Source organism: Vidua macroura, chromosome 3 (genome assembly GCF_024509145.1).
Source record: "Vidua macroura isolate BioBank_ID:100142 chromosome 3, ASM2450914v1, whole genome shotgun sequence".
NCBI lineage: Eukaryota > Metazoa > Chordata > Aves > Passeriformes > Viduidae > Vidua > Vidua macroura.
The window spans coordinates 45,009,790-45,081,878 of NC_071573.1; the positions used below are offsets into that span (position 1 = coordinate 45,009,790).

At 40.4% G+C, this 72,089-nt stretch overlaps 1 protein-coding gene across 2 annotated transcripts; it reads left to right on the forward strand.

Annotated features, from left to right (window-relative positions):
- The first annotated feature begins 13,047 nt into the window (after nucleotides 1–13,047).
- KCNK1 (potassium two pore domain channel subfamily K member 1) lies at nucleotides 13,048–39,249 on the forward strand. 2 transcript variants are annotated; one of them, XM_053973899.1, is made up of 3 exons: nucleotides 13,048–13,659; nucleotides 33,405–33,800; nucleotides 36,649–39,249. In XM_053973899.1, the coding sequence occupies exons 1-3, from the start codon at nucleotides 13,305–13,307 to the stop codon at nucleotides 36,906–36,908; spliced, it is 1,011 nt and encodes a 336-aa protein (XP_053829874.1). In that variant the 5' UTR covers nucleotides 13,048–13,304; the 3' UTR covers nucleotides 36,909–39,249. The 2 variants fall into 2 exon arrangements, with proteins under 2 accessions (XP_053829874.1, XP_053829875.1); XM_053973900.1 differs by having other exon boundaries at nucleotides 33,405–33,580; nucleotides 36,649–36,756.
- Nucleotides 39,250–72,089: the final 32,840 nt, after the last annotated feature.

Genomic DNA, 72,089 nt, shown 5'->3' on the forward strand with positions numbered 1-72,089 from the left:
GATGAACTAGCAATATGGTGTCAACAGTTTCTTTAGGAGTCACTTTTTGCTCTTCAGTATGGTTTTCAGAAAACGAATCTCAATTTGGAAACAGCCACCACATGTGCATGAGTAAGTGATGGCATTATTGCAGGCAATAAAAAAACCCAACAAGAGCCGGTCAGTTGGCATTTTTTCTGCAAAAAGACAGCTATATAAATATCTTTCATACTAATAACTTTGTTTCTTTATTTATACAGTAAGATTGCAGAATGAGAAACAAATACTACAATCGTTGAAATTCCACTGCTCTTTATGTAAATAGCACTTCATATACATAAGCATCACTTGTAAAATACAAAATAGAGACATTTATAGAAAAATTCTGTACTATCCTTAGCTATATTTTCCTCACAATCTTACAACACACAATACATAGAGAAAAGCAAATGAAAACAAATTATGCCACAGGAATGAGACTGCATCAACTATTACATTATCTTTTACAGCTAATATTAAGACATCATCTCCTGAAAGCATGCCACAGGGTCATAATTTTCAAAAGAGAAAGGCTATAATCTGGAACTATATACTTCATAAGGACTACAGTCTGCAGAAATGCTAAAATGCACTGAAAGGAGCGACATTTAAATCTAATTAATAGACAGATATTCTAACTCAGCAGACAATATAATTTTGTCTATAGTTTAGTGAAGCTATTTTAAAACTAGCTTTTTTGATTATTCCATTTTCATAACCAGAACCATTACAATATAAAATGATGAGGTGGAAATGCAGTTTTCTGCCTTAACATGAAGCAGAAGAAATACGTCTTAGGGAGTTCATTTGTGGGGCTGGAGGAGAGATCTTTTCTTTCTTCAAAGCATCACACCATTTTCCATCAATTTAATATCTAAAGTGTCTTGGGAGCAAAGTGAGGAAAGTATATTGCACAATTGTATGTAAGATGCTGTGATATATATTTTTCATAAATGTTTAATGTTTTAGGATGGTTACATCCAGATTATCTTTCAGTCTGAACTTCCCAGAAGACAGGGAGAATTTATATGATCCTGTGGTAATAGCCCATTTTGTTATCCCAAAATAATATCTATCACAGAATATGAATGGAAATGTCTAAGCAGAAAGAAGCCTGTGGCTAAAAATTCTGGAGTGTCTATTTTCAAGTTTCAGAACTGGCGTTTAGGGAATTAACCACAAGACTCTTGGCTTTCCTGAGCTGTTACAGTTTTTTTCTGTGCAATGGTCTTTCAGGTCTGTTGTCCCCTTTGCCTGTGGAAAACCATACATGAGCCACATAAAGCCACATGAGGGAGAAGGCAGCAAGCCAGCAGCTGCAGTGTCCCTGGCATATGTGCAGCATTTCCACCACAGCCCAGACACCACGGGAAGTCACTCAGGCCAGCTCTGCCTGTGGTGCTGCACTGGAAGGTAAGGACTGCACACCAACAGGATTCTTCATCCATTGCCATTTAAACTGGAAACAACTGTTGTTTTTTAGTGGGGGGTAATGTTTGTGGAATCATTAGCAGGGGAGGGTGTGAAGTAGAAACTGCTGATGGTGACTGGCAACAAAGCAGTTGGGGCATGGATGAGTTTTGGACAAGGCTGCATGCATACAAGCATTCAGAAAATCCTGCAGGAATTACTGACAGGTAAAGAGTGTGGCCCAGAGAAGGAGCAAGATGCTGCCAGGGAACAAAACTTTCTGGCAGAGGTCAGCTTGGAAATCAGACATCCCTTCCACCTTCTGTAGAAAAATCCGCTTCACACATAGATTTCATTTCCAGGCAGCAGGCAACTGATTCCATCCTTGCTTTCTCCTCCATGTAGGGACTTCAGTCACTGGAGATTAGAGGTTTAGGAGGCAGGCAAATCCTTCATGAGACTGCAAAAAAGTACTGCTATCAACTCTACATGTCAACTCCTAATGATGTCAGTAGGGGTTTGCTGGCACTCCTGACTACGTTATTAAATGCCTCTCTCCATCTCATGGTGACTGGCTTTCAGAAAGTGATCTTCTGTTTCTATGACTCCATTTTTTCAGATAGAAAATCAGAAAACCAGAATTTCCTCACTCACAAGCCGTCAGGAGATTTAAAGCAGGGAAACTCTCTCTTTTCAGTGCTCAAAATTATTAAATTGTTCAGTAATTATGGCACAGTAATATCATATATTAGATAAATTTTGTGGCTGAATAGATTTGATAATAGCATGAAGATATAAATATTCAATAATATTGAGGTACTTTGTAACCCTGGACCAAATCGCTATGGTTTTGGATAGTAGGAATAACCATCATCATTTTCTTCATCAATATAATCCCATACAACCTCACCCATTGTGTGATTCTTGTCACTATTTTTACCTGACAAATAGTATTTCTCTTCTAGTTGCCTTAAACATTTGAGGCAATTCCACAATATCCTTTCACTGATCTTGGCTAGGGGAGATTTGTCCTTACTGAAATTCTGACAGGAGATCATTCAGCCTCTAGTTGCTTGCTGCATATTCTCCATGAGTTCTCATGCTTGTTTCCCTTGTGGAATGGGACTGAGAATCCTTTGAGGACTAAGAGGTTTACTCAGCACTAACCTAAATGCTTAGTATCAGTGAAGCTTAATGTTAAATATGTTTCACTACGCACTATTCTCACAAAAATCTTAATGAAACATTCTTTTATTACAGTCTGATTATTCTAGTTTCACTCCTTGGAAAGTACTATGTTTTATACTACATTACTGTAATCAAAGTTCAGATTAACTGAAGAAGAGAATACAGCCCAGAAGTTACTTCTCTATAGACAATACTTTCCTTTTCAATTCACTAATAGATTTTGGATGTACTGAATTTCATCAGCAGATTTATTTTTGTTTACCAAAAGTGTTTTGTGCTGTTGCAGGTAGATTGCACTCTATTAATAATGCTTTTTTAAAAAGTAACATTTAATGTGGTATAGTAGGCACACTTGCATATGAAAGCCTTTGTATTTTATAGTCAAACTCCCCATGGTAAGAATTTAACTGCAGTGAAACAGAAGATATCAGTACAATGTAAAAACTATTCATTTCTCCCTTTGACTGGTGATATTAAATTTTACTCCAACAACTAATAATATTAGGGTTTCTCTTTCATCTTTCCTTCTCTGTGCACTGCCTAGAAAAAAACTTGCATTTACTTAATGAACACAAAATAAAATAATTGTCATTGCGACAATACATCTGATTACTATTAGTTATAACTTCATATAAATCATTAATATTTTGATTCGTTTTATGTTGATGAGGTGTATGATGAGGTGATGAGGTGGTAGACTTGGAAACAGAGGCTCATCCAAAGCATAAAACCTGTTAGAAAGATTCTTCCTAATATTAAGCTGTATATCTATTGTCCCAAAATTAATTTAACACCAATTCAGTTTCATTGGAAAACCTATGCTAATGGTCAATTCTGCAGCCTGGTTTAGGATTTGATCATTAGTTGTTTGCACTGAGGTAATGCTTAGGACTTAATTTATTAAAGGATAGCTTGAAAAATATACATAGTGTTAATTTTATTTCACTTTTCTATTTATGAAAGTATAGTCCTAAATTTATGGGATGTGTAGGAGAAGAGGACTTTAACTAGGAGCAAGAAGAGGCACAGGTAAGACTAGTTTAAACAAAGAAGTGGGGGAGGTAGAGACAATCACAATGCAGCAGAAAAAGAAAATCCACACTTGGCAATGTTCAAAAGGGCTGTGAGTGTTAGGTCCCAACCTAACATATTTTCAACTTTTTTTTTTTAGATCTGTCTTAAAATCAGGTGTGAGACATCAGAAGACAAATGGTGACACAGTGGGAAATGTGGGTTGTTTTCCTTGGAAAGTGGGATATTTCAGCCTTTTATTCTTTATTCCTGGCCAGGCTGAAGACTTTTTGAAGGATCACAGGCTGGATTCTGGGAAAGAGTTTCTAAGAGGAAGGAAGGAAGGAAGGAATGATCTTTTCACATATGTTGTAATTGTTTCCTATATATGTCTCATGAGTCAGACAGAATAGGATCAGGTCACTGACACTTGTTTTGCCATAACAACAAGAAAAACAGATTTTGGTGGTAGAGGTGATAGTGACATGTTATTTTTAAACTGCTTCATGCATTTTCTGAAGTACAGGGGAAAAACTTGTCACATTTTTAACAGAGGTTCTTCTGGATAGACCTACATTTTAAGACATTTCTTTAACAACCTGTAGTTAAAAATATCTTTTATATTTCTGTATCTGGTAAATGCTATAAGAGTGTACCATGGACTCTGATGGAAGTGGATGAAACAATACTACTATTGTATTATATTTAAAATTAAGCAACCCAATAGTATAAAAGCTCATATTAAAGTTGTCTTACTTCACAGAAGTTTTTCTCTTTGTCCTGTGATGTTCCTTCTATCTAAGTGTAGCTTTCCAAGGAAGAGTGTATGATTTGGCCTTGCTGAAATTGCATTTTTTGTAAATTTTATAATATCTCATGACTCAAGATTTGCAAAGGTATAGGGCTGAGTGACAAAACCTTTCTCTTGTACTTCTGATCAGTTTGTTAGATTGATTGAAAGTCAATGGGTGATAAGAAGATTCAGCCTCAATTTTGATTGATGATCAGACGACACAGTTGAGAAAAAGTAGGACACTGTAGCTTGTGCTCCCTCTAAGTGGATAAAAATAAAGGACTAAATTTTCAAAATATTCAGGTCACTGAAATAGGCTTTGGTGTTCATTATAGCAGGTGCATGTGGCAATAGTACCCATGGGCTGTTCCAGACAATGTTTCAGTGAGGTAATGAATAGCACTTATTAAAATTTAACACTGTTGAGGCAGAAGGGTTGCCTGGAAAATGGACCTGTCCAAATAGCATGGCTGGGTGGGAGTATCACAGATTAGATGGTTTTGCCTGTGTTTCCTCATTGAGGAGTAGTAATTCCTGCTGACTTCACTGAGGTAATGCAGGCTACAAGCAATAAATGCCATGGCTGAGGGTGTCTGGTACAGTGTGCTGGTTTGTGCTCCACTCCCAGAGAAGAACTATTAGGCCTCTGAGCTGTCAGGACCAACCAGAAAAACACACAGCTTTTCCCTGCAGAAATGAAGAGAGAAGGGTGCCTGTTTCAGTGCTCCCCTCTACCATGTGCTGGCTGTAAAGCCTGTGTCCAGGGAAGAGGTTGCCTGGGTCCTCCATCCTGCTGAGACATTTTCAGGGAAGCATTGGAACTTATGCCACCCTACAGTTAAACATTAAGCTCCTTTAAACTGTAGGATCCAAACAGCACAGGAAATACACAAGGTAAGACGCAAGTGTTGTTTTCAGGTACGCCTGAACATCTGGGTTAGAATGTATTCTATGTATTAGACACTGCAAAGATGGGCCTCTCACTAGTATTGCTCTCTAGGAGCCTAGAACCCTGAAAAGCCAAGCTGCAGTAGATCCTAGCTATCAGCTATGGATACAGCAGGAAAAAGATCCTTTCCCAGGTCTTCAACCCTACTTCTTCCACAGATGATTACTTCTTGGGCAGCAACTAGGCAGCATCTGAAACTCATCCTAAGTACCTGCCCTGTATCATCCACATGCAGGCAGCTACATCCAGCATCAGACATCCCTACTTTAGTGAAGAATCTTGGCCTGGAGATGATGCGCACTTTCCACTAGGTCTCCTATGGGCTGGAATTATTGCGTTGCAGGCATGAAGACATTCACTGCTACAAATGATAACAGCCTCAGAAACATCTCCAGTCTCTAGAGCCCAGCTGCCTAAGGCAGAGCCGAAGAGCAGTGTGTCCAGACCAGGCTCCAGCACACTGGCCCACTACATGCAGTCCAAGCATGCACATATTGTTCCATCCAAACTCATAGCCCAGGGTAAGGAGGCCTCAGAGAGCAGTGCTGTGCTGTGTGTATGTGCTAGGGCCCAGGAACACAGAGTCAAATGAAGCTGAAGCTGAAAGCTGCTTTGATAAGTTAATGTGACCTTTCTGTGAATGGGTAAGAGGGTGCATGAGCTGTCGGAGAGAACGTCACCACTGCTAGGTCCAAGTTTTTGTCTGCCACTGTAACACAAGTTCAACTCAGCCTGTTGCATAAAACTGATTTTACAACAAGTACACAAATTCTACAGTGATCCAAACTGTAGAGAGGTAAAATTAAGAGAGGTAAAAGGATGTACACTATTGCCCAATTGCACCACTAAACTAAGACTGGGATTGGGCCCTAGTGTTGTATTGTGTTTGCTTTTACTATTGTTATTACCCTTGTTGTTAAGATGGTTTGCCCCTGTTGCTCCCCCATATCCCTTTGGTTCCTCCCTTGTCACTCTTCCCTTAGACTGCCCCTTGACTCAGCAGAACTGCTGAGTCATTCCTGTGTCCCCTCCCTGGTGCCATGTCCATCACTCGGCAGCCCATTCCCACCACCTGGAAACTTCCATCAGGAGCGTCGAGTGATTGGATCAGGACCAGGGACCCCTCCCCTACCTTCCCCTAATAGGTTGTCATCCCTATCTGTTTCCCTGAAAGTCACTCCCCGGTTTGACCCTATTGGCTGTTCTCCCCTTCCACTCCCCCCTTTATAAGTCGCCCAGAGTCCCTCTCAGGGCTCTCCTCGGTCGGCTGGGATTAGGTACAGTTGGAGCTCCTGGAGCTATCAATAAAACCTGACGTTTGCCCCCGAGGAGAGTCAGCCTCCTTTCTCAGTGGTTTTGCCGTCCCGTTGCTCCTCCGGAGGCACTCCTTGCAAGCCCTTCGGGGAACCCAAAGGAAGTGCCTTCTGCCATCGTCGTGTCGCCCGGCCGGGCCACTCGAGCGGGATCCGAGTGGACATGATGGCACCCTAGTCAACCAAAATCAGAAACTATGGAAATATAGCCCAACTACTGTAAAAAGTAATTACAGACAGATCATTTAGTGTTGAATCCATTCTAAGTCTGTATGTTTTGAAACTGGCCCAGAGAATGCTGGTGGGCTTTGCTGACACCATCATTTCCTGGGTGCCCAAGAACTGGCACAAAACCAAAACTGGTCTCAGAACTGGTAAGATGAGGATGGAGGCCTGGACACCCACAGTTGTGTGAGCCCACTTTAGCTACTGCATTATTTTATTTCCCACCATGACCACCTTTAAGAGCAGACTCCAAGCTGGGGGAAGAAGGACAAAAAATTCTACAGAGTAGATGGAAGAGATATAAAGTATTTTGTGACTTGAACCCTTATTTTTCAGTACAAAGTATTAAGTATATAATTTGTCTTTTCAACATCTTGAACAAGTGATTAAAAAGACCGATTCTGCTGGGTGACTGTCGCAGGACTTAGGAGGGCAAGGTCACTTTATCGAAAACGTTGAATTTTATTTACTGTACTTCACAAAAAAGGTCATGTTGACATCCTGAATTCTCTGAGCTAGTACATTTCTTTAGTGTAAACACAATCCTATGAATAACAGGTAATTACCTTTCTACAAAGATATGGCATAACTTGGAATATAATAGGAGTTTGAAGAAGCATGCTATATATATAATTATATAAGACCATATAAGTATATACATGGGCATGTGTATTTATGTACATATATGCAGCCCTAATCCCCATTGGACTGATATCTCTTAGAGAAACCAAGCTGCTTTCTGGATAATGTCATTGGTAAACCTGATGGCAAATATATACTTTTTCCATCACATAAAACGCTTATCTTAATAAAACAGTTATCTATCAGTTATTCAACCTGGACACCAAGATCATTGGTTAGATATGAATACTTATTGCAACTCTAAGGAAAATTATATTTATGCTGAACAAGGATGACTCACTCAAGAAAGAAATTGTGCCTGATCATGCATATAAACTTCCTTGATTCTAAATACTACTACTTCATGATGCAAACCTTCCCCCAAACATAGGTCCAAACTAGGCACATTCATTCCTTTGCTATCACAAATCAGTGGTCTTAACCTTTGTGAACAGTGTTGCACCATTAAGTAAACAGCATAAAATGGGGTTTTTTTGAGCAAACCACTAAATCTCAAGCCTCCTCCCTTCCCTCTCAAGTAGAATTTAGCCAGGCAGGTTTTGTTGGAAATGGCATGAACACGGACACAGAATTTGCTGACTCTTTTTTTCTCCATAGCAATGTATCTACTGACACCAGTATGGCTGCTGATAAATTTTAAAGACTTAAATACATCTGTACTCTCTTATTCTATCTCCATCCTCCTGCCAAATTAAGACAGGAATGCATCCCCTCTTCACAGATTATTTTTTTCCCTGAAAAGTCAGGCTCTGTTGTTTCAACTTTTATAAGTTTTACTTTATTTGACACAAATCTACATGATTCCATTTAGCCAAAATAGAACACCTTACCCACTGGAAACAGAATACATGGCAACCCATCTGACTGCTTCTGAACTTACCTACATTTCTGTTAGTGCCTGTGAGGAGGTGATACTTATAAATTCACATCCTGCCTGCCCACAGGACCATGACATTCAATTAGAGCCACTAGCAACCTTGCACTAACTTCTGCAAAAGCTTGCGAATTGAGTATTTAGAAACAATTGATCAGAAAAATTTTCTTCTATAAAAGGAAATGTATTATGTTCCAGCCTTCACTTAACAGATAGACCAAATAATGAAGGATTCTACTTTTTATCAGTTTCATTTAAAAATATTCTAGGGGCAGAATCATTAATAGAAGTGAATTCAGAGAATCTCACATTTATGGCAATCTTTCTTCATGTATACATAATTTAGGACTGATCAGACTTCAAACTTGCCATAACCACTGAATTTATATCCATGCCAAATTTGAAGAAAGGTTCTGAAGGACAAATCAGTTCCCTGCTGCTATTCAATATTCAGTTGTCAGGGTAACACAGCTTTGATACTGCCTCACGTTTTCCCCATTTAAGTTTCTACTGCCTCCCACACTGTCCTGGTTCATTCCACCATTCCTCACCACCACCTCCTCTGTTCCCTGTACTGTGAGGTCATGCTGTACATATGCCAGAGCAGAACAGGTTTGGCAGGATAAGTATTGCCTGGTAACTAATTTTATTTACCCAGCTTCTGGGACTTAAGGTTCTACAACATGATGAGAGGAAGGACTTTTTCTTCCAAGACTGATGGAAAAATTTTTGTGATCTGGCCAAGGATTACTCTTTTTGGGGGAAAAAAAATGGAAAATAAATCATCCTTTCAGTCAACTTGAAGTGCATATAAGTGCATATAAGTAATTTTCAGTTTTTGTTTTGGTGTTGAAAATATTTTATAGTCTTGATATAAGTAACGGTGCCAAACATGGGTGTTTCCCTTTCCCCAGACTCCCTTTTCCTGCTCACTGACTAGAACTCAGCGATTGCAGCAGTAGAGCCTCCGTGTCAAATCTCCTCTTTGGCCTATGCCACCCAGCACAGACCAAGCTCTGGGCACTGGAGCACTGCTGTGAGCTATTCTTGCTTTTCACTGAAGCTACGATTTTTATCTATTATCATTTTCAGTCACTGGACAAAAGACTAGAGTCCAGTGATCCCTCTCTCTGGTCACTGTCTGCCACCAAGCTGTCCTCTTCCTCTAGCCACCACCTCCTTATCTTCTGATGTCTCAAACCCTTCAGCATTTAATTGGAAATATTTCTGTAATTAAAGATTATTCTGCTTAACCAGAAATCTCAGAGAAGAACAGACTGCCATTAACACAAAACTTCTGTACTTCAATTTCACTTCTCCCAACAGAAAATGTCAGTGATTCATACAGCTCTGAAAGGGCCTTACACTTCTTATGTACAAGAGAGGGTTTTCTCAGCCTCTGGACTGTGCCACAGAGGCTGCTAGCCCAGTGATGTGATAGGGGAGTTGTCCTACCTCCCTAGGCAGCAGTGTTGGAGACTACTAATTTTCTCTGTGGTTTTCTAGCACCCCAGGACATAACTGTGGTTTCTGTCTCAGTTCTATGGTAGATTAGAATGTCTGCCTTCTTTTCTGCCCCTGTAGACAGGCAGCTTGTATTTGCATTTTCTGTAGCTCTGAGGGAGTTTTGTGCAATGGAGAGCACCAGTAACTACCCAGTAATGGGTTTTTTCATTCTGCTTGCAGCTGGGCTTCTCCAGTAAGGAGCCCAGTCACCACAGAGCATTGCTGGTGGACAAGCAATGTGGTGATGTGGTACACTTTATTAACTGGATTAATGTTTTACTAAGACAGATGATCACTGTAGAATGAAACTTTTGCTGGGGAGAGGCTGTTCTGTAACAGCCTGCTCCCCGATTTCAGTCACTCCCTGCTGAAGCATGTTGTGACTTCCTATTGTACAGGACATAACATGGAATTCACTACACTGAATCCTTGAGTAGCCTAATCTTTGACTAGCAAAACATGAAAATGGATATAGCACGCTGTGGAATGAAGCTGGAATGCCATAACTGCATTCACATGTGATATTATCATGGTAAATACAATCACTCAAAATCACAAAACTGAATATGAAGACACCTTCCTATCCCAAAGAAATCTATAATTAAGTTATTAGTTATGTTAAGTGCTTTGAGTTAAAATATGAATATCAATAATGGTGGCTAAAACTCAGACTGTACAGATGTTTGCTTTGGAAGCAAGAACTGAATGCTTTGGTGACACAGCTGTGACGCTCTGCCATTGTTCCCCTCAGCCCATGCCTCTAAAAAGCTTTAGAGATAAAAATTGAGTTAGGAGAGTATTGCAGGCTCTGTTCAGCAGAGAGTTCTCCTTTTCTCTTCAGCCCAACAAGCCTCTAAGTGTGACAGTCTTCAAAAAATGGAGAGTGATTGATTCATAAAAATGGAAAACTGAAGGAGGCTGGTTCAGCTTACCCAGCCACAGTTTCCTATAACTGAAGAGAGGTGTGTTCTTAGGCAAACATTTTCTAACCTTTAAACAAATATTTGGCTTGAAGGTTGGGAAAATTCTGTTTTATAGGAAAGACATGACCACTGCCTATCACGGGTACCACACATGTGTTCTTTGAGTCTGCCTGCTCAGCCTGTCTCCTGTGTACCTCCCACATCTCCTCAGTGCTCTACTGACCAACCATTCAAGCAGCTGCTGTTTGCATGTAAGAGCACTTTTACATTTTAATGAAACATGGGGGTGGGGGATGTGTTGAAGGCCATGGAATGACCCAGCTGTGGCTGGCAGTGGGGAATGGACCAGGAACTGGATGAGCTGTTCTGTCAGGCCAGATTTATCCCACAGCTTCATGTAGCTATTGTAAAAAAGGAAACCTTGACATATCATTTTAAGTTTTTATCCTGAAAATTCTTTTTTCTTGGCCTTTCATTTTTCTATTCTTTTCCCACAGTAGTCCTTTAAGCTTCGAGGGGTACCTCACAGCTTAAGATAGGTTGCTGGATTTTATTTACTCGGTCCAAACTCCCTGGCTCAGCCCTAGTAAATTTCTAATTTGCAAGTTACTCCTTTGTGTCTGTATAAATTGCCATCGGCTGAGAGCTAGAGGGGCCATGGCAGAGCTTTGTGACTAGGGAACCCCCCTCTCTCTCCTTTACTAGAAGCTGTCTTTATTCACCCTAAGGGACAGTTTGGGAAGCTGTAATTTTTATTGCTCCTTTTCATCTGGTGGGGAGCCTCATCTGGCAAGTTTACAGTGTGTTTGCTGGTTGGAGTTCAAGATGGATGAAGAAAGAAGCATTCAGAGTGAAACTTGTGAAGATCTCTGGCTGGGGCTACACAGAAGGCTGGCTGCACAGTGCATTTGTATTCACCGTGGATGTGGCTCTGAGCACTAGCCAGGCACTCCACACTATTAAAAAGTAAGCGTCTCACAAGAGTAAAGACTCCTTTAGCTTGTTTGGGGAGCTGCTCGGGGTCACCTGGTTCAAACCGCACCCCCAAACAGGCCTCATTTTGAAGTTACAGACCTGAGGAAGGACTTCAACACCTGACATCTGGGTTTCTCCTTGAACTCATCACATCACTCAGCACTGAATGAAATTCACTCAGCACTGAATGAAATTCAGCCTGCTGCTTCACACTGCGTAACCTTATTCTGCGTTGAAACGTGAATGAATTAATAAATAAGTAAATAATAACACCACCAACAAAATAGTGGAAGGTGAAATGTACAGGGCTAATGCCTTTATTAATATTCAGCTCTTTATTAAAAAGATCAGCTGGGCAGGGGGCTCGACGCAGAGCTCGCCCCCGCGGTCGTAGCTTTCCCAGGCAGCCGAAAGGAAGGAGGTGTGCAGAGTCTGTCACTGGAGTCCCGAGCAGCAGCCATCCTTCCTCCTTTCCTTGTGGCACACCGGTGGCCCGAGCATGAGGAGGCATGGTGTGCAGAGTCTGTTGCTGAAGTCCAGAACAACAGCTGTCCCCGCTCCTTCCGTGGTGGCAGCACCAGGGCTGTTTCTCTTTCTATCGCCCTGCTTCTCAGAGCCTAATATAGTCTGTTCCTTCTTAGGTGATGGCGACAGTTAAAAGTCAATCAGGGGATGTGTTTCCCTCTTCCTCAGCTAGGGCATTTGCCTAGACTCCTCTACTGTGTTCAGTTTTTGATTTATATTCTTTTTTTCCTTCTAAAAATACTCCCATGATCCTAAGGGGTTTCTATTTGCATGTTAGTCTCAGAGTGGCAGCGTGGAGGGGTGGGGGGCCGGTTGTCCCCAGGTAGTTTAGAGAAAACAAACAGAGCAATTAGCTAATTAGCATTTCAATATCGGTACTTAGCTAGAGTTAGTAGTTTTCTTTTAGTGTTGCCATGGGAACTAGGAAGGCCCTGCCCGCGTCTCTGGGGAACACCTGGAAACTGTTCATAACAGAAGGAATTGCTGGTTTGGGGGTTCCTCACCGCAGGGGGCGGGGAGCAGCGGGACAAGAAAATCTCCAGAGACTTTTGTGCGGAAAAGGGAATAAATGTCCGCCGCAGCACAGGGCGGGGGGAGGCTCTCGGGTCGGCTTCTCTGAGCGCCAGCGGGGGATTCCACGCGTTACTCGGAGACAAGGAACAGCAGAGAGAGAAAGCGCCCGCGTCCCAACAAGAGGCGGCTGCAGCAGCATCGGCGGCAGGAGGAGGGGGGAGGCCCTTCCTCCCTGCGTCCCTCCCTCCGCCGCGGTACCTGAGCCGCGCGTCCACGTGAGCGCCACATCAGCGCTGCTCCGCGCCCTCAAAGTCAGACAGCGGCCGCACAGGGGACAGCCGGTAGCCGCACTCCCCCTTCCCTTCCCTGTTTCCCTTAGCCCCTGCTCCCCTTAGCGGCCCGGCCCGGCCCGGGGCTCAGCCGGCCCCGGCTCGGGAAGATGCTGCAATCGCTGGCGGGCAGCTCCTGCGTGCGGCTGGTGGAGCAGCACCGCTCCGCCTGGTGCTTCGCGCTGCTGGTGCTGGGCTACCTGCTCTACCTGGTGTTCGGCGCCGTGGTCTTCTCCTCGGTGGAGCTGCCCTACGAAGACTTGCTGCGCCAGGAGCTGGGCAAGCTGAAACAGCGCTTCCTGGAGGAGCACGCCTGCCTCTCGGAGCAGCAGCTGGAGCAGTTCCTGATGCGGGTGCTGGAGGCCAGTAACTACGGCGTCTCGGTGCTCAGCAACGCCTCGGGAAACTGGAACTGGGACTTCACCTCCTCCCTCTTCTTCGCCAGCACCGTCCTTTCCACCACGGGTAAGGCAAAGGAGGTTCGCCCGCTGCCGGAGGCCTTCCGGGGAGGCCCGGACCCCCAAGGGCCCCGCGGCGGGGCCGGTGTGGGGCAGCGGGGGCTGCGGGCCGGGGCCGCCACACGCCCGGGCCGGGGGCACGGAGCGACCGCCGGCCCCGCGGCCCTGGGCGCGAGAGGGTCTCTGGAGGGAGCCGTACTTCCCAAACTCTCCCGTGCGACAAGCATGTTTTGTGTCGGATGCATCACCCATTACTGACTCCCCCCGCCCCCCGTGAATTCGCGCCAAGAGCCAGGCTGCCAATGCCCCCACCTTGAAATCGTTGGCGGTTTCGAAAATCTGGCGACATGCCCGGCTCTTTCTTTGAACTTTTAAATGCTTTCTTGAGGTGACTCGTTTGCGTTCTCCTTTGGCGTTTTTGTTTTTTTTTTGTTTTTTTTTTTTTTCCCGTTCTGGCGGATTCTTCTTTCCCGGGGGAGGGATGCACACACGGATGGATGGGGACGGACTGCTAACCTGGTTATAATGAAGTTAAATTTCATTTATATGTTTTACTGTCAATTTCCATTTAATATTTGTATATGAGTGACTGAAAGATAATGCTTCTTTTCTTCCAGACAGCAGTTTGCATTGGTGTTTTGAAAAGCTCGAGGAAACGTTCCTCTGACCGTAGTTTTTACAAGCACTTATTTTTACAGTAGTTGCATTTGACGTACCATCATAGTGGATAGCCTTCTAAAGGATGAGTGCAGACATTTGTGCTGGGAAGCTGGGTTTTGGTGATTTGAATGCAGGTCACTGACACAAATAAGGGCTTGTCGCATTAAAAAAGCTTTAAAAAAATCACCCTAAAATCTGTCCAACCAGAGAGGGCTTTGTGTCTTGGCAGTACATTGATATTACCGTAAAAGATGCACTGTGTCTTTTTTTTTTTTTTTTTTTTCCTCCTTGCCCCCAAGTTAGCACTTCTTCTATTATAGGAAATTTAATCAGCTGATACTAATAGTGACATTTAATAATTTGCTCACCTGATTATATGTTAGTGCTTCCTGACTGATCTCAAACAGGCAATGCTTATCCTATAAATAGTTGTCATTGACTGTACAGATCAGGGTTATAAGGAAGTTACGTTTTTAAAAAGTAAAGGTAAAAGGTGTTGTCCCCACAACACTTCCCCTCCCCACTTCCTAATTACTAGAATTTTTAAGAAGAGGTAGTTAAATGCTTTCAATGCATTTAAAGCAGTTAAATGCTTTCAATGAATAAATTTCCAAGCATTAATCAACATATAGGAATATTACTGGTGAAAAAGGCATAGTACTGTGATAGTACTTCAGCACCCACATTTTTCTCTTTTTCTTTCAGTAAAGCTATAAAGCACTTAAAACTTGATCTGAATTGACCTGCTTTTTTCCATTTCTAATCAGTTATACTGTTAGGTACTATAAAATGTAAATTATTTTGTCCAAGATCTATTTTAATATTCAAATTAATTTTTTAAGGTCCCACCCCTTTTTTTTATGACTCAGTAAAAAAATGTTCACAGTTGGGACAGTGGGGCTGGGTCTGAGTTGGTAACACCTTAACACTTCCTGCTGATACACAGCTTCAGGATGTTTGGCTTCAGTAGTACAGCTCAGGCAGGGATATCTCTTCCCACTGCATGTCTGCTGAAGGGCAAGGCATGGCCCTGCATGTTTAGCTGGCTTGATCATAGAGGCCTTACCAGGGAAGAAGACTCAAGGTACCATTGTCCAAATGGACGACCTTTTAGAAAATGCCCCTTACATGGCATGTGCACAGAAAACCCAGAGGTCTGACATGCATGCGGTGAGTTTTCATTATTTCTGTGAGCTTCATAAACTGAGGTCATCCAGTCATCACTGATGTAATAGACCAGGCATCAAGTGATGATACTTCCTTCCGTGCCTGATAGTCCTTTGACTTGGGCCCTTTTTAACCAAATCCATCAGTTTCTTATTTCATGCAGTGGCCTTCAGCTGCACTTAATCTCTATTTAAAATAAATTAGAGTTTATACAAGTAGACGAGTGTGAATCCAGACCAGTACGGCCAATGCTTGTTCAAATTCTCCCCAGAGCACAGGTATTTCTGGTGAGGTGCATTTTTTCCCCTCAACTGACTCTGCACCTGTGCAAGAAATCTTTCAAGTCTTTTGAAATAGTCATTAAAAGGGATGACAAGCAGAAGAATCCGCCTGGCCACCTCAAACAGTTGTTCAGAAGTGTTTGAACATTCAGAATATGCTGTATTGTTATAAAGTGTACGCCTGAAATGCCAAACACCTTTGCCAAGTACAGTAAGGGCAAAAGCAGAAAAGAGAACCCTGCTACTGGTGGTGCCAGCTGAGGGTTGTTTCTGTGTGTAATTGAAATTACAGGGAGCACCTGGACGTTCCTTATGTTCAGCTGACTGAATTTGTCTCTCATATGTAAATAAATGCACACCTACCCCTTGTAGAGAGGACAAGGCTTCTTTCATAGCCTTTCAGTTTTCTATATAGAGCATGTGTGGAAGTGTTTAAATTTGGCAACCCTGACTTGTCTTCTTGTTCCCTCCCATCCTTATTATAGTCTTTGGCTTCTTACTCACTAGAGAAAATCCTTTAAGAAAATTATAAAGCCAGTTAAGAATTAAAACAAACAAACAAAAAAATTTAAAGGGGATTGCAGAATAAGGCAAATTGCTATTTGAAAGCAATTAATATTGCTGTGCACATGGGCTGTCACAGGACTGTCACAAGCTGCCCGAAGGACGGGCAAGCAAAGGGCAGTGAAATGGACTGGTGGTGAGGCTTCAGCAGATTGTAGCAGTGACAGGCAGCAGGTTTCTCTTCTGACTTTATTCCTTCCTATGCAACTTAAGCAGTTGTGCAGAATGTCATATGAGCAATGTGTAAGATGAAGCACTTTGGTCATTGATAATTGATATCCTCAACACAAAGAATATACAGTTGTGTGCATTTAAGTAGTGTCTGCCTTGGAAATTCCCTGTAATTAATACCTGACATACATCTATGGTCTGCTTGTCTCAGTGCTAGATGCCATCAAATCATTATGCTGAAGTGGTTCTTTTTGGTTGGCTTTGTTGTGATGCCATCTGTACTAAAGTCTTTTATTTCTAACAAAATGAAGTATTTTTTTGCACTCACCCTTGCAGGTGGTGATTTCACTCGTCTTGGCATGCTGTCAGTGTCTAACATCTTATCCCGTACTGGTACAATATGGGAATACTTCATTACACGAGTTGTAAGCAGAATGAAGCAACCACAGAAATTAATACTGGTTGTGTTGACAGATATGAAAAGTACACTGATTTCTGCTTGTTGAAGGAAAATAGGTAGGGAAGAAAAGGAGCTGCCAATTTAGGAACTTGGGGCCTGTAGTTTTATGTTTGTTTCTGGAAAGAGTTTTCTCAGTGCAAGGATATTCCGTGGCATTTTATATAAATGGGCTGTAAGACTTACTCTGATTGTCCAGCTTTGAGTATTTTTGCATTCATCTACAAGCTGTGCCACCTACAAGCATGGCTGGAGATTTCACATTTAGACACCAGAGGAATGCTGAGGAAGAGCTGCTTTGTATGCTTCTCTGCTGTGATAGGGTTGGCAAGATACCCATTATAAGGAAGGTGAGGATAGCCTTGTCCTGATTTAGGGATTTGCAGAGGAAAGGTGAGAAGTTGCCTCTTCTACGATGGCAATGCATGTTTTAAATTTTTTGATTGAGATCAGCTAGCCTCTCATTTGAACCACAGGAGTTAAGGCAATAAGAGAGGGGAGGATTGTCTGTATTCAACCACTTCTGAAGCCTGTGACATGGTTGTCTGCAAAGTGGTTTGTGAAAGCAGCATTTTCTCCAGAATTCAGCCTGTACCAATCTCTTTGATGGTGCTGAATTCAGAGAATGTCACCCAGGATCCACAATGGACTGAATTTCTGCTCACTGTATTTTGAATGGAATAAGGAACAGTAGTAATTCAGTAGTTGCAGATAAATGCTGACAGAGGCTATTACTTTGAAAATGCTTGGTTGAAGGGCCAGTAAAGATACAATATGGTTTTCAGGGAAAGTTTTGCATTCACGTTATTTAACAGCCAAGCTGTATGGGAAGTTAATGCATCTATAATTTGATTTATAAGGGTGTTCTCTGTTAGATCTGACTCTCATAAGCATTGCTGCTGATGACTTGCTAGAGAAACTAAACTATGCCTTTATGACAAGTAGCAGGCTGTGAGGTTGTGATGTACTGCAAAAGAAAGTTCATTCTGTATGAAGAGACCAGGGAAAGAGAAGCCTGGCAGTCTGCATCTTTTTCTCCATGTTATTCTCACAAGTGCTTGATTTTCTTGCCTTTCTTCTCCGTGAGGGGAACAGGCCCCACATCCAGTGCATATTTAGTGTGCATTACAGATCTGAACAAATCAAAGAAGATGAGCAAATGCCATGAAAGCATCACAATGGAACTTTACAAAAACATCATAAGATTTGTAGACTCTTACAGTAGAGCCCTCAGGTGGAAGAAACTACTGGGATCTCTCAAACCTGTATAGAAAGATGCAAATATAACTTAAGGTAATAAATAAGAGGATAGTTTACAGAGGCTTTAGAGAAAACAAGGTTTTTTTGTCACATGCTTGAATTCACTGTGAAATGCATATGTTATTTTTGCTGCTGTCAGAATATGTGGGCTCTGTCCCTGGTGATGCCTGTATTATCTCATTAATACACACTGAATAAATGTGTTTCATAATTCATACCAAATGTCTGTCTAGAGACCTGGCATAAGATTCTCTGTTGCCTCTTATCTGAAAATACACAAACTTGGTGATGGATTAAACTCAGATCTCTCTCACTGGTAGTCATTCCTGACTCCAGCAGAACACTGAAGCGTCATTGTACTGTTGCTCTGACTGTAGTACTCATAGATTATTTAAATGGTTGTGATGAATTGCAGCTATTCACCAGGGCGAGTATGCTAAACTTTGGGAACTTTGTTTTTCTTTTAAGAGTTGTTTGTTACTTGGAAATAACATCTACAGGAAAAGGTAATTTTATGGGGATAATCTCGGAAGCAAAGGGGGGTTGTGCTGTGCTCTGCAACAGAATGGTTTTTATACAGGAGACATTCTAAGAGCAAAGGAAATCATGAGGTAGGTTGAGAAAGATGCCAGAGGAGAAGGATTACATTCAATAAGCCAGCTGTTTGGGTCTGAAGCCTACAGGGTTTTCTGGGACAGGGTAATGACAGCTACTGGCCCCAAGGCTGTTGGCCTCCAGATCAATAAACTGTCCTGGAACCAGGCATTCTACTCCTTGGATTAAGTGGTATAAACACAAAGTCAAAGAGTCATTCCGTCTGCCTGTGTGTCTGCTTTCTTCTCAAGGGAAGATCCTTCATTCTATACCCATGGAGCATTTCCAGATTTGCTGCTGTCATGTCTTAGTCTGGCCCCAGGGTCAAGATACTGTTTCCTGGGATGTGGGAGATTTCAGTTAGTTTGGCTTAATGTTATTCTCAGTACAAGGATTTGAACTAGGGTTTTCTGGAATTCCTTAGGAAGAGGAGACAAAAAGACCACCATCTAGGGAAGTTGTGAAAGAGTATGTATGGACTAACACTGGGAAACTGGCTTGGATGCTTCTGGTATCTCTGCCTTACAACACAAAATCATGGGAATGTTCAATGAAATAGTAAAAAAGAAAAAAAAAAATCACATTTACAACCAGAAAAGGAGGGACTTGACAAGTTACAAAACCCAAGCAAACTGAAAGAAACCCGACAACACAAACCCAAGCAAACCTTGCTAAATTCCCAATGATGGTGAGCCACCCTAGCAGTTCTCAGCAGGTGAAGGACTGCAACTACTGCCTCTGTAGGCTTTCTGTGTTTAGCCTAGAGTCATTCTTCTTGTGCTGAAACACAACAGTTGAAAGCAAGAGAGTAATCGCCCCCAAAATTGCCTTTCATTAAACATTTTTTTTTCAACTCTTTTGTGAGGCTGGAATTTGTATTATGATTCTGCCGACATAGCCAAATAAAATCCTAAGTTTAAAAAGTCACATATACTTTCAGAACAGGATTTCTAAAACTTAACAGCCAAATCCTGCAGTTCCTGGCCATTACTTGGTAGGATTTTCACTTTTATCTGAGTATAATTTTTGCATGTCTTTTAAACCTGTTGTTTCTCCTGTTTTCCATTATTTCTTGGTTGTTTTGGTTCTTTCCTTGTTTCTCTTTGGCCCACTGCATCATCATCAATCTGTAGGGTTTTTTTAATAGAGTAAAATCATATCTGTGGACTAATGTCTATTTTAGTTACTGTTCAGGTTAATTATAAAGTAGGTTGCAAGCTACTAAACCATGTGAAGACCAGAGTATTTCTTGGCCTGTGAAGAAGCAGAAGTTTAGCATTTTGAGAAAAAAATAGGATTCCTATGAGAGTTTTGATGCCTTCAGGATTCAAGAAAAGTAATAAAAAGTTTATTGGGAATTTGCTACCTAAATACCTACTGTCTCTCTGGATCTGACCTCAGCTGCCTGAGAGTTAGGCTATTTGTACAAAATTCAACTGATGACCTACAGTAGTTACTGATGGTGTCCCAGAAGATCCAGGAGAAATGTACCAGCTGTCTTTTTCACTGAAGAACCTGGCCTAAACCTTAAACAGATTGTTTCTTATGCGGTCAAAACAGCAATGTGGTTCTGGTTTAAGAGCAGGACTGAAAGGAATCAATGGAGCAAAGCTTTTCAAGTGTCTGTGCTTCACAAAAGTATCCAAGTGCCTCTTGGAAGAACATATGGATTTCCTTTCCCTTGGAAAGGAAAAGATACACATTCATCTCTGAAAACAGAATGTACCAGCGTCCTTGTAGGAAAAGCATATATGAATCCAAGTGGTATACCAGCTGGCACTAGACTCGAAACATTTACTAACTAATGCTTCCTAAGTATTACCATGGTCTGTACTTTAAACTGATTCTGTGCCAGTCACTCGAGCAGCTTTGGAAGTTATCACATCATCTTTGAGGAACCAGGGAAATGCCAGTTTCAGGTTGGGCTGGGAAACAGGTTTTGCCAGTGGAATAAGCTGGCCCAGTAGTCTTCCAAGGACCCTTTGTTTGTGTGTGAGAAATTGAGTCTGTGCCCTCTGACAAAGTTGCATACTATTTAGTGCTAGAAACTTTACATCAGAATTCCATATTTCTCCTGCAAATTGTGAGTCCAGACTGTTATGATAACAGTAAGTAGAGGCTTTCTGCTGTCTTCTACCACAAATTGAAAACTTCTGGTGTGACCAGAAGCTCTGTATAGAATGTTTCCAAGTGTAGTTTAATATCATTGGAAAAATGCAGCGTTTGAGAGCATTGGTACTATGAGAATCGGGTTTTGTAATATGTTTTGTTCCTCATGCATTTCATGTCTGGCACACCAAGTACTTTTTCTGAATATGCTTAAAATGACTCAAAATTAAATGGAAAGGTGAAAATGTACATCTGAATTTAATTCTACTTCTAGTATGAGTACCTCCTTCTGTGTCTTTCAATTATTTAAAACTGTTTAAATAGACTCAGCTGAATAACCTTAAATTCTTTGACAGTAGCTTCTTCACAGAAGGTTTCTAAGACTAGACATATAAGTTGGTTTAAGGTAAAAGAAACCAAGCAGAATTAGATATTGAAATGATAATGTTAAGACACATCATTGTTCATGTTTGTTTTTTTTTTCCAATAAGCAGAATGAGAGATTAATCTAGATATAGATGCCCCATCCCTGGAAATGTTAAAGGCCAGGTTTGGATGGGGCCCTGAGCAACCTGCTCTAGTGAAAGGTGTCCTGCCCATGGCAGGGGAGGGTTGGAGCAAGATGACCTTTAAGGTCCCTTCCAACCCAAACCATTCTATGATTCTATGAAATGCATACTGAAACTGTAATTATTTCCAAGTAGGAGAAGATTTCTCAGCATTAAGAGGCAAAAGTAATCCTTCAGAAAATCTCAAATGATGCAGCACTGACTGGAATGGGACTTAGGTATGATTTTATTTTAAACTCTGTATTGAATTTTCCCTTATGTGACACTTCTACTTTCTTTGATACTTTAAAACTATGTGGCGCACTATGAACACCTGTTTTGCTCAGTTGAGCTTTTAAAATGTGATTGTCAGCCTCAGACATTGCAACATGCAGCACTAGTGCCAAAGTCCAGAAGCAAGTTAGAGTAGGTATTCTCTTTTGTTTACAATATAGTTTGCAAAGGAGATGTTACTTCAGAGTCACCAAGTGCAAACACAAGGCAAAAACCTGATTTCACCTCTTCCCTGATAGGCTGAGACTCTACTGTATGTAGCTTTAAAGTGGAAAAAGCCTCCTCATGTTGGAAAAGTAGCAACATATCTAGAGATCTGCTAAAAATTAAATACTTTGGATGTTTAACTCTTGGGGACTTCGTTGTAGAAGTATATACCTCTCCCTCTACAAAAAGGGAAAAAGAGCCTTAAAAATTGATAATTGTATTTAAGATTAATATGGGAAGGCCTTGGAATCTCTGTTTTGTATGTTATTCAAAGTAGCTATTTTCCCAGCTGTATGCTGTACAAGAATGGCATAGACCTTTTCCTTTGAAGCCTTCAGCCTAAAGGAAATGAGAGAACTCTAAAGCAAACCAGAGAACTTCCATCTCTTGTAGAGTTTCGGAAGCTCTAGGCTGTATGATTCACTAATGCGCAATTATATTTTAAACACTTCACAGTGGATCTTGTTACTTATTTATACATTTTATATAGGTTGATGGTTGGACTTGGTGATCTTGGAGAGTTTTTCCAACTTTAACAGATCAGTGATTTCCATGGCTCTGTTTCGGTTAGTGTTAGGATGCTGACTGAGCAGTATAGCAAAAAGGGACAGGGCTCAGAGAAGTATCATTGTGTTACTATTTGAAAATGCCAGCTACTGTAAACTCTAAGTGGTGTACAGAAACTAACACAAAATGCTGTAAATAATTTGTGTGATTAGTACTTAGGAATGAATTTCTCTAATGTGAGGATTGTTTAATTTACCTCTGTGCATTTTACACATCTGTTGTGAAATCCAGGACTCCAGCCTGGCTCCTGGTCCACTGCTGCAACTCTGGTTGGGTAACCAAGGAACTGTGAACATTACAGGATGCAGCACTGTGTGAATCAACAATTCATGTTGATAAGGAAAAATAAACTAAATCCAGGACTAATCTCAGGCCTTAGATTTAGGCCTCAGTTTATTATAGTTGTTATGTACTTACATTCTGACTACCTAGAGTGGAAAGATACATCTTTAATTTTCAGCTGTATCTTTTAGTGCAGCTCTGTGTAGTCAGTGAAGCCACCTGAATGTTCAGGTCAGGTTTTCTAGCTGCCACCTGAAAGCATACATATTTTTTATGCTGCTTTGAGGAAAATGTCATTTATCCTAGGAGTTATTGTTAGCCATGAATCTCAATCAAAGCAAAAGATGGAAGCTCTCTCAACATCTCAAACAGAAGTTTGAGCTCCTGATTTTAGCCTTGCATTACACCATGTCCTTAGATGTCACGAGGAAGATGGTGATAATCTTTCACATTTCTGAATAATATTTTATCAGTGGATCTTGAAGCATGTGCATACCAGAAACTGCTTTGATGATTAGTGCACTACTGTTATGTTCTGCATCTTGAGAGATCACAGTGATATTTCTGTATGTATTTTGCTAAAAGATAAGCTAAGACAAAGGAAAAACAACTGTGAAACACCACGTATGAGCCATTAGTATGGCTGAGAATAGGAACCTCTGTATTTTGTCTTGCAGTTCTCCATTTCTGCTGCTAGGTTGTATTCCCATACAGTAAGCTGATTTCCCATCCTGTGGATGCACTTCAGCAGGCCTTTATTTTCTTGCATTTAATGTTCTTTTTTCTTTTCCTTTAGTAATAGTTTTTCTGCTCAGTAATATTAGAGGAAATCACAGTTACTTGAATAGTTTTACAGAAGCCACATCAAAGTGTGCAATGCATATTTCTGTATCTTTACTTCAGTGGAGAATCCAGAAATGTTGCTTCTTCCTTCTAGGGAATCATTCAGTTGTGTACTATGTGGAGAAAACACATTACACAGCAGATAATGTGACCCACATAACTGACCAAATGCCTGAGTAGCCTTTGTGACAAGATGGCAGCAGTTTCTCTGCTTTAGCATGCTGGTTGCCTCTCTTTACCTAGCAAAGGGTTTGCTCAGGGTGTTGTAAAACAAAATGGGCTGATCCTACCTAACAGCTTTGCCAGTGGTAGGAAGATGTCTTGGATCCCTGAGTCTCATCCTGAGGTCCAGCCCTGTGCTATGTGTGTTGCCAACAGGACCACAACAGTAGGCCAAGTCAGTTTATCAGACTGGAAGAAGCATATTCCCTTCCTGCTGGATTAGTTTGCTCTAAGTTACTACATTTGATCAAACTGCAACCAATACAAGAGGGGGCAGAAGCAATAGCAACTTTTTTCCTAGCAGTTACTTTGGGATCAGTTAGGCATTTCATGTAGCTACGTGGTAGAAGCACAGAAAGAATCGAAAAAGCACAAATCAACAACAGATATAAGAAAGGAGCTGGGAACCAAAGAAAGTGTTTCCTTTACTGATAATGTACCTGACAATTGTACCTGACAGACAATTGTCTGTCCCTTGTAAAGGAGCAGTATTTCACACAGGATTAAAATGTCAGCTAGCAAAGCTGAAAGAATTTTAACTGGACTCTTTTTTGTTAATTCAGATGCCATCATTAAAATATTTCTCTCCAGTGTATTTCAGGTGCACCTGTCTTCAGGGGAACTTCATTTTTTCCTGCTGGGTAACTACTGTTATGTGGTAAATTGCATTGTCTTTGGAGGTAGTAAGGAAGTAATGCAGTCATACCATTGTACCCAGTTTACTAATTCTTATCATTGACAATTGCAAGAAACTGGATGCGTTCATAGGACCAGACACTTGCAAAGAAATCTGTCACTTTAAAAGATGTGTTAACTATGAGTTTACTCATTGCTGCTCAGACTCTTTAGTGCTAGGCCTTTTGGAATTACCAATAATTTTACATTCCACTCCCCTTTATGCTGAGGTCTGAGAGATGCCATGTACACCACACTGATTTCCTTACAGAGTGACAGGTTGTGTCAATCCAGCCTTTTCCATGTTAGTCACTGTTTGCAAGTGCTGGCAGGAGGTTGCTGAACATGAAACCTTCAGCACGGATGATGGCTAAGCATTTCTGATATGTTTGCTACATTACTGGAAAAGGATTTAAGGAAATGGGTCTCAAAAGCTTTGGTCAGTGTTGATGGTCTTTGACTGACTTTGTGAGTCTGGAGTTCTGATTGGGCAACTGGAGTATTTTTTAATGAATTGTCATGCTTTTTGTCATACTTGATTTTATGTTGCCTGCTTTCATTATGTGCACATCTATCTTATTCTGGCCCTGAGAGGTTAGAATTATGTAATTTCCACTAGGAAAGCCATCCTATAGTTGTAAGAATTTTTGGAATCATCAACTATCCCGCCAACAGAAATATTTGTTGCAAAGTGAAGTGCATTGTTTTGAAACAAATTGCCGTTAGTCTAAACAGACAATACAGGTTTTGAAAACCACAGTGTTTAAGTTGCTCTGTCTGTGTCTTTACATTGATGGCTAAATGTCTTGTGTATGTAGTTTGCCTTTCTAAATGCTACATTCCTGTTTATTTCTAAATAACTTCTAGATAAGCAAAAACCTCTACATTTCATCTGCTTTTGGACATAAATAGTATGTGCAACCACAGTTCTTTTCCTTTCCCTTTATTTAGTGATAGGGTATACAGCTGTGATTTTCCCATTTGTCCTTATTCCTGTGTAACTAATCAAATTTGTGTTTACCACAATTATTGTTTGCTATGTGGGATATCTTAAACGTGTGAGTAATTGAATAGGACTAGTATATCTATAAAATCTGTTTGTGGTTCAGCAAACTAGTTCTCACAACAGTTGAATTATTTCCCCATTGAGTTTTGCAAATTTGTGTTTTGAGCTTGAAATAGTGAATGTATTCAGATGTGAGAGTATCATCAAGCATCATATTTAGGACTGTGATTTAGAGTTTTGAGTAAGCCATCTCATCTATATAAGTATCTCACTTTGGTCCTTATATAAATGTTGTCTCATAATTTATTATTCCAGATGGAACGTGATTGCATGAAAGTGGAGCGTGATGCATTTCAGTTATGTGTGTTTTTGTTAGTTGCTTCAGTGATTTTTTCCTATTTGTGTTAAATTGTTTTGCTTCTGTTTGGCTTTACGTGTTGTTAAAATCTTTATGTTTCTGAGAAATAGCTATTGAAACAGAAGATAGTAATAGGATTTATCCACATTCAAATACATTATGGTGACTGACTGACTTATATATGAAATATTGAAATATCTTAGAAAAATAGGCAAGGACTATGTATCTTTCTCTGCCAAACAAGGGAGTTGATGCTTGTAATTTCCCTGAGTTCCAGATGTCAAATCAATAACAAGATTAGAAGTAAATATTCCTATTCCCCTGCTGCATCTAGTAGATAACAATTTCTTCTACGTGAGGTTGCATTTTAATGCAAAGATGGTGCTTACAGATTTGATTTTAACTCCACAGTGTGAAATGGCCTAATTTTTTAATGTTTTATGATAATTCCTTACTGCCCACAATACAAGTTTCCTTCACTGTTTTCATGCTCTGTAATTTCTGATGGTACAATAAATCAATCTTTGTTTCAAAGTGGAGGTGGAAAGCCTACTGATTTGCAGCTGGTTGTTTCTTTTTATTTCCAGATGGTAGGAAGAAAAACTGTGGCTCATTTCAGTGTGAGAAATTAAGTTTGCAAGACTAGGTATTCTTCAGTAACTGGATATGTGATTAAAACACTGCAGTAAGTGCCACTGCAACACATTCAAAGCTTTTGACACATCCCAGGGTGCATTTGGGATGGTAACAGGTGTGAATTATAAATTTTTAGAAATCTCTTTTCTAGTGAACTGTACCAGGCTTCAAGCAGAGCACTACAGTGCACAGGTGCAGGGCTCAGCAGTAGCCCCTGGCACATCCCTGTGGTACACCATGCATACACAAGGTCTTTCAAGTGGTAGAAAGCTGAAGTAATTGATAGAACTTGAAAACCTGTTACATGAAAATTAGAGGGGCTGTGGAAAGACAAAGTTGCAGCATGGAATGAATCCGTGGTTCCAGACCTTTTCTGTAAAAAGAAAGCTCTATCTTCTATCAGTCTCTTCAGAAAGTGTGTGTCCTCTGAGCTTCACTGCCAGTTAGATGCTAAATGTGTCTTAGCTGCTAAAAGGAATTTTTCCATACGTGCAGGTTTCTGGAATTACAGACAAAATCTGGATGTGTAAAATTTGGTGAAATCATCATGGTTTTTTTTACTGAATCAGCACGAGAAATTAGAAGATCAATATCATGGACAAGCTGCTGACTAAGTCTAATCAAAAATGACATTTTCTCTCTGCCAAAACATTGTCCATGTTAAGTTTTTTCCCCCTACTTTGAATATTTCAGGATGTGAACCTCAGGAAGAACTGTAAAAAGGCTTGTACCCTGCCCTGGTTTCAGCTGGGATAGAGTCCATTTTCTTCGTAGTAGCTGGTACAGTGCTCTGTTCTGTATTGACTATGAGAATAAGGTTGATAACACACTGAAAGTTCAGTTGTTGCTCAGTAGTGCTTACCCCAAGTCAAGGACTTCTCAGTTTCCCATGATCTACCAGGGAGCAGGTGCACAAGAAGCTGTGATGAGGGCTCATGGCCAGGACATCTGACCTAAACTGTCCAAAGGGATATTCCATACCACAGAACATCATGCCCAGTTTATAAACTGTGGGAAGTTGGCTGGTAGAGGCCAATTGCTGCTTGGGGATGGCATGGACATCAGCCAGCAGGTGATGAGCAATTGTGTATACTTCTTTTGTCTGTCTTGGCTTTTATTCTTTTCATCCTCCTTTTTATTATTATTATTGGTTTTATTATTATAATTATTATTGTATTTAACTTTGTTTCGGTTGCTAAAATTTATTATCTCAACCCGTAAGTTTTACTTTTTATTCCTAATTCTAAAGGAGTGAGCAAGGAGCTGTATGATACTAAGTTGCCATCTGGGGTTAAATCACAACAACCCCTTTCAATACCTTGAAGTTGGTATTGAAGTTCTTAGGAAGGTTTTTAAAGAACTTGTTTCTCTGATTGCTTGTTAATCTTGGTGATTAGTGACTTTAAAAATCCATTATTGTGGGAATGCTGCTGCACACATGTTGCTGAACATTCCAGTGCAAAAAACTCATCTTGTTTTCTAATGTTTCAGAGGACTGCAAGTTAAATTTTCCTAATAAAACTCAATCACATTTCTCTTTTAGTAGATTTAAGTTTCTGAGACTTGGGTAGTTTGTTCTATTAGGAAACCTTAATAATAAAGTAGTCTCTTGGAGCCCCTACTTTGATACAGATTTTTGACCATCTGTTGCTTAGCGGGCAAGTAAACCAATAAAAGAATAATTGGAATTTTCCTGGCTGAATTCTCAGGGGAGCCCTCAGGAAGTCTCACCTTGCTTTTGACCTGTTGGTTGAGTTTTATTCAACAGACTATTGTAATTTTTACTTCTTTCTCCACTGGAAAATGAATCTGAGATAACAGAAAATAATTGTTGAAACAAGATAAGAGTTTGTTTATTTATGATAAATCTTTGCTAGAGGCAGATCTAAGGATGTGATATTTGTGTTTTGGATAGCTATTTCTAGGAATGTGCTGTTATTGAGAGTTCTGTGGGGGAAAAATAGCCCAACACCACATGGTTCTTGGTTGGATTGTAGCTAAACCCTTATAGGATCTTAAATTCAGGATGACACTAAGACGAACCAATTTTCGGTATAAAGACTTTGAACTTCAAAAAAAAAAAGTGCTGTTGACTTAAAAAAAAAAAAAAAGAAGAAGAAGAAGAAGAAACACAAACCCAAATGGCAAACCCAGAAATTCATGCATACCTCTTGACTATCATCTGTGATAGAAGTAAGGCATGAATGCTTTGGCACAGAGGTTTAGCAGACCTCTGCCTGCTGAAGCCACTCACATTTAGTCTTTGCTCCTGCCCTGGAGCACTGTGAAGCACACAGAGGCCAGGAAATCTTTAATGACACATCCAGAAAACATGACTGAAGTTGTCAGGGCTGAAGAGAGCTGGATCAGCACCATGCTAAATCACCTCAGCTTGAAGTCTAAGTCACTTTTAAATCATATTTAATGGTGCTGTGTGAGAATGAACCTAATGACTATTTTCTTTAGTGGCAAAACTGGTTTAAGAGTTTTCTACCACACCCTTCATCATGTCTCTAATTGTGCCAGTGCAAGTCTTTGAGGGCTGCATAGTAAGCTTTTATTGGTGAAATTGACTCAGTTTCAAACAAATCTCCTCTCCTCTCCTCTCCTCTCCTCTCCTCTCCTCTCCTCTCCTCTCCTCTCCTCTCCTCTCCTCTCCTCTCCTCTCCTCTCCTCTCCTCTCCTCTCCTCTCCTCTCCTCTCCTCTCCTCTCCTCTCCTCTCCTCTCCTCTCCTCTCCTCTCCTCTCCTCTCCTCTCCTCTCCTCTCCTCTCCGATTATTTAATCAATTTTGGTTTACAGCACTTCTTCCTCTTCCCTCTTCTCATGCACACAAAATCAGTTTCATTAACTCAGCTGAGGAGATAGCAAAATATAATTTCCAAGTGGATTTCCTCTGCTTAAAAATGCCTGTCACAGTGGAATTTTTCCTCCTCATTTCTGCAATATAGGGTGGTGTATTTCAGCCTGGCTAGAAATCCAAGTTCTCTGATTTGTTTAGCAAAACAGTGTTAGGGAAATTTTCCAAAGTGTTTCCAGTTTGGTAGCACAATAAGTTTAACAATGAAATACATCTTTCTCCATAAAACTAGGTCTCAAACTATTCTATTGCAAGGAAGAGCACAGCAGCAACCAAGGTGATTTCTCTTACCACACACATCTACCAATATGTGACATTTCCTTTTCATCTTGGAAGATAATTGACCAGTTATGAAGAAGGATGTATTTCACTGTTAAACGCAGTGGAAAATGTCAAAGGCTTATAAAATGGAAGTCTAGAAATTATGTAAATATTATCATTGACCATCTTCATCATACTCCAGTGAGTCATGTTATGCTTGGGATGAATTGAAGATTCTTGCATAACTTAAAAATACATAGTACATGATGCACTTAATTTATTGGGGCATCTTCAGATTATGAGCTGACTTAAAGGTCTGACTTTTCCTCAAGGACACTGACTCAGACCAGCAAAGGGATGGACACACTTGCTGTGTTACGCTGTGTGGTGTGATTCTGCTGTTTGAATGGGTGTGTTGGGGAGGACACTAGATGTGGTGAACATAACACTCTCCATGCCCTGAGAATCTCAGGGTGCTGCACAGGGCTGGTGGTGTTGCAGCAGGTCACCTAGGGCTTGACAAAACCTGTCGTAGAAGGAACAGTACCTCTAAACTATGAATAGGCAGTGGAAGAGAGAGGCAGTGCTGCAGCCTGGTTGGTACACACCTGCCAGGCTTCATCCCCATAGCCTGGGAGAGGCTGGCTGGGGGAAGCTTTCTGAGGGGTGTAGTAGTTCTGTTTGCCTGTTACTTGCCTCACTTGATGTCAGATCCATCTCCACCTTCAAACATCCACCCTTTGGGGCATTATCTGGGGATTTGTGTGGTAGTCTAGGCTGAACAGAACCATGGCACCTCTTCATTCTGGCACTAAATGCTCAATTTGGGGTCCTGAAAAACCTGTAAGGCAGCCACTGCCTCTTAACGCAGAAAAGAACTCATTAATGAGCTACAGGAGAGACTGAATTATAAAGAGGCAAAGCAGTGATGATACACAACTGCTTAGATTGGTCAAAGCAGTGTCTGAGAAGGATGAAAGGAAAAAATACCCTCTGCCAACAAGTGCCAAGCTAAGAGAGGATGGAAGAGTGTGAAATGCTCAAAGGCAATGTTGGGTTTGACACAGGCTGTTATGAATTGGACATTGTTGGAAGCTACCTAGAGACTCTGGAAAACAAAGTCTGATGGTATATATAAAAATGGAGGGAGAAAATATATCTTACCTGGAATATAATGGCCAATTCTTTGTATTTATCTACAAAGTGATCTAACGGGCAATTAGTCACAGCTAAGACAGAAGACAAAATAACTTGTGCAAGTTCCTTAGGACTGCAACTGTAATGCTTCTGATCATGGTGGTTTCCACTGAAAAAGGCAAATGGGCACACACACCTCCCTGAAGAGGACACAGTACAAAGTACAAACAGGTGCAGGAGCAGAGATGGGAGGCAGTAGAACACAAGTGTCTGAAAACAGACAATGGAGTATCTTGGGCCTTGGATCTCTAATTTCCTCTCTTTTAAAGTATAGCTGTGTTGGTTTGGGGTTTTTTAATGACTTTTGTATAGTGATAACTAAGATTATAGGCAATATTCTTGACACTTAAGATTGTCAAGAAAAGTTACATAAAAGCAGTTGCATAGTGGGAAAAAATAGGAATCCTTTTCTTCCCCACTTGCCATAGCCTGAGATATGTAAAGGTAGCAAACAGAGTAGGAGAAATGGTTAGTTCTTGAAGGACTGGTTTCTTCATTCCCCTAGGGATTGTCACAGGTGGTGTTCCTTGTAGAACTGTGTTGGGCTGTTTGACTGTTTGACTTACTCCTGAATGACCTGGAAGAGGGAAGCAACTACATTTACTGAAGATACAACGTTAATTAAGGCAATAAGGATGATGGAAGAGCCCCATGGCAATTGGGCAGTAAAGTGTCACTTGAAAATAATTGTGGATAAAATCATGTTCAGTTGTAGTTTCAAACACTAAGTGATGGGATATGCCCTCATGGATGCAAGATCCAAGACTTCTGATAGACAGGGCCAAGAAAGTGTCAGCTTGACAGTAGTCAGAAATGCCAGTCAAACCTTCAGCATTATTAGGCACAGAGTAGAACACTTCTCTACAATTTCATTAATCTGATTGAACTGCTCTGTGCAGTGTTGATCCTCTTATCTCAAAGCAGATAAAGCAAACAGAAGGTAAGCAGGAAAAAAAGCCATTAATTAATACAATTTACCAGGGCTTAAAAGACTGAGCTTGGGTAAATTATTCATAATATCTAAAATTCAAGTACAACTGAAATTTCCTGTTGAGTTAGCTAACACAGAGAAATTACACCTCATGTGTGTTTCTTCTACAAGACTATTATAGTGATAAGACGTTTTGCCTGTCTCTCATTGTCTGGAAGTGTCTTTATGCATCTTAAGAAAAGGAAATGTTATTATTTATTTACTCCTCTGGAAAACTTAAAAAGTAATGATTCTATCATTAGATCGATCAAAGTAGAGAAGAAATCTCTTTCGTTCATATAAAACTTGAAGGGTCTTGCAGAACAGCCAGTTTCATAGCAGAGCAGGCAGAGAGTTCCCAGGAGGCCTCATGAAATGTCTGCCCAGTCTAGTGCTACACTGGGCAGACTGGGGTGGTGCAGAGTGCAGTTCAGAAATCAGAAGCAGTATAACCCTGAATTCACTGTGTGTTCTGCCTGGACTGCTCAAGATAGCTAGTTGAAGTAGCTCTGGAAAATGCCTTGCTCTACAGCAATAATATAACCCAAATGAGCTGGCTGATCTGGGGCTGCAGAATTGGTAGGGCCTGTCTGCACTTGCTTGGTTTGATATCAGTGTAAAGGCTGCCTAGAGTAAATTTCAAGAGATTTCCTTTTCCTAGCTGCAATGAAAACAAAATGCCTTTTTTTTTTCCTTTGTTGGCAAAGAGAAGAAAGCATTCCTGGTTTATGTTGGATTTACTGTTCCTTCCTGTGGCGATGACTTACATTTAGAACCAAATGCTGTCTGTCGGAATGTGCTTTGGCAGCATAGCCACTTGCACTGGGTACAAGTACAATTGCACAGGTTTGTGACATGGGGATTGCTGGCTGTCATCAGCCCCTACACCCAGAGGATCCATTCCTGTACTCTGAACGCAGCACTGTTCCTCCTCCTGGTGTGTAAATGGTGAGGCAAAAATCTAGCCACAGTGGCTAGATCCGTGGAGTTTTGCTGTGAAAAAACGTTTGTTCTGCTTTTAGATACCTTTTGATGGATTATAATCTGTGGAGGCATGGAATTAGATAGCTTTGAATGTCGATTATAGTATTTCTATGTAATTTAATTGATTTTCACAAAAGGTGTTAGTGTGTGTTACTATTGTAGATGTAGGAACATTTTTCTGAAGTACGTATTATTCCACAGTTTACAATGTGGGTAGAAAAGTTACATCACTTTGTAAAATTAAATTAAAAGTTCAGCAGGAAAACCCAGAATCAAATACAAATTTCCTGGCATAAGCTTCCACTCCTGACTAGGCCTTTCTTCCTTCTCTGAAATAAGCATTTATACAATGCTGATCACAATTTTGAAATACAAAAATATTTGGGTTTACTTGCCCATGGCTAGTACTGAGTTTTGTTTGCCTGCTTAAAACAGACCTTTGAACAGCATTCATCAAGAGTAGCAGAATTCAGAATTAGTGATAGTGCATCTTACTCTTCTCACTCAATATAGCCAACATCAGACTGGCAGCTGAGCCCCTAACTTTCACTCAACCCATGCCTGCTGTGCTTTGTTGCAGGTTATGGCCACACAGTGCCTTTATCTGATGGGGGAAAGGCCTTCTGTATCATCTACTCGGTCATCGGGATCCCGTTCACGCTGCTGTTCCTGACGGCCGTGGTGCAGCGCATTATTCTGTACATCACCAGGCGCCCGGTGCTCTACTTCCACGTCCGCTGGGGCTTCTCCAAGCAGGTCGTTGCAATCATCCATGCTATGGTCCTCGGGTTCATTACTGTCTCCTGCTTCTTCTTAATCCCAGCAGCAATATTTTCTGTCCTGGAAGATGACTGGAATTTTTTGGAGTCATTTTATTTTTGTTTCATTTCCCTGAGCACCATTGGCCTCGGAGACTATGTGCCAGGAGAAGGCTACAATCAAAAATTCCGAGAGTTATATAAAATAGGAATTACATGTAAGTGTCAAACTAACCAGCTAAGTAAAAGGCATTTTATATTAAAAATAAAAATATCAACATCAAACTGACAATCAGACTTCTCCTCTCCATTCTGTGAATAATGATCATTTGTCAGCTAGAAAACTGGGCATTAATTTAGGTAGCTCTGTAAAGAGGAAACTGTTAAGTAAGGTCAGTTTTCTTAGTTGAGAAAGAAAAAGCTAAAACTATTATTCTAACCATAGCTATTTACTCTCTTATTAATAGTAGGGAAAAAAAAAAAACCTCACATAACTTTTATGAAAATGGTTAAGAGCAACTTGGGCATCAGTGCATCGCAGAGCCAAGAAGATCTGTATCACCTAAGGCTATCCCATAAGGTTAGATTACAGGTGGACAGAAATGAATCAAGAAGCCGTGGAAAACGAGGCAGAATAGCAAAGTTTCTGACTCCAGTTGAAACAGAAGGTAGCTGAAGCTGGCACTGGTACATACCAGCTGTCAAAGACAGACAAGTAGACTGAGATGGTAGAAAAGCAAGACCATGAATGCTAAATCTAAATTGTTTCATTATATTTGACACAGAAGAAATCATAGTGATCAGTAATTTTAAGAAGAAAATTACCTTTATTTTTGTATTTGGAGTCAGTGTATGCTGAGGGTGACAGCAACAGTGTTTTGAAACATGGCAGTTTCTCATACAGCTTCAACCTGAGCAGTCTTTGGGTCATCAGAGGCATCAAGACTGGTCTGCATTCGACTATGCTTTTATGCATGATCCAGCAATCATAATGTAGGCAAAGAGTCTATTAACTTGGTTTTGTGTTGCACCTGAAGAGAGGTTTTTTCCATTCTTTGAAGCAGGGCCTTGAACTAGCCAACAGAACACTTTGTTTCATTAACTTGCTAGGCCTGTTGCTGTTGCAGATTTTCTCCTCTCCCTGTCATGTTTATCTTTTGAATGGTAGCTTTTAAGTATTAACCTGCTGATCTGCAGAGTCGATTTTGGGGATGCTAAGTGGTGAAGTGAATGGGAAGTCACACATGGCAAAGGCCTTGTTAAAGGCTTGCTGTTCTGAAAAACTCGAAATCTGAAGAAAACGTTATGGTTCAGATTAAAGCTTTTTCAAGCTGTACAACAATTAGGAAATAAATTGCAGGAAATACTAAAAGGAAGAAGTAGCTTTTAGGCAAAGTTATGACCTTAGACTATCTAATTTCAATAGGTTTTTCGGTTATAACTTTTAAATTACTCTTTTTTTCTTTCATGTGAACAATTCAAGGAACCAAATAAAATGTTTTCTCCTGAACCTAAATTTTCTATAAGATATTTTGGACTTCTATGTCAGAAAATGCTTAATGAGTGCTACAGGCTTTTCAAGAATTTTTAGAAGAACACAAGTCCTGTTCTAAATCAAGTGGCAATTAAATGGACTGAGTTTCAGAAATAATTACAAATTCTCACTGCAGATTTATGGATGCTTTTCAATTGATATAGCTTTGTTGGTTCTTCCTTGTGTTAATACATAGCTCTCATTCGATGCTATGATATAAAGTTTAAAAACAATTAATAAATTTTAGCTGTAGTGCTGATTTAGATGAGAACTGTATTTAAAAATTGATTAATGGTACTCCTGGAATGAAAAGGAGAGTGTTCCTGCCAGTGAATAATCTGTAACTACAGGTGAGATATTTATGCCCTTAGGTAACAGAACAGTGACCATATGGAAATTATAGTCATTAATCTGTGTTGATTTTTCAGCACACTTAATGTGCAGCTCTTGGACAAGTGCATTCTGCTAATGGTTATACACTTAGCTTCTGCTTCATTTACTTCATTGAAAGGATAAAATAAGTAAGTAGTCATGCTCCTCATTGAATTGTAATGATCAGAAGTAGGAGATTAATGAATATTAATTTATTTATGAGATTAGTAAATATTAATTTTAATATCTTCTTTTAAACTATACACATTTATGTTTGGAGAATATTAAAAAAAATAATTCAGTGTACTGCTGGTCATCGAGATCTCCATTTCCAAAAGTCTCAGTCAATGAGAGCTGACTATTACCTCTAAAAATAAGTCAGTCAAAATAAGTCAGTCAGTACATGGCTAAAGTAATTTGTAATATATTTTAGGTAACACTTCCAGGTTTTGGGTAATCTGTGTACCTTAGTAAAATATTGCAAATGTGCCCAAAAGATGGAGTAACTGTTGGTTTTTCAAATTCCAGGAGTAATTTTACAGTAATTTTTCATTTTGGTTTTATTTGGTTTGTACATGTTTCTAGTAGCTTTGTTTTTCCAGGTATTTCAGGGTGTTGTATGTCTAATAATTTTAGAGGAAAATAATTCTGAATTTTTCATGAAGTAGTAAGTGATTTGTCATGCTAAACTGATACAAATAACCAATGACCATAGTTAGCTCCCATATTTTTACTTCTGCTTGTAATATATAGGAATATTGTGGTAAAAGTTTATTTTCCATCTTGTGATCAAAATCTTTTGAAGGGCACTTAATCATGAAAGTACTAAGTAAGTACAGGAGTGTGCATGTGGTAAATTTTTATTGTTATGGTTTTTTAAATACCTTTACATGTTTTTTTTTTTTTCTTGCACAGTTGTAACAGATTTGAAGCCATTAGTATTCCTTTTTCTGTTTATGTGGAGTCTTCTGGTTGTAGAATTAATAAAGGAAAAAAACCAAGGACATCACAGTTCAAAGCTCTGTCATTATGCCATAAAGAAAATTAATATACTAGTCAGAGAGGACAGGGGTGAGAAAAGTCACAAGCTCAAAACTGGTCCAGCCCTACCTGGTTTGCTAATAACTAATTTTTAATTTATTTTTTTTTTTTCCATGCAGGTTATCTGTTGATGGGCCTTATTGCAATGTTGGTGGTTCTTGAGACTTTCTGTGAACTCCGTGAACTCAAAAAGTTTAGGAAGTTGTTTTATGTGAAGAAGGACAAGGAAGAGGACCAAGTGCATATAATGGAACATGACCAGCTCTCATTCTCTTCCATCTCAGACCAAGCAGCCTCCATGAAGGATGATCAGAAGGCAAATGAGCCTTTTGTGAATTCCCAATCTTCAACTTCCAATGACAGCTCTCTAAACAATTAATACACGGGTATCCATACCAGTGTTTTGGTGCATTTATGCTACTTACCATAAGTAATAGAAAGCCTCATTTTTTTTTTTCAAATTATAAAAGCTGGAAGACTGTGCTACTTTAACAAGGATTTATCACTTCTGACATGGAAAAGACTTCTGGGAAAAATGTGGGAGCCACCCTGGGAAGAGGGAATAAATCTAAGATGTGGCTGGGAACATAAGGCCATTTCGGCTGAGGGAATAAGGATTTAGGTGTACCACATTCAGAGATGCCAGAGAGAAAGGCTTGCACAGGGAACTTCGTTGAACATCTTTAGGAGACTAGGCCTTCACTGACATCCAGCTCATTGAGTTACATGCTTCATCTTGCAACTGGTTGACAGCAGATATTGGGTTGTGCACTTTTGATAGTCACAGTTTTAATCCAATAGCTAGCATCTTAATCTAACATTTTCAGAGCATTATCTCTAGATCTGGTGGAGGGGGGAGTATCTAGGTCATCCCTCTATTACTCAGTAACTTGCAGGTGTAAACAATTATTTTAGGAAGAAAAAAATAAAGACTGCAGTCCTTCCTTTGCCCATGTCATTTGCATCTAAATTTCCTACTTCCTTAAAAGGTCCTCCAGTCACCAGAAAAATGTTGTCCTGAGGAGAGTGTGCCTTGGGTCTTCCGTGCTATTTGTTTTTTGTATGAAATACTTTTCTGAGAGATAGAAAAAGCAATTCAAAGGTCTGGATGAGGTGAGATGGTAGGGAAGGACAACAGATGCATTTCAATCTTCTGAAATGGGCAGGAGTGGGTATTTAGCTGTGTGGAATGGAATAAAAACAAGTCAGCATATGCCACACATGAGTGGCACAGTCATGTGCTTGTGGCATTCTCCTAATGTAATGATGGTTGAAATCTGCTCAGCAGAAGCAGTTGGTGCTGTTTCTCCCACAGTCCAGCCCAGTTTGTGCTCTGCTGAGCTGGTGGGTATATGGAGGAACAGAAACAGTATCACCTTTGAACATAGCTCCTATTTTTTCTCTTGCTTTTCTAACTGGTACTCAGAACACTTTGGAGAAGAAGGGAACGTTTCAGGGCAAATCAATTTTTCAGTTTTTCATATGGCAAGAAAAAAGGAAAAATATCACATTTGGTTTAGATGGAACCGATTTTTTTTCCCTTTGGGAAAAGTCACTAAAAAGTCAAGATATTGCTCAACTTCTGAAGCTGGAACCTCTTTGACTATAACAGGAGAGGTGTTTTAGTCCAGCTACCAGTCACTGTGCTGAATCCAAGGACCTCAGAGTGAATTTCAGTGAGCATGAGACGAGATTTAAGTGGTTCTAGTACTTTCTCTTCTGGCCTTAAGAATCTTACGATAGGAGAATCTTGATAATGCTTTGCAATGAATACAAGATCTGGAGCACAAATAGCCATAATAGGATAGCCTCCCACATAGGAACAGTGTCGAGGAGAGCCTTTTACCTGCAGTACAAGCATGCCAGATTGCCTGTAATTTGGCTTTTAATGTTTAGAGCTGAATAATAATTTACTGTAAAGAAAACAAGTGCAGCGTGTCTAGATTTAGCGCACGTGGGAAAAATACTTGAAAGTAAATAACCCAAAATATACTGTGTTTGAGCTTAATTATAGCTAGCATCAAACAATTTTTTATATCTTTACTGGAAAAACTTACTTTATGGTTAAATCAGTTGAAAGTCTTCAACTGAAATTTATATTTGTAGAAAATCAGAGCTAAAGGTTTTGGTTGTTTTGAGTTTTATTGAATAGGTGAGAGCATGTTATGTTTGCATGTTCCCAGGAAAGTGGCTATTTTTATACTGCTTAGGTTAACACAGTTCTATTTATAATGAATGTTAACCATTATATATGTACATATATACATAAATATATTTATATACTGTACATATATCATAAATCACCAGAGTCTAACAGACTTAGGAAAGGCATTTTAGATATTTTTTCCCTTTATACTGTTAATATTTGAAAACTATGGCATTAAAATGACACTGACATAAAATTAAGAGTACTATACTATAAGAAACATTTATACTATTTTTTTCTGTGGAACTTTATTGATTGTTTTTGGTACCTTAAAATTCAAAATGTCTTTTAATTTTCATGTAATGTTAAGCTCTAAAGGATATGCACAGATGTTAAATGATATACAAAGTTACTTTTGCAGTGTGTACACAAATGCAAAATGTAGATACGTGAAATGAAAGCACAGAATTCAAAGCAGAAGCGATAAACTAAGCAGTATACTGTGATTGTAGGTGAATATTTGTTATTTTAAACTTAAATAAAAAGTCTGGCTTTTGCCTGCCTGCACAATGAAGTGGGAGTATTTTTTTTAGTGGTATGTGTGCCTTGAAGAAATCCTGTCTATGTTTGTGCATCCTTCAGTTAGCCTTCCTCAGCCTAAGGAGGCTGTGTTGTACCTAACCTTGATATTAATTGTGGCTTAGTTATTCCTTTATTCCTGGATATTCCTTTATAAAAAAAAGAAGAGCAATCCAAGGTATGTTAGGTTTTGTTTCAGATGCTGATTGATTATAGCAAATAAAAAATAGTGACATAGCATTTTTTCTGTCCTTATGAACCAACTGTTGCAGTATTTGAGAAATCTGAAAAACTGATGAAAATAATAGCCCTCATTTCAGATAGCTTTTACATCTTCACATGAAGCCAGCATATAAGATGAATTGAAACTGGAATCCAGATCAGAAGGAGAAAGATTATCATGTAAGAACCTCAGTATAAAGTGCATCCCTTACCTAGAGGCAAACTGTGAAGCAGGTGCATGTAAACCCAGATGGAGAGCGTAGCTCATAAAGCAGTAGTGCCGAAAAAAAGTCACAAAGGAGAGTTAGAAATGCAAGCAAATTACTTGTACACATAAAAGAATTGCCTGGGTTCTGTCCTCACTTTCCTGTCTTCAATTGTTGCAGGCATATATCCCATTAATAGCTTTATTTCTGTGCTACAGCTGACATTTGCTATTTTCTCTTTGTCTGTCAGTCATTAAATATAAACTCGTTTTATTGTTATTTCAAGGGAAAGGACTGGCAGGATATTCATTGTGTTGGAGGAAAGAAAATGGAAAAACCCACTCGAGTTTTGATTTTGGAGCTGAGTGACAGCCATGTTGTCCCTTAATGAATGTGTTCTCCCAAAGTTTCTTCCTAAGGTTCACCAGTGGCACCTTGTGTGGGTGCTGAAGACTTGCTGGAGGTTGAAATGAGTTATTTTCTAAGTAGGTAACTCCAGAGACTGGGGTGGTTTGCAGCTTTAATGTCAGTGCTGCAAAACCTCCCTAGCTGGCTGCTTATGTCAGAGGAGTTGCATAAGACCAGCAGTTCTGGATTGCACTAAATACTTGTCTAGCCCAGTGTTTTGTCTCTGGCAATGGCCAGGAGCATGATGTGAACTTGTGTAAGGAAGGGGCAAGTGTGTAGCAACCATTCCCCAGGATGTTCTCCTAGCTCCCAGCAGTGTGCAGCTCTGGATCCAAGACAGTATCTAGGAGGAATGGGAAGTCAATGTAGGTGTGGTGTGTGGAAGAGATTCTATACTCAGGTGCCTGCTCTCTGTTTTGGTCAATGAGCGATTGTCCTGCACAGGATCAAATGGAGATTTCCCACAAAGCTGTTTCAAGTTATGTGCTTTGCAGTTCGCAGGTAACTTGCATGGAATGGGCTCTTGAAAAAGAGAAGGAAGGGGAAAGAGGAAAGTCCAAGTGCTGTTACTTGGACAGTGTATCTTCCTCTAGGTAGATAGGAACTTGCACAGAACCTGTTTGCTAATGCCAAATCTTGAATTTCCATGTTGCAATTTGCTTTGTAAATAGTTGCCACAAATGTAGTGAGATGAACCATAAGTTGCTAAAAATACCACTGCCCTAATGTTATCCCATTATTCATTCTTCTAGATTCTGCTTTCTGCTGAAGCAAAATAAAGTTACTATAATGGGAAGTAGTGTTATTCCAAGTGTACACCAATACTATAAAATAGAGTTTCTCTTCTCTGTACTACTATCGCTATTGCAGCATATATCAAAATGCTTCCAGATAGCCAAAAAAATTTCTTGTTGCTTGTTTCAAATAGAAACCATATTTTTTGAGATTCTGGAGACTGCCTCTGCAAAGCTGTGTCTTGCTTAATGCAGATTAGGTATTTGGTGTATGTAATTTTAATACCTATCATGTCAGTCTCATGGCTTCCTAAGTTACCATTCTACTTACTTTTTATCAGAGAGTTCTCACAATTATCTTCAAAGGTTATCATGTTGCCACTGAGTGTGAGGACTGTGATGCAGTTATTTTGCTGGTGATGGTGCAGGTTTGCCAGGGCCATTGCCTTAGCTGATACCAAGACAATCTCACTTGTGGCAGTTGGGGCCAAATGACAGATTTAGGTAATGAGGAGGGACAGTGTGGCTGGGAGCAGGTGCACGGGCTGACAGCCAATGTCAGGGAGAAATCATCCTGGCAAACTGCTGCTAAGTGACCACACAGTTTTCGCTGGGCTTCATTGCCTGTCACTAGGAGTTAAAGGAAGGAAGAGCAAGAACATTGCCAAAAGTCACCTGAAATGAAGTTTAATGGAAGTTTTCCACCATTTATCTACATTTATCTGTAGCTCTCTGTTACTTCAGTCGCACCATATATTCTATGAATCAGGATAATGGTTTGGCATTTCCCCAGTGTAGAGGGCTCCTGTGGCCCCTAAGGCAAGTTATGCTTGTTATCCTAATAAGCTTTTTCTGTCTTAGGTTTACTTAGTGTTCATGAGCAGAAGCGTAGGTCAGTGTCACTGCTGAAACTTTCCAAGGGCAAGTGTGCCTCAAAGCACTGCCTGGCCTTGGGTCAGCCTTTCATTTTAGTTCCTAGCCTGTCTGGAAAGACAGGAATGAACTCTTTACCTTAAAAAGTGAGAAACCCACTCTTCTGGGAGGCTCAAAATTCCCCAAATCCATGTGGTGCTGATCCCAGGGGTTTCATAGTCTTGTGTGTATAGTGCATATGTGCAAGTATCTGGAGTAGCAAACAGAACTGCTACTTCTTTTCTCTATGTGTGATTTTTTTTTTTTTTTTTTTTTTTTTTTTTTTTTTTTTTTTGAGACTGGATTACCCCCTTAGCCTTCTGAATTTCTCTTCTCCATTCAGGAGCATGGCTCACAGTATTCTCAGTCTGACTCTCCTTAAGAACTCACTAGTGCCTAGCTGGGCCATCTCAATAGGTGGCAAGGTGAGATTCAGAGAGTAGAAAGGGATTTCATCATCTGCCCTAATGATGGGGACTAGGTGAGGGGACAGGAAAGCCCCATTTCCCCCCCCCATTAGCTTTAGCTGCAGCCACCACTTTATTTCTAAAACCATTTCCAATGACTGGCACAAAAGGACTGTATGATTCACTTGTCTGTACTGTGCATGTCAGCCAGTGTTTGTGCTAATGGTAACATAATGACATAAAAACTAATAGCTCATCTAGAAGAATTAAATTGGTTTATTTTTCTTTTTGAGTGTATTACTGCTTTGCTTATGAGCATTAGACTGATTGAATCCTGGCCTGCAATATTATATCTGGACATATTATCCTACAACTGTAAAACTTCCATCTCAACCCCATGTGGGCAAAAATTAATTAGCATGTTTGCATAAACAGAAGACAGCAATCTGTAGTGTCAGTTTAAATAGGAATTACTAAATCCTAATTCTGCATTTCTGGGCTGGTTTCCTGATTATGGGCAAAGATCTGTTAAATTTGTTTAGCGATTGTCAGCTGTGATTTGAGGCATACTTTCTGAACAGAGATGCAAAAAATATCATTGCCCAGTAATGAAGTACAACATCACCTTTGGGATAAAGTCCCTCAAATGTTTAGTAGGCTACTTTTGCAGATTAATGCTATTTGCCTGGGATAATGAAACCCTGTTTGAAATTTATTGTGCAAAAATGAAAATACACACTCCATTTAGCTCAAATTCCTACTTCATGTTCAGTGGGGAGAAGAATCAATACAAAAGAAGAAGATGACCCACATTTTGTACCCCCTCTTCCTTGGAGCTTGACCTGGTATTGCTGACCCTGCTGAGAGCTGAGAAAAGCCCCTGGTTTTCCTGACCCATGCAGAGCGTGGAGTCAGGCAGTCTGCCCCGGGAAGGTTTGCAAGCAACATCAGCCTCAAAGGTGGAGTGGTGCAGGGAAAGCAGCTCCCATGGGGCACAAGAGGAGAGACCACAGCTGCTCTGAGGCCAAAGGTAAGTAGTGAAGATGGCCAGTGAAGGGGGGCCATGTGGGACTTGGAGTGTAAGGGGCAGTCAGCCTGCTCCAGCCCAGCACCTGGGGAGGGCCCAGTGCCCAAGGCAGTGTGAAGAGAGGAGGAGAGTAATTTGACAGCAGTATTATCAAAGAGGTGGTGTCACTAGAACAAAACTAGTCAATCTGTTACAAGTAGGAGATGTGGAGGGAAAATATTAATTTCTGTCTTTTAAAGGCAGAAAGGACCCTTTTGATGCTCTTCTTACAACAATCAAGACACATCTGCAGTATTAGAACAGATAGGATTTCCAGGTCTGACAGAAACAATCGCAGCTCATCCTCTGTCCCTGATACTAATTACCTTCCCTGTTAAAAAATTCCTGTCTTCTTTGGCTAACTGCACAATTTCTAATCAATTGTTCCAAAACCAGCATTGCTATGGGACTTCGTTACGTGTTTGTCTGGAGCCCACAGACCACATTATATTAGTTACGAGCTTGCCCTGAAGAGATGAGCATCCTTCAAATATCCTCTTTAACAGGTGAAGCAGGCCACGCTCCTCTGAGTGCTGAACATGAGCATTTTGTCAAAAGCTCAGCTCATTCCTGGTCCAGTTTTTCAACATGCATTTTTCAGCACAGCACTGAAACCAGGGTGCCATACTCCTGCCACTACCCAGGGTGGTAGCTCTGCAGAGGGGCTGTGCTGTGGCCATGGACTAGAAAAGGGAGATGGCATTAGCCACCATGCCCCTACCTCCATGCTTTCCCTCTTTTTGGGGACCCCCAGGTTTCCCTTCATCCCTTTCCCCAACCGTGGAGCACACCTGATACTTGTCCCAACCCCTGCTAACCTGGGGGAGATTCATGGAGACAGAGAGTCTGTGTCAGCATCTCTGCCCTAAATGGTCCTAAGTGTCTGACACAGAGACATTGGTTTTAAACACAGTCTGCTGCACCCTACAAGAGCCAGGAGCTTTGTAAATGCCTTCTAGTCCATCTGCACAGCCTTCTGTGCAGAAGCTGTTTGCCTCTTGTGTAGACCCTTGGGATGCAAGAGGTTGTCAGAGCTCAGAAGAAACGTGGGCAGACCTGCCAGAAGGGTCAACTGCATGTTTACGTCAGGCAATCTCAGAGCTCTCATTTTGGGCAGTAGGGCTATCTCATCAATCCTCCTGCCCTCCTCGCTGTGCCTCAGGCATCAACAAGGTGCTGAGAACAAATATGAATATATATATATAATATATATATGCACCCTTGGTAAGGAGTGAAGCCCCTTTCTGGGAGGGTAATGCACAGAGTAGGAAGATGTATTTTTATTAACTTCAGGGTACAGGTCAAATTAAAAAAATCTTACATGCACTGGAGCTGCTCCCTGTGATAGACAGTGCTCCTGTGATGTTCTTAGGAACACTTGTACTGTGATCCCCTTGGTGACGTCTAGTTATTAAAATGCAACTGAGGCTGCAATTCCCTATTCAAGATGAGGCAAGAGACTTAACTCCATGGTACTGAGATAAGGCAATTCCTGAGGCAAGCAGGGAGGTTCCAGCTCTAAACAATCCAAAGCCCTCTGAGTATTTGCCAAGCTATTGATAATTTTGATGGTGCAAGTATTGCTACCTCAGCTTCTCACAAAGGAGGCTAATAAGAGTTGTAGTTTTTGATTTGCAAGTCATACATTGAAACATAAACCAATCTCAACATGAAAATAGGTTTTTGAGAAGTTTTAGTCCTGAATGCCCTTAGATGTGAGCTTGGTGACTAAACAGAATAATGTAATGATTGGTACACAAACAGCAGACTGACCCTGAAAGCTTGGACAAAAATAGATCCCCTGGGTAAATGGTTACCCAGGACTTTCTTTCCCAGCTGCAAAATGTGAGCCTGGATGAAACTCCCAGAGGTAGTAGTTGGAGCAGGGAAGCAGGGATGAATGGAAAGCACACAACCCTGGTTCAGCAAGACCCCCAATAAGATAATTTCATTGAATTCCAAGAAACAAGATGATGTGTTTGCACCAAACTGATCGAGCGGACAGCTAAGAGAACAATTTGCTTCTGCTATATTTCTGCCTTTATGTCACTGTCACTCTTTGCAGCTGTCCTGTAATCCAGAAAGTGTCGCCCTTCTTGAATGCAATACAGGCTTGGTTTAAAATGTTTTCGGAGATGTTACATCAGCAGCACGATGGTGTGCTAATGCTATCATGTTGGCAGCTCCATGAGGCATTCCCTGAGGTCATGTGGCCAATCTGGCATTTTAATTGCATCTCATCATTTAATCTCACATCTTGTTACATGTGAGATATAAAATCAGTAGAAAACCAATGTATTGGTTTGCAAGTATTGCAAGGAATTACCACTCCAATTTCAGCCTGCGTTTTTGCATGTCTCTCAGAAAGAACCCAGTTTATCTTATTTAATTATTTTATAAACCCTTCTGCTTGTTAGACCATCACTCTATCACACTTTAAAAATGCAACCAGATTCTGCAATACAACAAATACAACCTTTGTATTTGTGCTACTATTTTACCAGAGGTTAAAGCATTGACACAAACAGTTTATCCAAGAATCCAAAGCATGTATGAGACCTACAGCTTCTCCCTCAGTCTCAAGAGTCCAAATTCATCTCTGTAATGACAAAAGGTTTCTAAAGGACTATGAGGAAGCAAGAACAGGCAGTGAGATCAGAGGTGATTTTCAGTTCCTGTCTTGCTTAGATTCAATTCATATTCTTGCCCTGATGCAGCAGCCACAGTGCACATTCCCATGGAATTTAGCAAACTTAACATAAATTTGGTTTATTTTGCATCCAAACTTCAAGGCCATACACAAATCAGAATATTAACTTCTGTGCTTCTGTGTGGTATTGTTTAGCCTCAAACCCAGCTAAGTGGATTACAGGAAGTTATTTGTGACAATTCAATTTGAGGGACAAATTCAAAACAAACAGACACTTGGGCTTCATTCCAGCTGCAGGTATGTATTTAAGCTACAGCAGAAATTATGTTTTTAATAGGTTTAAGTCTTACTCAGTTATCAGACCTTTGAGAGATGCTGCTGTCTAATGGTTTAGGCTAAGCACATCCAGCATGTTTAATGGCTGCCAAGACTGGTTCTGAAGGAGATTTTTGCTAAATAGTGCTCCTGCTGAGGAAAGAAGACTTCATGCTCATTTAGATTACAGACTAGCAGCTGGGAAATATTCCTGGGTTAAAAATGTGCACTTTAAATAACAGCTCTGTTGATTATGTGTAAATGGTTTGTACCTTTTCAGGTATTTATATGCAACATTTTCAATTTGTTATCACTTGATAGGATTGGTTTCTCTTGTTCTAATAAAACAAGAAAACCTGGATAAGTGTTCAGCTTGGGAAGGGTATAGACTGAAAGCTGTTCTTTACAAATAGTCATGGTTTCTGTAGGCAAATTTTCCCCAAAATGAGAGAATCTCTCCCAGCCCAAATCTACTGATGTGCAGAAATCTTTGCAGGACTGGACTTCATTCAGATCAGAGGAGAAAGCCCCTCAGTTGCAAGGACATCTCAATTGCAAATGGCAGTGCCTTTTTTCATCATATTCTTTTCCAGTTTCATGCTCTGCCAGCTGCCAGACATGAAAGCCTTCCCCCGTTTTATCTAATACCACTTAAAATTTCATGGAAAAGATCAAGCAAAATTGCTTGCTGCGCTGCTCTGAGACCAGTGGGGGATGCAAATAGGTGCACTGCTGAAAAGTTGTCCCTGTGCCACTGAGGCATCCACACACCTGGACCCACATCCTGGTGCTGGCTGAAAAAGCTGTAGTACCCTAAGGAAAGTTCAAACAAACCCAAAATGAACAGCATAAAGCACAGAAGAGAAAATCTGTCCTGGCACCAGGGTATAACCAGGAGCCTGGCCTATTCAGCAGCTAAATCTTGTGTCACAAACACATGTGACTAAGTCTCCTTTAAACTGGAATTCTGAATAGCACTGAAGCAATTGAAACCCCATCTATTACACCATCATTTCCAAAGCCAAGAACCATCCCTGTGTTCACACAATCTTTTCTGTAGGTTAATCTGACGTTACCTTGTAAGAGTCAAATACCTTCTCCCAGCATCCCTGTTCAAAGGCTGCTCTGGCACTTTATTTCTGAAAGTTAAATATCCTCTTCTTTCCAAGCCAATTTTTTTCAGGGTCAGTGTACAGCTGCTTAATCTTGTAGCTTTTATCTAAATGGAAATAATTCCTCCCTCTTCCTGTATTTATTGCTCAAATGTTATCCAACCTTCTCTCAGTCTTCTATTAATACAACTACACAAGACAGGCTATTTGATCTACCCTTCAGAAAGAGAGGAACTCAACTTGTGAGTAGCCCTTTTCCCATTTGTCTGTTTAAAATAATCCTTTTGAAAGGCAGCTGATAAGAAGTGCACACTGACAGCTCAATGAGGCTGTAGTGGTGATTTAGCCAATGCCAGGACCTTTCAGGACACTATGGAAAATTTCTCGCACGACCCTTCCTGGATCCACTATCACATCTTTCCTGGCTGTGGCACTTAGCCTAAGCAGCAGCGTACAGTTTTGCAGTGTAACCAGATCCTCCTCAGCATCCCTTGAAAATATCTCAGCACAAGGCAACACACCTTCTTATTTGATCTGATTTGGTAATTCAGGTGAATTATGCCACACTTTTCCCCCATTACATTCCATATTTTTACTAGCTCCAGGAGTACCTAGTTCTTCCTATGACAGAATCCAGTCATCCATTATAAATACAGGCACTGTCTTGCACCATAGACATGAAGGGAGACGGGCTAATTTGTGATTTGAGATACCTCTGTGGGCTGGTAACACCCCTACCAATGGATTTTTTTATACTGTCCTGTTTGCCAAGTCCTTAGGTTGTTTGTAATTCTTGAAGTACATCCAACTTTGCAAACAAATTCTTGTGAGTCACTGTACTAAACTCTTATGTAGAGACGAGGCCAACCAATCTGTGTTTTATTCACAGCACTTGCCATCTGTATGTACTTGTATGTAACAGCCTTTGTATCATTTCTATGATTATGCATTGTTTTCAGTGAGCATGATGGGTTTTGCTATCATCCTGCTCATTGATAAAAGGTAACAAAGGAGATGAAAATGCCTGCTTGAAAGAAAAAAGGAAGTGTCTTGTGTCTTGATGGATACCAAAACACTGGCTGGACATATGAAATACAAGACCTAAAATGGTTTAATCTATTGGGTGTTTGTGCTTGCTATCCTTCCCTATGTCCCAGTAAGAGGTGGTCACAGGGAGCCCAGATCTGCCTCTGCTCCACTGAGCAGTGCCTTTTGTTTGCACAATTTCCAACAGGTCCCCCAGTGCTCAAGAGTTAAATGAGATTCCCTGCATATGAGAAGTGGGTAGAAGCCTGTCTCACCTTCTCTTGGCTGTGAGGAGGAATACTGGCCAGGGCCTGGGCTGTCTGGTGCCTTCCCATTGCTTGGCAGGCAGGATCACAGATGGTCCGGAAATCAAACCTCCTTCCAGGCCGGCTCATCTCCCTGCCACAGTCATTAATGAAGGTGCTTATGCCACTTTTCTCAGAAAGGTCAAACATATGCTGGCTAGCAGCTCTCACCAATCCATTTTCCCCAGCAATGTGGAGTTGCCATTTGTGGGCTTTCCTAGTCTGTGGGCTCACTGCAGAATTTGCTTCCCACAGAAGATGGCTGCAGTGCCATGTTCATGCTGCTTTAATAATTTCCTCCTTGGGGTGAGGGCTTGTTTGTTTGTTTGTTTGTTTAATCATCTCCTGCTCTGTTGTGCTGAGCTTTTTCTCAGTGCCTCACACTCCCCCACTCTGTTGCAGTGCCTACTGTTATTCTTGGCACATGAATCAATGCTAACTGGTATATAATCAGCCTGTGTTTCATCGACCAGTATTTGTTCCACTGTCAGGTGTCATCTCAGCTTCTGCTCTCATGCCAGTTACTGTTCTGCTCTCTGGTGTGGAGCTCTGATTGCTCTGTGGGGTGCTCTACACCACTCTTCGGGCCTCTTCTCATCAAGTTCTTGTCTGTACCAGGGAAGCTTTTTGTCCAGTGTCCCACCATCTCTTCTTCCTAGTCTGTATACTTGGTCCACTTCTAACTCTACCTGTATGTCCCATCCTCTTGTATTTGCAGGTTCATGTAATTGCAATTCTGCACAGAATATTTCTTAATTTTAAGCATAATATGGTAAAATATTAAATAAATGACTCTTGAGAGGCACATGTAGATTATAATATGACTCTTTGGGTGTTGTGGTATAGAGCTACCTTATTGCATTCTGTCTGTGATAATGAAAATGCTAAAAACCTATTTTACTTGATCCCCAGTTTTCCAAATTTGTTTTTTGTTGATCACTGGATGCATGTGTTGTGCTGAATCAATAGAAATGTAGCTACCTAGGCATTTATCTATATATTGCACATGCTGTGTGGGACTAGATTGTGTAAATCAGACTTTGATTTTTGTGAATAAGAGGCTGCAATTAAAATAAAGAAAATTGGTGTACACAGGAAAGGACCATGGTGTTTGGGCTGGTGGGGAAGGGCACAGTGACCAGGACATTAGATCTGTGGTTGATGAAGCAGGAGAAATGGAATAATGCAGACAGAACAGCTGGGCTTGTGCATCACTCCAGGAGTCTTTCTTCTCTAGCATCACATAGCAGATAAGTTCCAGGCAAACTGGAAGGAGGACACATTCATTCATTATCCAGAATGTGAGAAAAGTCTGCTGGAAAGACCTGAGCAGCCTGGAAGAACACTTACACTAGAGAGCCAGAATATAAAGGGAAGCTGAATATATATTTATATTAAAAGTTTCCTCAATTTAAGAAGCAATGAGGCAAAACACCAATAATCAAATAAAACTAATCACAATTCTTTGCTTTTATGAATAAGGAAGAGATAGAAGAGTGACCAGGGGATAAAATATTCTGATAAGGATGCAGCAGTTAATTTTAAAATAATTAAAGATGACAGCCTGGATCCCAAGATAAGGAAAATTATGATACAAAAAGGAATCATCAGCTCAGTAAGAGCCTGGCAGCTCTTTGGTGTGGCTTGATGTGTTTTCAAAACTAGACAATACTGTCTGTTGGGCAAATACCAACAGAGAGTAAACAAAGCTGTATTTTTTTCAACAGATAAAGTAGATATTACCTCAAAGGGTGAATTAATATTCCTCAGTAGAACAAATCCTGCCCCCAAATGATACTCAATGCTATCTTTAAGATGTTATAATTTTCTTTTAGCTGAACGTGTTTGCTAACTTTACCGCATTAACATGAGTGTACAGGCACAGAGTGATCTGTGGAGCTCCTTAAAGAAAAACAGTGTGTCCTCTGGGGTTCAGGCAGCTCCACTTCTAACTGGCCTCAATGAAGCCAGGCAGCTGATGTAGGTGATGGCAATCAGTGGCTGGATGGGGAGAGTCTGGTTTGAAGGGCAAGAGCTTCTCCTCTGTGGAGAGATTAAAAGGAATATCATGAAAATATAAGGGAAAAAATCCACCTGGTAAAACAAATCCTGACAGCTTTGGCTGTGGAGTGGGGGCTTGCAGCAGAGAGTGATGGTGGCTCTTATCAGTGCTGGTGGGGGCAGGAGGTGTGAGCAGCCTTGCAGACAGACTAACCAGGCCAGTGCATCCATGTATGTTCAACAGCTCTGGCCTCGCTCCTGGAAAAAGGTAAGACCCAAATGTGCATCTCTTGTTCGCTTGTACCTTTCTCCAGTTCAGGGTCAGAGCTGTGGAGCTTCCTGGCCTGATCCAGGGGTGCCAGGGCTGGTGAAGGGTTGCAACTGGTGCCTGGGGTAGGTGCAGCTGTGAAGGACTGAGGGTGATACTGGGAGTGAGTAACTGAGACTAGAAAGGAATCAGAGGGCTGTGCTGGAAGCAAGTGTAAGGTAGAAGATCAATTTTCTTTTTAGGTTCTCACAAGTGGTGGTAACCTATAGAAGTAGGACACGAGACACCACAATACTTGTGCTGAGCCTGTGAGAAGAAGATGATCACCTAGGGCTGAGGCACAGCAGTGTACAAAGGAGCTGGACAGCCAGGTTGAGTCTGAGCTAGTATGAAAACCTCACCCACACTGTGGCTTGTGGAGCATATGGACATGTTCAGAGGATCTGCTTGACCCCACAGCCAGGCAGGAGGCAGGACCTCTAGCTGTGGAGGGGACCTGAGCACCCCAGTAAGCATGAGCTGAGGACAGGAGCCCTCTCTTCTTTCCTACATAAATTGCATGTCTCTTGGCCCAAAGTGCTTCTTACTACGTTCTGACTGAGGGTGTCCTCTCGAGGCAAAGTACTAAGCCCAGGCTCTGGTGCTGCTCCTGGAGGACTAACACAGGGCACAATGAAAAAGTCCACATAGAATAGGGGTTTGAGCCTTTTTGAAGGTACATGGAAGTAGTGTTTGGCACCTGCAGTTGCAATTACAGGCCTCCACGTGCCTGTAGCCCTTCTCCTTGGTTTGTTTCCTTAAGGGAGGTTCATGCTCTGCCTGCATCTCACACGTCCAGCTGAGGGAGCTGTGGCTTATAGGCAGCCATGATGTTGGTAGGGTTTTTCTCTGCCCATAAGGCTAGGATGTCCCAGGTGGCATCCCACACCAAGCAACATGGTAGAGGAGTCAGGGAGTTTTAGTTTTGTTTTGTTTGGGTTTTTTTTTATTGTTGTGCCAAACTTCACTGATGGAATTGCCTGAGACGTGCAGAATTACAGCTTTTGTGTGTTTGACTTGTCAAACTCCCCTTCCTATGACTAGATTGGGAAAAATCACACTGCTGCAGCCTGCCAGAGCTCTTGCTTCTGTGTTTATCCTTAGCTGGCTATCAGCTACAAACACATCTATTTTATCAGGATTTTTTTCCACTAAAGGATTTTTTTCTCTCCCTAACTTTCTTCATGGGGTAATTAGCAAAGTCATCCACTGGCTCAAAAGAGACTGCACCCCCAGGATTTTTCTGTATTGCTGAAGTTTCATTTCTGCTCTGCTAACCGGGAAAATACTTGACAGGGAATAAAGGAGGAAGAGGACAAGGGCACATATACAAGACAGTCTGACACAAGCTCCCATGTACTTCTTTACTCAGGCAGCTCCAGAAACTGCCCAGCTTTGCCAAGTCCCTCAACTTCCCTGAGCAGTGTATTAATGAAGGAAAACAAGTGTGACAGGGTAAAGGCAGAACACCAAGGTGTGGCTGGAACACAAACATCATTCTCATGGCCATGCTGAGGCAAGGGCTGCTACAAAGGACAGTGTGGCAGAGACTGTGAACAGTGTTCTACCTCAAAACACTTTTTCTTGTGCTAAATCTTCATTAAAACAAAAATAAATTTTAAAAGTTGGGTTCATGTTAGGAAGATTGCTTAGGACCCTTGATGTTAAGGTGGTGTTTGGTCCATCCTCCAAACCCATCCAGCCTGACATTTGAGCTCACCCTCTTGTCCCCTCTGACAAGGCAAGGAAGCCAGATGCACAGAGCATGGTTACAATGGCAGGTTTATTGTCCTGCTGCAGGCTATGTTGGGATGTTACTGCATGGATGTTTGACAAGTAATCCACAGAGCCCAAATCACATGAGTTGTTTCACCTAGCAATCCCCTTTAACACCTTCACTTTCCCAAATAACTAACCTGCTTCTATTTAATTTTCACCTACAGGACTCAGTTTTGTTGATTTGACCTCAGTGACAGCCAACAAATCAGCACCTCCCTATCTCTTGGGGCTTCACCCAGAGGGAGTTTCCAATGCTCCTGTTTCACTTGCTGAAATGCCTGGTAGTTTTTTCCAGTTCTTGTCAGATTACTGAGTCCCAGGTGTGGCTGGCCAGCTGCTTTCTCCTCCCCTGTGCAATGTTTGGTGCTTTTCGACTGTTCTCCTGTTAGTTCAGCCTAAGGGCTGGTCACCTGTGCACAAACCCTAACAGCTGATAGTTCCTTCTAAAGATTGCAGAGTATAAACACTTTATGGCTGTATTTAAGTTTATTGCTTTCAAAAAATGGTGGTTTCAACTCTCTGTTCTTACAAAACACTAAGGCTGAGTGAAAGGAAAAAAGGCAAAATACCGAATCCTGTGAACTCTGTGTGTAGAATGCCAGTGTCTCCCAAGCTGGCATTAACAGTACACCCAGATTCAAAGTTTCACACATTTGCAAAATTTTTTAGTTAAAAAATACTGCCTTCAAACCCAGACCAGACTTCATAATAAATATCTTGTCTTCACTGGAAGAAGTAATGCTTTTTCAGGCACTGTCAGCTCTAAGCTTTCATCAGCTCAGCAGCTGGGCAATTTGCTTTTTATTTCTCTCTGGCCTCACTTGCTCTCTGTGCCCTGTGTTTGCTATGGGACCAATCGTACATCATATGACAGAGAGATGGCCAGGTCTCTTGGGCAGAAGAATCCATTGCTTTGATTTTTGGTCTTGAAGACAGCAAAAGAGAAACCACTCTCTTTGGATTTTCTGCCCATGACTGTAGCAACCTGGGATGCTGATTTACTTTCTAATGTGTTTCGGAACAAGCACTGCACAAAGATTTGGCAGAGCTGGGTGAGGTCCTATGGGAGCAGATGGTGGAGCAGGAGTCTTTGAAAGCTGAGCTTACAAGCTGAGGGAAGCAGGAGAGAAGAATGACACAGGATGGGACACCAAGGGAAGAAAGACTAGAAACAGGAACCATGCCAAAAGGGGCCACAAGGAAGTAAGACATAGAGAGAAGGGGCAATAATTTGAGCTTTTGTAGATCACATGGACAGAAAGACTTTAGTTCTCTACAATTTACTGTTGCCAGTAACAGCTTCTGGAAGAAAAGTGCATGAACCTTGTTGGTTTTCTTCATAGGAAGATGCAGTTTTGAGGGTCAAACCTTGCAAAACCTATTTTCTAAGCCTCTATGAGAGGGAGCTGTCTGGCAATTAAATGCTGACATTGGGCAAGAAACTGCCTTTAGGCACTGAGCTCCCACCTGAATCACTGCCTAGACACTGTGACAACTCTTGGGAACAGACAAAGAGTGGCCTCATTTTAGAATTACCGTGTATAACCACCTAGTAATTGTGGTGTATTTGCTTCTGCAAGCCACAAACAGAACCATAAATAAAAAGTTTTGCCTGAGTACATGGATCATGGGTAGTGAACATCCACCACCAACTGGGTCCTTCCCTGTGTGACACAGCCTGCTTGAGTCTCCTTCTCCCACAGCATGAGCTGCACTCAACTGTTTGTGCAGAAGCCAAAACACCTCATTTTGCTGTGTGGACACATCCTGTAATTTATTCCCCCTATTTTCTGATGTAAGACTTACAAAGGCACTCAACACTCAAACACACCACTACTAAATAACTAGGAACTGGGCTTCAAAGCTAAAGGTGGTGCCTAGGTGAGGTGGCACTGGGTTATGAGAGGGCTGGTGCTCCCTTGCACAATGCAAATACTGCAATCCTTTGTGGCTCTCACTGCTAGTTCGCCTACAATACCTCAACTGGTCTAAGTGTCACTATGCCTACAGCACATCTGCTGTTACAGAACTCTGTCATTATCATGTGTTACAAGTTTGTATCACGTGAGTGCTCTATAGGGAGAAATCTCACCCGTCTGATGTTGACCATGCCATGAATGGAAGCTCTGACATTTCAATTTCTCTTTATCCTCCACCTAGAATGGAAGAGAAAGCAAAAGTCCCTCAACACCAGATTTCTGTGGCAGTAAATGTACACCTATTTTTATGTACTCAGACATTAGTGTGTGCAGAAAAACAGAAAAGAAGCAACAGTTTTCTTTTCATGAAAAAAAACCCCAGAAATAGTGTGGTCAGACAAGACAATGAAGGTGAGATAAAACACTGAATAGCTGTATCAAGCAAGCTCCTACTTTGTTCAGTGTACAAATGGGTCCCACAGGAAAAAGCAAAACAAAAAGCAAATGGAAACCAGTAATTAAATACACTGTTTGAAAAAATGACCTCAGCTGCAATGTTTCCTAGCATCCAGGTAGTTCAATCAATATTACAAGACCATTAATGTCATAGGCTGTGTTTTATTTTACTCATAATCCAAGAAAAGGGAAGGAGAAAAGAGATTTGTGCAGGTGTGTTCAGTGGAAATTCTCTACCAAGGTAAATGGCTGATAGAGATGGTCAGACTTAAATTTATAATACTTCCCTATAACTGGATAATGCCTGCACTGTGGATGCCATGCAGTATGTTGCACATTTGGGACGACAGGTAGAAGAAAGTTTGTATGTAAAAGTGATGCAGCTGAAGCAACAGCTAAACAGCATTTTGGAAACTGCTTTCAGTGTGGGAAATCACAGGATTTGAGTGACAGGACTGGGTCAGCAGAAGGGCTAGGGGAAGAGGCATGGAGCAGTTCCATGTGGGTCTGGTTTGTCTGTTCATCCCTTGCCTCCTCTGTACAGTCAGCATCATGCAAGGCAGTCTCTCATACAACAGATTATTCTCTGCTGCCTACCCACTGGGTGGGATTGCTAATGGAATGGGGTTCTTCCTCCTGGTTTGGTGACTGAGCAGAAAAGGAAAAGAAAGAAGTACTTTAATCTGAAAGGAAAAGTTCAGCTTTGTGGGTTCTTGACAAGACAGTTTGGTATGAAAAGTAATGCTGTTGAGAGGGGAAACTTTTAATCACCCCTTTCTTTATTAAATGTTAACAACAGATTATAAATTTACAATTATAAATTTGGTCTTTTAAAATTAATCAAAGGAATTTAAAAATATATACAATTCAAAGAAACTGTTTCTGATTAAACCATTTCTGATTTAAAAGATGTTCTTAATCCCATTTTTTTCAGTGTGTTCAAGCCACTTAATTTGACCAAAAATCATTGATGAAGTTCTGCTGAGGCATCTTTGAACACTGGAAGGGCTATGTGAGGTATCAAATAGCAGTGGCCAGCTTCATTCGTATCATATTGGCTGGCCCACCTGACTAAAAAAATGAGTATGAGTGCCTCTTCTCTGGATACCTCTTTTTCCTTCTTTGTAGAAAGATCAAGGAAGCACATTAACTGAGCATGGCCACACTTGAGGGAGGGTGTTGTCACCAGTCTCATGTCTTCTTCCAGCTTTCCATTGCACCAGTGTTAGCAGGCATCACCCAAGTCTTACCTGATCTCTTTGAACACTTTGCTGTTCCCTGTCCTTGTCCTCAAGAGGTGACACCTGCAGAGGGTAGAGGTTTGGTTCTGCATCTTACCCAAGTGCTTTCATCCTTCAGCAGGTCCTCAGTACCAGTCTGGGACCAGGGCCTTCACATCTTGACTTCTCTCAATTAGTTGAGCATACATGATACCAAAACTTGCTTTCCAGGTAGATGGTTTTACTTATGAAAAAAATAGTTATGCTGTTCTCATCACTTTGGAGGGAAGGTGTGTATCCATCTTCACTTAGCCCAAGTGTTGTACACATTTTCTCATATAAATGGGTTTTTATCTTCAAGTAATTGATAGGCTGAAGTTTTCAGATGCTCTTATCTTATTGATCATCACCAGACACAAAAGTTACCTTTTAGTTTGAATATTAGAAGGATGATTATTGTCAAAATATTGCTGGACTGCTCACTGACTGCCCAGGCCAGCACTGTCCTGGTTTCACTTTCAGAGGCACTCTGTCCTTATGATGCTTGGGTCATGTACCTCAGTGCTCTTTTTCAATTTTAGCATGGATTTTGCATTCTGTTTGACCTGTCAGCAGGTATTTCCATCCTTTAGTAGCAGCTAAGACACTCTTCTTCTCAGGCTCACACACAAGCCCCAGTTCCCACACCTGTTTCTCATAGGCAGACTGAGCAGCCACATTAATTTTCTCTTCCTACAAAAGCATGGCTCAAAGTCTATGGGATATGGAAGTAACCTGGAGATCAGTGGAAGTCATATATTGTCTCTACTTATTTTCTGTGTTACTTAATATTCATAGATGATTTGCATCTACCTAATAAGCATGAAGAAGTTCTACTGGAGAAAAAAAGGAGATCAAAACATGCAGGTGATGTAAAATCTGGAAATAAACAGTCAGAAACTGGGCTCCTGTGTTTATGGTGTATAAAAGTGGCATGTGAAAATGGGATTTATAAATCCCATTAGCTCTTGAGAAGTAGACCTTCTGGGATTGCACTTTCCATTGCAAATTTCATTTTTTATGTATACATATCACAAAAATATATTTTCAAGTGCCTCAAGTGAGAAAGCAGCCTTGGGTTCAGAAGCTGCAGACCACTTGTGGTCTTTCAGAAGTCTAAGTTATCTATTGAGTGTCTAATGAAGATTTGGAATAACAAACTCTGACAAACAATTTGATCTATGTAATATGTGGAAACTCTTTCATAAACCCCTTTTCTACTGATACAAAAAAAAAAATCATAACATGCTGGGGTATTATTTTCAGTTTGACATAAATCGGGATCTATTCATATGTTGGGATTTTTTTTTTTCCTTTAATTGACATTGTCGAAATTAAAAGGAAAAAGGCGGGCTTTGACTGAACCACCAGCTGGTGAATGGCAGAAGAGATCAGCACTTTGCACAGGTGTGACGTTATCTGCTGTAATTACTGACAAACAGAAGGGGGAGGGATGGAGTGCCCCTGGTTCAGTGATGGGACTTCCTGCAAGGTGGCTGTGCCCGAATCAAGGGAAGAATGGAGATAAGCATCTCCTTTGTGTGCAGAAAGGATCTGCATTGTCACGGGGAATTTCAGGTCACATACCATAGGGCTGTCCCTGCCTACAGCAAAACACCTGTCAAATCTCTAAGTATTACTTTTCCAAAAAAGGTGTTGCCACTGGCTCAGGATTATTCTGTGTCTGCTAGACAGAATTATCTCTAAAAACACGTTTCTACTTTAAAAATTAATTTCTACAGGTGCCTATGAGCAAAGCATGATCACACTACAGTTTTGTGGAGAAGAAGAATGTGGTTCTGGGAAAAAGCCAAGAAGAGCTGAGGCAAATGTGTTATAGGAAACTGAGTGAGGGAGGATTATGTCACAACCCCCCCATATTAATAAGTATTTTAAAAATAATTCTTTTTATATTTAAATATTGTGTTTAAATAAAATATAAAATGTTAATTTAAATAGAAAGTGTTTTAGAATGGTTATGCCTACAAGTACTTACTTAACTTATTGATATCACTATTAACACACATATATTACATATATGTATAAATATATATGTAATTTTTATTTTTTACTTTCTATTTTTACTATATTTTACTTATTTAGAATCTAAAGACATTTGCATAATAGAAACATGAACAGAGTATTTAGTCAAGATACTAAACTGACCAGTACTGTTATGGACCTGTTTCATATTCTGTAAATAATATTTAATTTTTTAAAAACAAGAACAACAGTACATGATTGATGAATATTAAAGACAAAGAGAGGGATTGAAATCTGATTGATTAATTAATTAATTTGTATTTTGTCTCCTGAGGGAAGGGGAATCACACAGTACACTGCCCTGATGTGCATTATAGCACTTCAAATACCAGTTTGTGACAGTAAAGAAACTACCTGGTCCTCAACTAAAGGATGTATGAACAGAGAAATATCACAGGAGCAGAAAGGATATGCTCTTTCTGTACAGGTTAGTAATACCACCATTGCAGGAATAAAACAACCCACTCTAGAGCTAATACTCTTTTATACTGTGCTTTGCTCAAGAGTTCAAGAAAAAATTTAAAATGGCAGGAAAAAGATACAAAATTTAATTTATTTGCTTATTGCAGTTGAAGGTTAAGAGGTAACTTGATCATGGTCCACACATATGTGAATAAGAAAAGGATTTGAATACTTGTGTGAAAGCTCACACAAAAAATGAAATCTTTGGTGGTTTCGTGATAAACTATCACATCTCTATTTCCTGACAAACCGGATGTCAGAGAACTTTTGCAACTTAGCCTGTAATCTACTAATACAGATGTGAAGCAATTCTGAAATCCTCTTATCTCATGATTGTTCAAAGAAATATTAAGTTGTTAAACTAATGACATCAGGTATAATGTAAACAGGAGCATCCAAGTATAAAAATAATTTCTCTCCACCTTAAAGCAAAATCTCCAAAGACCGTCCTTTAATTCTTTGTCTTGTTCCACCATAAATCAGGTTCATTTCTGGACTAAGCTAAGCTGTCATTCTTCTGGCTGAAGTGTTTCCCTATACCTTCAAAACCTGCATTTCAGGGATTCATGAGAAGCATTGGAGGCCAGGAGAAATCTTAGTATAGACAGGCACAAGAAAATTTGTAGCTTCATCAAGTAGCCTTTTCAGAAATCTGTTTGGGTCATAAAGAGCTTTTGTTTACAGTCTCTTTTGGAGCTGTGTACTCAAACAAACAACATACAGATGAAAATCTGGGTTTGTTTATTCTCCTGCAGGCTGATGGCTGAGGAGAAGTCTCCAGAGACATGCTGGTAGATTCTGTAACAACTGGATAAAGAAGAAATGTAAGTGTGTTCCCTAACTGGTATCTCATTTGTATGGAAATGGGATTGCTTATATACATTTAACTCTCCCTGGCACCAGCATCTTTCCCATGATCAACCCATCACTGTATTTTCTGTCTTCTTGGCACAAGAAGCCAAGCAACTTTAAAACCTATACCTGTTAATATAGCTCTACAAAATTGTTCCCCAAATGTACTAGTAGAGATCCTAAATATGACATGTCTTCATCTTAGTCAGATGGATGGGAAATAAATCCAAGCAACTCAAAAACTTACTGTAGGTTGTTTTCATTAAATGTAAAATGCACATCTCTGGTGGGCAAGGTCTGGCAGAAAGTTTTTTTTCTATCATATACAAACTACAGCCTCACTGAATGTATACTTTAAGATGTTTTATGCCCAAAGTTATCTTCTATGCAGGCCTGCAGCAGTCAGTTTGTGACTATTTGTGGCCAGGATGATTACTCTACATATTTTCTGAAAGTACAGATTATCAGCCTAGTCTCTTGTGGAAGTGCTACCTATGTATGACACATTTTCAGTCAGATATGTGTGATCTGAGACTAATTAAACACCTGCTATCTGTACTTCTATTAAAAGTGACTCCCTGATGTTTCTTGCTGTCTTTCACTTGCAATCATGTGAACTCAAAAGGAATTGGCTTTTTCTCTCTCTTTGGTATCATACAATTTATATTCAAATCTTGCAGAATGATTATCTGCAGAATTGATGTGATTGCTCTGAAAATTGCACCTAACTCACAAAAGCTGCTATTGATTTTAAAATGGTAACTATTCTCACTCACTGTGATTTCTGATCAGGCTTGAATGCACTGAAATTTGTCTAAATTTGCTGGTCATCTCTGTAAAAGTGTTTCACTATTGGGAAGCTACAGTTATCATTTGCAAATTTTAATGGGTCTATGACCTCCCATGATATCACTTTAGATCTCCTATGGAAACAAATGGGAATTGCTTTGAGAGAATAAGAAGCTTCTTAAGAATTTCTGCAAAGACTTTCATGTAGCTTGTGAAGATGGCTCTGAGTTGTATTAACACCCACAGTGCACAATTAAATACTGTTCAGATAGAGTGTTGCTGCACAAATTGGCTCTAATCTCCACCGGAGGCAGTCATTGCCTGCCATATTTCACATCTTCAGCCTCCTTTGTCCTACTCTTGCCTCTAGCATCAACAGCTATATACACCTGTGAGAGAGCAAAATGTATTAATCTAAGCCCACCCGAATCATGAATCTTGAAGAGTTTTGCAGAAGACCTCAAGCCAACACAAATCAGTTCAACATAACTGTGTGATGTCTTGTAGAGAAACCTAACCAGTAGAATGAAGTCTGCGTGCTAGGAAAACCTGAGAAACCTTCTTATTTTGTATCTTGTGCTTCAGGACCCTGAACTGGGTGTGAGGGAGCAACTAAAAACCTAGTGACTGGTCTCACTACTCAGCACAGACTTGACCAAAACCTCCTGCAAGCCTAGCTTCCCTATCAGCGCTTTAGCTTTGCCTCAGGCCTAGGGTTTCTCTGGTAAATGTTATGCTGCAGTTGTTGCTTGAGCTGAAAATGCAGTGAGTGCTGTTCTGCTGTGTCTGGCATCTCTACTCCAGTGAGTTGCAGTGATATTTCACAGTGCAAATATGCAGTGTTATGTTGGTTGTTGCCTTCTTGCTGGTTGTACATTTTCTGGGGTGTTCTGGGTTTTTTTTTGGCCAGCACATCCACATAAGTCCAAATAGCTTTTTTCACACTCCTTTCAGAGCTTGCCATGGCTTCACTGCAGCAGTCATCCATGTGAATCTTCTCTTTGCAGTGACTATGATCCTTTGCTTGCCAGCCCTAAACAGCTACAAACTGTTAGCTATGGGCATTCCGTATTTGGTATAATCAAATCCCAGGTGTGCTTGTAATGGAACAGATGCATCTGGAAAATTCTCTCTCCTTTAGTGATAATTAGAGTTGCAGTGTCCAGTCTTGTGCATAAATTTGCTGCAGTAGGTCCCAAACATTATAATGTTACCTTCTTTTGCAATGTAACACGGGAGGTCACCCTCCACAAGTGTGGGGTAGTCCAGACAGACTGGTGATACCTGGACATTCAGAGAAGCAAAACTATTGCGGCAGTGAGAACTTTGGTTATACTGTAGATCTTTTCTCTTAAGGTTATCAAACATACAGTGAATGGACAACCAAGGTACTGCATGGACTTGAAATAAAAAAAAAAAAACAACATATATAATACCTTAATTACCAGGAATACTAATTGTTAGCAACAGAAAGGAACTGATTGCCCGGTGAATTCACACCTTCCAAAACAAAAAAATATTGACAGTTAGCCACATGTCTGTAAAGATTTCTGTTAATATTATACATAAAATATTCTTCATGAATCATGTAGCTATAGGAGAAACAACTTTTTTTTTTTAAAGTGTTTATTGAATTAAAGTGTTTGCATTTAAAACTGACTTTAAAACTGTAATATGATTTCTAGCTTTTGTGAACAGACTGAAGTGAAACCAATGCTGTATCTCAGATTTCTGCTCTTCCCATGAATGAATATCACTAATAAGTATTTCACGAGTGGTAGGCTGCAATGTGCGTGGGTTTTAGAGCTCTATCCCTTTGATAGAGCAATCTTCAGCAGCATAGACTTTGGACAGTTAACTTAGTTTCATCAGCAGTGAAGTAGTTAAGTGAGTCTTGCCTGAAACTGGTCAGTGATTTGAAACAGAGGACTGTTGTGCTACAACAAAAATGTTCCATAAATCTATTGTGATTATTACAAGAATAATGTTGTCATAATCTTGGACTCAATATTTTTGTCTTTACAGTTCTTCTTTTTTTTTTCTTTTCTTTTTGTTGTTGTTGTTGTTGTTTAAATGAACATTGTTTTCTGAAATAAAGCAGAATGAAAATGCTCACATTAGATAGTTAGGTCCAAAGAGATAATAAGTAAGGAACTGTGGACTCCATTTGCATAACCAGGTTTTTAGACAGCTTTCATATCTTCCTCTCTTTGCTTATCTTTAAAATAAGATCATTGCCTCCCATTGTCTTAAAGACCTGTTGGTCTTGGAAATGTGAAGGATTGCATTCAGGATAGCTGGAGGATGTGCAGTCTCAAAAAGACTTGGGAGAGAGCAGTACTAGAAATAGAGGCATAATCTTTCTTTGGTATTCAGGTTAAAGCTGGCCAAAAAGCTTCCAATGCAGTTTATTTTTATCCAGATGCCAGTTTGACTTACAGTTTATACAAATATACCTCACCCACTGAAGACAGTGGAGATTGGCACAGAGCTTTGTATGGATCAGGGGATCATGGAATAAAAGTTTGTATCTGACATGAGTTTGCCAGGTGATTTTCAGGTAGCCTGAAAATCTGTATGTAATTTGTTGTTGCACAGTCTTTCTATTTCCACCCAAAGTACCATTTAAATGAAGGCTACTTTAAAGCATCCACAGGTAACACAATATTGCAATTTCATAGTCTGTCACAATGTCAAGGCTTCCTATTATGATGATGTTTGGTTTGCAAAAATAATACTATCTGAATGCCATTTTTTTTAGCAGCACAGAGGCTACTGATGCTGCAAAACCATCTTCAGGGTGGTTTTCATTCTACTGCTGGTTCCAGGCTAGATTAGAGGTTGGAGTGTTTTGGGGCAAAGCAAAAGGGTGAGCAGCTATAGCAGCTCCTCCATACTGCACACACCAGTGCCTCCAAAGTGGAAATTCATATTTCTGTGGCATTAGCAAGATCTAAACTGTTAAGTTCTGTGGTTTTTGTGTTCACGGTATTAGCCTGATGAAACATGTGGGAGGGCAATCCTGAATATAGAGGGACCTCTGCTCACTGTTACCTGCTGTTAACTGTTCCAGTGGGAAGGAGCAGCTGGGTCACAAGGACTAGCCTGGGTTTTTGAGAACAGTCATTGCTGTGTGTGCAAACACCCAGTGCTTGGACAAATCCAACCCTGAATCTCATCAAATTCAGCTTACTGGTGCAAATGGTTACAGTAGGTGACTTGTAGCACTTGACAGTCATCTGAGGCTGAGGTAGTGACAGGAAAACTATATCCTCTGCAGCATTAATCCACTTGAGCCATGAGCTCATCCTTTCTGACTCATCTGTTGAGTACTTTCCAGTTCCTACAACAGGCACAGGAGCTGGTTTAGCAACTTGCACAGCCTTGGTTCACTCTGCGAGCAGGTTCATCCCATGATCTGAAGGAGGAAGGTCCTGTGCAGAGCACTGCCTATAAACACATGCCACCACCCACAAGAGAGTGTGCAGTAAACACACCATGGTAAAGCTGCAAAAGGAATAGTAACTCACTCCCTTCTTGATTTCTAAACATTTTTCTTTCCAACTCCCTATTATATTCTAGTGTATAATAATTTTAAGTGCGACATCTCCCCTCACCATACTGAGCAGCCACTGCTACACAAGTAACCCAAAAGTTAATTAAATTGTGCCTAATCAAAAAGTAAAACCTCACTGTCCAGGATATGCCAGTCATCTGCTTCATCTATTCTATTTCTTGCTTGGAAGACTGCAGTGTTTCCAAATTCCTGCCCTGCTCCAGAGTACCATGAAGAAAGGCAATAACATTCATCCAGGTATCATAATCTGTGCTATAGGCAGATGATTACCATTATACGTTTAAATATCTTCCTGTCTTTATACAGAACACATTAAACTCAAAATTAAGCATTATTTTTATGTGATGAAAATCAATGAAAATGTGGTGAAAGTATGGGTTTATACTGGCATGAAATAATTAAATGAGTAACACAAAACTCCTTTTGATAATACAACTTTTTAAATTCTTTACTTCACTCCATCACAGCTCTTTAACTTCATCCTCCCTCAGATAATGCTATTTGAGTAAAGGGCTGTTTTCAGATGAAAGATCTTGTGACAAGGAAGAGTTGTATTAAAATGACACCACTGACAGAAAGGCAGCATAGTCCTTTCTTTTGCATGTGATGTTTGCAGTTCAAAACCCTTGAGCTGGTTATATACTTTGGAACTGCTTTGTTTCGTGGCTTAAAAATTCCAGTGTTTTGCTTTCTAATACCTTAAAATAGACAGAATAGTTTAGTTTAATGATCCCTCAGAGGCTGATGAGTATTCAGTTACACTCAAAGCTACATCCCAACAAATTTCAGGGGCAAGTGGGCTGGGATGTTCACTATTCAGAGAGAAGCTGAGATACCCTTCCAAGGAATCTGCATGACCTGACACTCAACTGGAATAGTCTTGAGGAAAAAAACCCCATAGCTTTTCACAAAGTTGCAAAGGGACCTGTAGAAGAGAAGCGCTGAAAAGCAGGACTCTCCTGGCAGAAGTAACCAGGATTCAGTTTAGGCAGAAGGGGGGATAAAACAATGCTTCCTGCACACATCAATTCTGATTCATCCCACAGAAATGTGGAGAGACATTTTAACAGGTATTGTTAGGATTTGTCTTGGTTTGCAGACCTAACCACAGTCCAACCACTAGGAGTGCACTGGTTTTATTTCAGACAGTAAGGAGAACTTGACAGGTAAGATAGAGACCATGTATATGAAAAATAAATACTCTCATGAATCCTAGTAAGAGCAAGTAAGAGTCTTCAAATTTTACAAAAAACACGTTTTCTCAGAAATGAATCTTATCTCTATTTCCTAGGATTTCTGTGCGTATCAGTGTGAACACCATATTATGAATGGTCATTGAGAACCTATCCATCCATTTTATTATTTTAAGTGAACTATAGGTATAGAGATGCTTCTTACATACAGAAAAATACCTTCTACAGTGTCTTTTTTTTTTTTTTAGGAGATGAGAAATTTTCACGTGTATTCCATTCCAGAAAAAAATGCTGAGATAAAATATATTTCTTTAGCTTATTTTCTGGAGTCCAACACAAAAGATGTTGAAGCTGGAAAATCTAAAGTCTTAGGACATAGCAAACTGTGTGAAGAAACAAATGGACATGCAGGCTTCAGCCTTCATATCAGTTTTCAACTGGTTACAGTTTTCATGGGTTTTTAGTTGTTATGTACCTGGGTTCAAATACCACAACGGTGCATTGAAATAGACTAAAATCTTGCACATTGCCAGTTTAGAAACAAGTAGCATGCAGGGGATTTGGCATATTTGGAAACAATAAGCAAAATTATGACAGAAATTACAGTTTTTGCTTTAGTTGTTGCTTGAGCTGAAAATGCAGTGAGTGCTGTTCTGCTGTGGCTGGCATCTCTACTCCAGTGAGTTGCAGTAATATTTCACAGTGCAGGTGAAATGTAAAGGTGATGTAAATGTGATTGTCAGTTTCTGAGCATTATCTTGAAAACTCTGAGGAGAAAAATACCTAAAGCAAGGACAAATAGTTACAAATTCTCTTAAAGTTATCCCAAGACTTTAAAGCTGCAAAATTACCTCTGCAGAGCTATTTGGCTCCATGTGTAGGAGCCATGACATAGATATCTATCATATCCACAGGTGTTCCTCCCATGAATAAAACTACTTTTTTTGTTTTGCTTCCCAGTTTACTAGTCTCTAAACACTGATTATGGCAGTTTTCGCTTGCCCAGATTAATAGTACTGTCAGAGCACAAGTGAAAGTATGTACAGAATACAAACCACAAAAAGTCCTGGAGTATATTGTACTTGTAGCTGCTTCTTTGCCACAGTTCAGGTTCTCTCTGTGTTCAAGGACTATAAATTTAAAACAACTGATTAGCAGTAGTGAAAAGCTTTCTATGACCTTTTAAAAGGTTATGTTATTCCATTACTAATGCTTATTCACAGGTTTTATGCAATGTTTTTCAAGTTGGTAAAAATGTGTAAGTTTATCTATGTGTGTATCTGTTCAAATAAATCAACCAACATCTACGTGATACTGAAAACTGGAGCCTAAGAGCGGCTCAATAGTATTTGAGAAGGATATAGGATATTAGAGGATTCTGTATCCTACTGGCAGATCTCCTAAATCCTTCTGATGAGCCACATCACTGTTTGCTTTATCTGTTCCAGATCCCTGTTGGAGCAGAAAGAGGCACAACAGCCCTGGGGCTACCTGGAGTGCAGTCATGAGGTTCCACAGCAGCACACAGAACATCTGTCAGAGCTCTGCTGCTCACTTTGCAGCCTGCTGGGTGTTTGTTACCTCTTCCCAGGTAATGAGGAGAATTGTGTTTTCCCTAGTGACTTCTGCGCATCCTGTGTAATACCTCTGTGTGTCTCTCCTTGCCTCCCACTGTCTGACAAGCTTCTGTCTCCGTGGCCAGCATTGCGCAAAATGAGCGTGAGTAAAAAGAACTCTTGGCCTGGTCTTACAGCTTTGCGATGTGTGGGAATACTTCTGCAGAAAGTTGAAGGCAAGGCAAAACATAACCCCCTCCAGTTACAGAATGGTTGAGGTTGGAAGGTACCTCTGGGAATGATCTGGTCTAGTTGAGCCTCTGGCTCAACAAGGCTTTTGCTAGAGCAGGTTGCCCAGGACCATGTCCAGATTTGGGACAGTTTTTAAAATAAACAAATAAAGGCCAGAACAGTAGTCTCCAGCATCTTTTAGAATACAAGGGATAGTCTACAGAACCCCAGGAGTATACCAGACCGTGCTCTGCAAGGACACAGGGTGTCACATAAATCAAATGGCTATATTCTGGGCAGGTAACCTGTACTGACCCATAAAATCACCTGAAAATAAGATGGTTCAGTATGCATTCTGCCCTAAAGATCTGCTTAGACTGGGAGAAAAGGCATGGAGCTCATATTTAGAAAAAATAATGGGAAGAATTAAAGACCCTGTTCTTGACAAACTAATTTCAGCACAATGCAAAGACTGACTGAAATATACTGACCCTTCTGAAAGTGTAGAGGACCCCTTGCAAAGAGCCAGCATGAATGAACTGCATTGTGTCATTTTTCTATTGTCAGGGAAATGCAAAAAGAAAGTCCAATTGTTTCTGCAAATCCAAGCTGTTTTTCTATCACATTGGCATAAAAATACATGCTCCTAATCATTTGTACAAAGGCACCTGCAAACAAGAAAAGTGTTTCTAAAAACCTTCATCCTATGAAAAAGATACTACATGGTATTCTGTAGTGTATGGAATGGTTTAATTAGGAACTGAAATTATTGTGTTTTAGAAAAAACACCTTTGCCTTCTTCCTTGTCATGAGATGTTGCCCTGCTCTACCAAATGAAAAGACCACTTCATCCACCCTTTTCAGCATATTTCACAGATATTCCTACCATGCTTGGTTATTTTGGGGTGGGGAAGGGCTGGTTTGGGGTGTTTGTTGGCATTATAAAATTGTAAAAATATCCTATTTTAGTAATATTAAATGTCAGTCAGTATGTTCTTTAATTTTGGTTGTTCTTTATAAATGAAGAAACAATCTGCTTTCTATGGAGAAGAAAGATGTTTTAAATCCCAAACATTGTAAGGCTCCAAAGAACTAATACCAGGAGATAAACCAACAAATTCTTCTGAGGGCATTATTGTTACTATGGAAACATGCCTACATCCAGAAATTCACTGTGAGGTAAGATGGGAGAATTTGCTTCATTAATCAATTTTACTCTCCTGTCACAACTTGGTTGATGGGGACGATGGTAACCACAGGGCAGAGAATCATGGAGGTAAAAGCATCTCCTGCCCTCTTCAGTAAAAACAGACTGAGCAAGATGCAAGTTTTTGTTCAGAGCTGGCACTGAGGGGCCTTTCCTTCAGCCACCAGGTTTTATGTTACAGAACCTAATGCCAAACCTGTTTTAGTCATCTCCTGCTATAAGACATCTACAGTTGTGTAGTTATAGCTTCAAGACTAAAAATGTCAGCCTGTAGCTCTTGTGAACCTGCAGTGTAGTCGTGCTCCTGCCTTTCTGCATCCTCATTCCAAAAATATTGTTTTTTAATTTGATGTTTCTTTAAGCAGGCTTTCATTAGCTGGTGGGTTGCACTGCTGCAGGAAGCCACTGGGGCAGGTACTGCAGCATGAATTTTTTAATTGAATGGACAATATTATTAAGTTTTATCTAATATAGGAACACATACAAAGATGTAACAAAATCCCAGGCTTTATGGATGCTTTCCTCTGCCATTCCACCACTGCTCTCTTTTAGGTTTTAATAACATTGCACATATGCTTCCACCTTCCCGGTTGTCATTTTCTCAAGAGCCATTGAAGGCCATCCTCTACCTAGACAAAAAGCCCCCAGGAGCCAGACCTCAGCTGTTATTTCCCTTAGATATCATTTCAGTGATTTAGTTCCAAAACAACAGGTTATGAGCCAGGTTGTTGGCCAAACAGAACACAGAAAGGCAGGATGTGTGTGGGGTGGCATGGAGATTTCTAGTGGTTTTACTTCTGTCTCTCTCTGGCAGTTCTCAGAAGCACACCATGCCAAGATGAACACTGACAGAGTTGGTGCCCATGGCATTCCTTGCTGGGAGCAAAAGCTGTCTTGCTGAGATGACAGCCACCCTCTCTGGCCACTACATTCACTTGGCTGCAGTTTGTTGGATTTAGAAGTCAGGGAGGAGCTAAGACACTCAAAAACATGCTCATTCAACTTTTCATTAAATTTCTCATGCTCCCTGCAAAGTACCACAGAAAATCTCACGGGAAGGTAGGAAAGGACCTTTATGTACAGATCTTTCAGGCTAAGTTAGAAAGGAGAGGGCATTTGCAATAGCCATTTCTGACCCAGGGATCTCTCAGATGTAGCAAGGCCACATTCATATACTCATGACTTCATTCCAAAGACAGACACACAGCAGGTGCTGTGGAAGAGATCTGCACTGCACTCCATCCAGCATGTCCCCAGCCTGGAGGTGCAGGAGGCCAGGGCTCCCCATGGACCTGCTCAGCCAAGGCACATTGCCACCCCAGTGTCACCGCTACTACCAAGAGCAGCACACTGCTCCAAAGGGAGACAAGCTGAGCTGCTGGCTCCTCTCAACACATCATGAAGAAGGTAAAATTATGTAAAATTATGCAAAAGGTAACGCAATTTTAACCATAGTTAAACTTTCTTGGAAGGCTCTTTACAGGGTTTTAATAAAGATTAAAGCAGTATACTGCTTGAAAACTATTGTCACAACTACAGAAGTTAATACAGAATACCTTCTCTACTGAGATATTTGAAGAACATCAGTTTAAAATGCAATTGGAAGGATGATTTAAGTCACCTAAGGATATTTAGGGAACTTTCTAAGGAGATCTGCCATGGAGGAAACCCATTAACTTTTATATCAGACTCTCTATGAATCTCCCATAAATTGATTAGCATCCAAATCAGAAAGTACATTACTTTGCCTCTATTTCCTCTGAGGAGTTTATTTCTAGCCCTCCCCTGCTTCTTAGTCCTAAAATGCCTTTAGAAACTTACAATCCTTTCTAAAAAAAGATACTGAAAGTTGGGTTTCTGCCAAAGTCATAATTAATAGTCAAGCAACCAGACTCACATATACTTGCCTCATTTTTTTCTGTGTTTAATAAATATATATTCTAATATGGATAACAATTTTTATTGATGACACAGAGCTGTAATGGTTCTTAAATTAAGGAAAAAAAAAGGAAATTAATACCAAATTACAACCTCTGAAAAAATGAATACATCAATTTGCTTCATGAGTGGTTTCCTGAAAGTTAAATTTCATGCAAAGCTAAAACATGAGCTTTCTCATTTGAAATTTTTTATAGTTTTGGATTACATAGTTAATTACTACAGGTTTTTTTTTCTTTTTACATGCAGACAGCTATGCACTATAGTCAATATTCTTAGGCTCACTGTTGACAAAATATATGAAAATACATTTTGAAAATTTTCCCTGTGAGGAACTTGCTTCAGCTCTTTAATCACCTCACAACAATTCTTTGTACTCGTTTGATTTTGTAACAGTCTTTAAAAAAATTGAGTAAGCACAATGCTCTACTGCAATATCAGCCTCACCAGCCCACAAAGGGTTCCCCTGCATTCTGCACCCTTTACCCCTAGACATCAGATCAGCCCACTTTCCAATACAATTCCTTTAACACCTCATAACCCATGTGGAGGTACAAGCACCCTTTTCTTTCCACTGCAGCAGCCTGGAAAGAGTTAAAAGAAGCCTGCTTCCTCCTCTTGCCCAAACTGCCTATTAGGCAGGATTACTCTAGAAGGAAGCTCCTCAAGACAGTCGTGGAAAGGGTGAAAAATGAGAAAAGTTCATAAGAGATCTACATGTAGGAAATTAATAAGAGAACCCTTTGGTGGCTCACATGGGGAAGGGTGAGGGATCTTATTTTAAACAAAACTCCCCATGCCCCTCATACCAACAAAAATGAGGTCCAGAGTCCATCTGCTGATATGAAATTCCCACCCACTCTTGCTCTAGTATCAACGGTGCTAATTTGTGGTCTCTTATTTGGGGCTAGGTATCTGTGCCCCAGGCACCCTGGGTGAGAGGGAGCCCTAAAAAGCCCTTACCTGGGGCTTCTGCAGGTGACTGCGGGAAGAGGGAAATGCCTGTGCTTGTGCTGGGAAGCACAGCAACTGAAGGCTATTGGAGGAGGTGCAACGTGACCTCAGTTGGGAGATGTCAGCTCAGAAGTCCCTCTTCAGGTGTAATTGGCACAACTGTGCCAATTACAGGCACAGGAAGCTGCCAGCTGCTGACAACTGGTGAGCATAGAATGAATAATTACTGGTGTGGGTCCTTCAGCCTGCCCCTGCATGCAATTTCTTCCTCTGGTTTGGTCTAGTAGTCCAGAACAACCCCTTGCTTTCTCTCCTCCCAAAACTTGGTAGTTGGCACATTGTGGTTGACTGTGGTTGACTTTCCCTGTTTTGCCTATATATAATGCACAAAATAAACTTTTCTTCTTGGGGTTTTGGATATCAGGAACACACTGGTGAAACGTTGGATGGGAAAAGAAATGAGTCATAGCACATATCAGTTGAAACTAATTTGTTATGAATCCCCGTTTCCTACACAATCTTATTATTGCAAAGTTCCTACACTAATTGGAATCACAACTTGAAAGTATCAAATTTTAAAATAATCAGAATAAACAATTTCTCAAGCTGCCTTTTAAATAAATATTATATTACTTGTTTAATAGATTTTTTTTTTTAATAATGAGGTTTGGATTTTTTTAAAATATCATTAAGTGCAATCTTGCTTTCACCAGGGAGACTATGTTTTGTCAGAGAGACAATTGTTCTTCTGGAAGTGTTAGGCTGTGAAATTTGTAGAAAGTGTTTGCATGGATCCCTGAGACCTAAACTCATCTGTAATGCCACACAGAGCTTATGCTGTGTAAAGCATTATGGTTTGCTTTTTTCTTTTGTCCTTCATAAAGCTCTAATAATGGTCCAGGTTACAAAACTAGGAAAAAAGACAGAATTTATTTTCATGACGAAGATG

Coding starts and splice junctions, on each gene's coding strand:
- KCNK1 (XM_053973899.1), top strand. CDS start 13,305: ATGCTGCAATCGCTGGCGGGCAGCTCCTGCGTGCGGCTGGTGGAGCAG. Junction 13,660..33,404: donor CACCGTCCTTTCCACCACGG/GTAAGGCAAAGG, acceptor GCTTTGTTGCAG/GTTATGGCCACACAGTGCCT. Junction 33,801..36,648: donor ATATAAAATAGGAATTACAT/GTAAGTGTCAAA, acceptor TTTTCCATGCAG/GTTATCTGTTGATGGGCCTT.